The 72089-nt window shown below is 38.4% G+C and overlaps 1 protein-coding gene and 1 pseudogene across 1 annotated transcript; both read left to right on the top strand.

Moving 5' to 3' along the window:
• The first annotated feature begins 30002 nt into the window (after window positions 1-30002).
• On the top strand, window positions 30003-30458 carry LOC145106087 (ethylene-responsive transcription factor ERF010-like). Its single transcript, XM_079043131.1, has one exon. It carries the CDS (start codon window positions 30003-30005, stop codon window positions 30456-30458), a length of 456 nt encoding a protein of 151 aa, XP_078899257.1.
• A 1678-nt stretch (window positions 30459-32136) lies between these two features.
• On the top strand, window positions 32137-33404 carry LOC145106085 (8-hydroxygeraniol dehydrogenase-like; annotated as a pseudogene).
• The last annotated feature ends 38685 nt before the right edge of the window (window positions 33405-72089 follow it).

Here is a 72089-nt window from a genome sequence, read left to right as displayed (position 1 = left end):
ATCATATCCTCCAAAATCCTACATCCCGGGATGCTAACAAACTCCTTGATGTCATCCCTCAACATATCATGAGATATTGTCTTCTTTATATCCATATCCGCCATATACCGCGGAACCAACAACGCTTTCTCTCTCTCTGAACATGGCGGTGATCTCTGCCATAGTCTGCGTCATTTGGTGAAGGTCCTGAAACTTCCTCACCAACTATTGTACCCCGATAGCAAGTGAAAACTCTACTTTGAATCCCGTAATAAAGTCAGACCAGGTCATGGCCTCCACGACCTCTACTCTAAAGGCATAACCAACCTCTTCCCACCAGTTATGAGCTCGATCCCTCAGAAGGCAAGATGTAAATCTCACCCTCGATCCCTTCAATGCAGAAACTCGTCCGTTGAGTGCTCTTTATATCTGCAATACACTGTTTGGTGGCAATAGGGTTCTTCTTTCCGAAGAATTCTGGGGATCCACAAGCCTTGAACTCCCAAAAGGTGGGAGTCTGTGCCCCAAACTGACCAGTTACACTCTCTGCATGAAGGTCCCCAGGCGTTCATCCAGTATCTCCATGATCCCCTCCTTAATGGTACCGAACATCACATGAGTCACATCCAAGATACCGCATGTGATCTCAGACATAATAAACTTGCGTATCCTCTCATCAATTTGCTCAACATCAGCGCCTGAACCGGAACCAGAACCAGAACCTCGGGTAATCACCACCATACTAAAAGGAAATAATAAAAAAAGATCATAACATACCCAAAAAAACCATCACGCTATAAGCTCCCTAGAGTTTCTATGACTCGCCGTGATTCGACTACGAATCATATGCATCCAGTAGTACGTGCCCAATACTACCTTTCACACTTATCCATACTTTCCTCAAGAATCATCCTGAATCTTGTAAGTTACGTCAATACGACACTCTTATTAGCCTTATGCTAACATCATACATATCTTACTATAACACTTCCTAGGCTCTCCTAGGGATCCACATCTTACTTTCTTCTACATTACTAGGAATCTCTACCAACACTGATGGTTTACTTATGCATGCAAATTATACACAATACAAGATCAAATAGACTGTCGAATAAATGATTCTACCCTAAGCCCACAACCAAACAAGGAATAGTACATAAGGCTAAATCAATCATTCTAAGGCTATATACTCCTTATCGTGTACAATTCTAAAACATACACTTAGAAATTAGCATTGTCAATCTAAACTCTAGGTAGCACATAACAAACAATTCCCTAGCCTATAAGGCATCACATATATCAGGCAATTATATCATGAAATTCCTGAAGGGATCCTTCTCCTTAATTTAGCATGTAACTCACATAATGGCATACTAAAATATAGCATTCATGTATGGGTATTATGGGAATCACTTACTTAAGCTCGGATGATTACACGAATCGCACCCCTTTCCTTATTAAGATCTTTTTAGAAAAAATTGTTTTCTTACAAAAAGATTTATCAATTCCATAGTTTAAGTTCAGACACACCCAAGAGTGTGCCCGGATCTCTCAAACCAAGGTTCTGATACCAACTTGTAACATCCCAAAATACTAGTAAAATTTTAATTTTCCAACCACCCAAAAACGATACAACCAATTGTTTTCGAAACCAAACAACGTAAAAAGTATTCTCAAACATTTGAATGTATCAAATAAAATGTGGAATAATCTTTAGGGGATGTTAATCGATCATGTTGGGCCCTTCCATTTGGAACCAGAAGTACCTGAAACATTTAAACCACAAAACCGTAAGCACAAAGTTTAGTGAGTTCCCCAAAATACCAAATACCATACAAACATAACGAGTCTATCTCAACCCCAAATGAATGATATGGGCCGAATCATAGTCATACCATCACTTTCTGCCATAGGCCAAATCATGGACTTTACTTGTACAAGTTACTGGGGCTAAATATTGGTCTTCCATACAACTGCTAGGGGCCAAATCCTTGTATTTCATATAAGTACCAGGGACCAAACCCTGGTCTTTCATACATATGTCAAGGGCCAAACCCTGGTCTTTCATGCAAGAGTCACGAAGATAGCTAGCACCTTACATAGTATAGTGAGAAAACCTACCTTACAATCAAAGACGACATCTAACAAGCTTACATAGTTGGAAAGCAGGTGCTACATACCTCCTACAAATTCATAGAAGGTAAACTCTTAGTCTACCTTCTAAAACTATTAATTTGACTAAAACTCAAACCTAGTCAAGAATTTCTGAGGCAAAACCGTCACAAAAATATTGGATTTAAGAAAATTGAAATACACCAAAAAATTGTCATTACCACATCATTAAAAGTTTTTTGTTGACCGCGAGTCAACCTAATTGAGTTTGACCACAAAACTAAAAACCGAACGGTAACCAAGTTTGGAATCTGAACTCCCGACCAAACCACAATACAATTCCACAAGTCTATAAACTCCACACAACCTATAAAAAGGTTATCAATCATCTAAATATCATTTTTTTATATCGAAATCATATATTTAAATTAAAGTTAAACATTGACCTTTTCATTACATTCAAAAGAAAAAAAACTTATTTTAAATCCTTTTTATGTTGATATTGTATTTTCCAAAAAAATATATATTGTATTTTCATATTTTTATTTTAATAAATTTGATATTAAATTTTCAACTTGGAATGACATACATGATACCTAAAAGGTTTTCGATATAAATTAAAAAAAAATTATGATGTTCTATTTAAAACAAAAGATAATAGAGTCTGCATTTAAAAAAATAAAATAAAAATTCTTTGATGATTGTTTTTTTTATACGACAATTTTATTAAAAGTTCAACTAGCAAGGAACTAGAAGGAGCGAAAACAACATACATGAGTTGAAAAACATAAAAGTGGAGAGCAAGCCTAATAAGTGTTGGATTAGGCGTCTAAGCCCATAACTATTTTGGTATGTACTTGACCCGATCACGAGCATGGTCCTTTTGGGTTGCCTTCACTCATGCAACTTGATAGGATGACAAGACGAGAGAGAGTAGAATTTATTATATGAATAATAAATTCATACTCAAAATGGTTTTATTAATATATTACAAGATTAATATTTTATTTGGAAATCATATTATTTAATTAGTATTGATCATAAATTAATTTGGAATTAATTTGCTTATCAAAAGAGAATGATTAAATAAAGGGGACTGATATTGTAATTATTTGATAGTTGCAATTGGGCTGATGGATTACCTTGGAATAAGGTTGGACAAATTCTATGGGAAGCCCATAAGGAATTCGTCCAAGGGCTATTCTAGAAGGGGTTCATGGGTTGCTTAAGGCCTAAGCAGTCACATTAGGATTTCCACCTAAAACCCTAGTAGCCACAAGTATAAATAGACCCCATTACAAGGGATTTTCGTCTAAGGATTTCAGAAACCCTAGAGTGGTCGAAATCCTCCTCTCTTCTACATCATCCTTTGCATAGAGTGTCTGTGACTCCATTAGAGGTGCAACACTTGGGGCATTAGGCTTTCAGAAGTTAAGATCAAGAAGGATTAATCTTGTTATTACTACATAACCAGAGAGGTAAGATCAAAACCCTAATCATATGTGATTTTCGGATTTAGTATCCTAGTTTTAGGGTTTATGCTTTGGTATTCAATGTTGTATGTTCAAATTAGAAAAACCTAGATCAAAGCAATTACGGTTGCATGTACACCATAGGAATGATGTTATGCTAAAACCCAACAATAAGGGGGTGCAAACAAGCCAAACTACTCGTGAGCTACTTGAGATTGATTCGTTAAAATCTCGACTCGAGACCAATGTTAAACGAGCTCGAGTCAAGCTCGAGCTTAATATTAGGCTCGTTTATTAAACGAGCTCGAGCTCGAGCCTGTATCACTAAGACTGTATTACTATGACTGATTAGGCTCGCGAGCCTAAACGAACCTATATATAATATAATTTCTTAGTATTGTTATACGTTAAATAAAAACATATTTAAGGAATTAGGTGAAACGTCCCAAAATAAGACCCAAAAAATTCATTTTTAAATTAATAAAACTAGTACTCCAGAAACATCATCATACAAATCCAGATAAAACAAATGTGTCAATAATTACATGATATCAAAGTAAGTTAAGAAAATGCAGAACGAGGTGGTGTGTGCCCTACAATCATCCCGAGCCCTACCCTTTGAAAACAAAAGTACCTGAAACATAAATTGAAAACCGTAAGCACAAAGCTTAGTGAGTTCCCCAAACTACCACATACCAAACACACACACACACACACACACACACACATATATATATATATATATATATATATATATATATATCACATAACGGGCCCCACCCAAACTTGCATAACGGGCCCCGCCCACATACAGTTCATATAAGCATTACAGTTAATAGCATACAGAATAACCATCGAGCCCCGCCCAGTAAGCATACAAGAACATACACATACCAGTGTCACACAGACAACAAGTATTCTAACATAACTAATCATGGGTCAGCATTAGTGCTTTCGACATGCTAAATACAGTGAGGAAACTCACCTCACACTGCAGAACTACAACGATAACTCCCTGGCTGCTGGTCCGACAAATCCCCGAGCTATCAATATCATCCAATTAACAAATGGATTCCAATCCATAACCATCAGACCATAATTAGGGTAAATCACCAATTTACCCCATATCTAGTTTGGACCAAGACTTAAGCCTAAACCGAATAATCCAAAAGGCCCAATACTAAATAATCATACAAGGCCCAACATGGCCCAATTTTCCAAATTGGGCCCAAATGCTTCCATGGGACTTAATCCAAAGATCAAAAACATTCTTAGTCTAAAACACATAAATTTGGATGACCCAACAAGGCCCTGAACATCTAAGCCCAAACTATGGCCAAAACCGGAGACCAAAAGATCTGAGGCCTACTCTGGTGAGTACTTGGGGGGTACTCAGCTCGTACGTGCAGCGCACTTGCCTTAGGTCTTGCACGCTAAGCATACCTCCTTGTACGCCCAGCGTACCCTCACATACAGCCAACTTCCATATTAAGCTCTTATTCCATAAGGACATTACTTCACAACCTAGATCTGACTTCCTTGGACTGATTTATCACGTAAAGTTACTAACTTTACGTTCATGCATGGTTAAATGAAGCTCTTAAGCTTAAAGCTTAATATGTGACTTAATTCATGCATGAGACCCAATACCCATAAATTTGGCACCTTTATGCTTAAAAAACTCCCAATAATCTCAAATATAAAAGACAAATTCCTTCAAACGTCTTAACTCAACCACCAACCCAAAAGGGGATCAAAATCATCACAAATCAAGCCATAAAGATATCTAAGAATTTACTAGCCAAGGTATGAACTTGATACCTCCAACTTCTTGCAAAAAGGTCATGATTATGGATCTATAGGCTTTTCACCAAGCAAAGCACATTCAATATTCTTTAATTCCTTCACAATGGGCAAAATAACCACCAAAATCTTCTCAAGAGCTCAAGAATACAAAAGAGAAATCTTAAGGGTTGATTTTGGGTTTTAGGAGGTTTAGGGGCTGGTAAAGAGGCCAGCCCTAAAGACCTAAGGTGCTTAAATAGGGTACAACACATTCAAAATTAGGGTTCCTTACACTTCTCATACGCCTAACGTACTTATCGTACGCCCAGCGTACGAGGCCGAGGCTTCACGATCATTCCTTCTTGGTACGCTTAGCGTAAACCAGTGTACGCCCCACATACATTACTTTACACTAGTACGCCCTACGTACTACCCGCGTACTAGGGTTTCCCTTAAACCCTAAAATACTCTGAAGGCCAAAACTTCTTTATTATAAATCCGATTTCGACGATCCTTATATTCACGAAAAGGTAACGAGAAGCTCTACACTTTTATCAACTCCTACGCATCTTAAGATTTCCCGAAAAAAAATCCAATTTCCATAAAAAAAACCCGAGCAAATACTTTACCAAAATACCCCTTGGCTCTAAAACACAAACTGAACATCCGGATCATCTGAATTACGTCACCCACACCCAAATGGGAAACGATTCGGGACATGGCGTTACAACTCCCCCTCACTTAAATTAGATTTCGTCCTCGAAATCATTCTTTACTATCTCAGGCACCAGATGACTTGAGCGACACAACCATAATCCCGAGTACACAACACCCTTTTCCCAAGGCGACCAAGCCCAGCCCTAGTAGGGATCTTTAAACCCGCAAATGAACGAATCATATCCCAGTCTATAACAATCCCATGCAGAATAGCTACATCTACTCAAGTTGAAATCTGAAATCTCGAATTCGTCAGACTCCCTAACAGACTGCCCGAACTGAACCGTTGCTAATTCCATTCCAATTATCTCCCAACTGACTACTCAATTTCTGATTACCTATGGTTCCCACTATAAACATAATCATAGATCATACGCTACTGCAGACAACCATTCCCTTAACTAAAGGGATTAGATATTTCTTCAAGAGAGACTCATCGGGATGATTACAATTCCATGAACATAATGAGCAAGTGAGACGAACTGAGAAATGAACCTTACATGGCTGAACAAGACACTGCTTCCCTTAACCGTCGAAGCGACATACCGCTGCTGAAATTCTAAAACCCCATTATTGCCTGAACCCCACACAGATAGGACCAATCCAAATCACTATCACAAGAGCCTGATCTCCCATCAAATCTGAAACCATCCTTTAAGCCTGGACCCTTATACTGATTCCCTTGGCATACATAATCCTTAATTCTCATACTACTGAAATGAAGACCTTGCACACCAACACCCGCGATTCCCAACGCGATTTCTTGCCAAAAACCAACTCGGTACCTAACTCATATCCCGAGATCCAAGAATCTACACTTGCATTTGACCTGAAAACTCCTTATTCACAGCAACCCATCACTAAACCGGGATAGAAAGGTTTCCAAACCATCACTGAGACTACCAGTCTCCCACCTGGTCAAGCCACCAGGTTCCCAAGAGTCCAAAAGACAAGGATATCCTATCCTAAGCGTCTCTCTGCACCACTCACTGACCACACACAATCCTGTAACCAAGATCCAAGACCTTGACCAAACGGTCTCTACCAGGTCCCACCTGGATTACCATATACATACGGGCCTCGCCCACGGGTCCCACCCAACTATACTATGGAGTGGCCTCACCTACGGGTCCCACCCATCAAGTGCTAGACATGCCCGACTCCGCCTCGGACCTCAACGGTCCTCAACCTAAAACAAAGAAATGCTCCTCGACAATCATGTCCATCATGCCCAAGGCACAAAATCATCCCCCTTTACACTCATGACCACCTCAAACGACAGGTTACCTCAAACTATTGAATGTTACGATCCCCTCGCAACCTTACAACACTACAAACCAAGCATGGTCTTACCACATTCGAATCATCTCAACCCTAATATCCTGTGTCAAACCCGCATCCGACTGAATTCCAATCAGGTGTCCAGGTCATGCTACGAACCCCAAATCCTTCATCGTACAAGAACATGCAGCGATACTCTAACACAACCCTCAACATGGATCTATCCACAAGCCTGCTATACAAAATATGTCGACTAGCTGTTGGGAGTTTCCTGAACTCCCAACTCACAGAACTTTCATCCCGACGGCCACTAGGGTCGTCTCTCCTCCTGACTGGGATGCGAAACTTAAACTAATTTCACACTTGATCCAACTCCCAAAAAATTTTCGATTGATACTCACCCACTTGGACTCGTCGAAGCTCTCTTAACCCACAAGACTTGATGGGTTCTCATCCCATCTATCTTCATATACATGAACCCACTATGACTTGCGCTTACCAATACTAGCGTTCCTTTACTAGTCATACCTGATGATTGCCCAACTCATGAAATCCAAAAAAATACTCTCGAAATCTTTAACAAGTCTGATAATCCTAATCACCTACCATGATATCGAACCAATTCCGAACATCCTTTATGATGACGACTTAAGACCATCACCCTTGCTCTGACTGGCGAATCTTCACCCAAACTTCCCATTCTTAAAAGGACTTCTGAATTCTAACCATCTACAGCCCATACGAAAATTAAATTCTCTAGACACCTCAAATGACCAAACAACTCATGAAACTATCACCATTGTCTTCTTGCTACCGCTCCTTCCCTAGCAACAGTAGCGATTGAACCCAAAGGTTCTTCCATGGAAAACTGTCGATTATACTAGAACATTTGCTAACACAACTAAACTCTGACTTCATTGGAGAAATAACCAGCTAATTTGGTCATAGACCCTTCAATCAATAACCTGAATTGATTCCAAAAAAGACCCGGAATAGCAACCGAACACGCTGGAACCCTCTCTGGAAGATACGACCCACTAATGATTCATGGAATGTAGAATAGAATATAACAATTCTTGATTATATAACCCAAACAATCGCAGCGACCCGAACCAGAGATAATGCTTACCCAAACTAGAACAAAATTCCAAGGCAATATAAATTCTGATAATAACCAAGAAGAAAGCAAGAGATAACATACCTACAATATCGACTGAAGAAACCTTGAGCCTGTCTTCCTGCCAAAGTACATGCGATGGAACCCGTGCTGCCCCACCCACTAAGCGGGGGAAATCACCCTGATATGACTCGACTGATGACAATGATGGGACAATACTACTTCCAGTGTGCATTCATAGCGGAACTGGCCCTTCCCTTCTCACCTGCCACACCTAGACCTGTTACACACATATTCCTATGCCCCTTTATCCTTCACGCAACCACCACGGCCTCTCGAGTCTCTAACCCTAGCTATGGCAACGTCCAACTGCTCTGATCTCCTAGCTGGACTATGAGTCCTCCTCCTCTTCCCCAGCTGCATATCCGAACCAATCTCCTGCTCCTGGGTTACCCCAACCATACCATCAACCGCTTGAAAAGTTGAGATCCAACCCTGAATCTGGCGACCAACCTATCAGCGACACGCTCAAAGATGTCGGGTAATTCCTCGCGTAAGGCTAGCGAAACCTCTGCGGCAATCGAATCATGGAATCGAACCTCCTGAGAACTTGGCGCATAATCCACCTCCGATCCATATGAGCCCCTAACTGCCCTAATACACTCTCGGCCCGAAAGGCCCCAAGACAACCATCCAAAAGCTCTAAAATCCCTTCCTTGACTGAACCAAATATCATCGGGGTCCATTCCAAAATATTGCGGGTAATCTACGATGAGATGTATTCCCGCATCCGTTCATCGATCGGCTCAGTACTTGCACCTGAGCTAGAACCAGAACATGAACCCCCTTCCTGAGTGCTCAACACCACACTGAAAAAAGAGTAACATGCAAAAGATCAAAAACTTCCCAAAAATCCTCATCCCACAGGCTTCCTAGATTCTCCAAGACTCTCCCCGATTCGAGTATGGATCCTATACTTTCAGTAGTACGGGCCCAATACTACCTTCCACACCAATCCATACTTTCATCAAGAATCCTCCCGAATCCTCCAAGTCACCTTCTCAAACAAATACCCCAAGCACCCGCTAACCAACGCAACAAAACCCACTAAAGCATTCCCTAGGGTTTTCTAGGTTCTCGACCCCACCCTGCCATCAGATGCTGAAGAAATCCTCATGATGTCAGTTAGCTACTTCATGAACACAATCACATGTAACAAAGCTCAGATAATCCTTCGAGTGAAAGGCTCATCCCTACAACGGTTAGACTCAGACGAGAGCTGCGCAATAGGGTCAAACCCATCACTCTGAGATCATTCAACCTTTATTACATAAAACTTAACATATTCACTTAACAACTAACTCACATCACTTAAGAGTCCCACAAACCACAAACCAAGAAACATTCATGCATTAGTACTCCGCTCCAGAGAACAACCAAAAAAACAACCAAACTCACACAACTCATGCTAGGAACCTTTGTTCTCGTTGCCGACTGCCTTGCGCATATAAATTATACCTAAACCAGCATCCCTTCCTAGGCTACAAGGCATCATATAACACATCAATTTAACAAATACCGATTAACACTAGCATGAAAGTCTACCAGGTCATACACTAGGCATACAAAGACATCTCTCCTAGCATTTTATCATGCAAAGCCTGAGCAGATCCTTAGCCCTAACTAGCATGTGATTCACAAATTCACAGATCAAATCATATCAGATAAGATGTATGGGTATTTTAGGAAAACTTACTTGAGCTAGGCAGATTGCATACACCACAACCTTTCTTGTCTTAGAAAACTCTTTTTTTAAAAATACATTTCTTTTCGAAAAACTTTACCAAATCCTCAGTTTGAGTTCAGACACACCCGAGAGTATGTCCGAATCCCTCAAACCAAGGCTCTGATACCAACTTGAAACGTCCCAAAATAAGACCCAAAAATTTCATTTTTGAATTAATAAAACCAGTATTTTAGAAACATCATCATACGAATCCAGATAAAAACCATGTGTCAATCATTACATCATATCATATTAAGTTAAGAAGATGTGGAACGAGGTGGTGTGTTCCCTGTAATCATCCCGACCCCTTCCCTTTGAAAACAGAAGTACCTGAAACATAAACTAAAAACCGTAAGCACAAAGCTTAGTGAGTTCCCCAAACAACCACACACCAAACACACACACACACAGATATATATATATATATATATATATATATATATATATATATATATATATATATATATATATATATATATATATATATATATATATATATATATATATATATATATATATATATATATCACATACCGGGCCCCGCCCAATGAGTATACGGGCCCCGCCCTAACTCGCATAACGGGCCCCGCCCACATACAGTTCATATAAGCATGACAGTTAATAAGATACGAAATAACCAACGGGCCCCGCCCAGTAAGCATAAAAGCACATACACATACCAGTGTCACACAGACAATGGGTATTCTAACATAATTGATCATGGGTTAGCATTGGTCCCTTCGACCTGCTAAACACAGTGAGGAAACTCACATCGCACTACTGAACCACAGCGATAACTCCCTGGCTGCTGGTCCGACAAATCCCCGAGCTATCAATATCAAATAACATCCAATTAACAAATGGATTCCAATCCATAACCATCAGACCATAATTAGGGTAAATGACCAATTTACCCCTTACCTAGTTTGCACCAAGACTTAAGCCCAAACGTAATAATCCAAAAGGCCCAAATACCAAATAATCATACAAAGCCCAACATGGCCTAATTTTCCAAATTGGTTTCAAATCCTTCCATGGGCCTTAATATAAGGATCAACAACATTCTTAGTCTAAAACACTTAAATTCAGATGACCCAACAAGGCCCTGAACATCTAAGCCCAAACTATGGCCCAAACCGAAGACCAAAAGATCTGAGGCCCACTCTGGTGAGTACGTGGGGCGTATTCAGCTCGTACGCACAACGTACTTGCATTAGGTCTTGTATGCTAAGCATACCTGCTTGTACGCCCAACATACCCTCACATACAGCCAACTTCCATATTAAGCTCTTATTCCATAAGAACATTACTTTGCAACCTAGATCTGACTTCCTTGGGCTGATTTATCACGTAAAGTTACTAACTTTACGTTCATGCATGGCTAAATGAAGCTCTTAAGCTTAAAAAGGACTTAATATGTGACTTAATGCATGCATCCGACCCAATACCCATAAAGATGGCACCTTTATGCTTAAGAAACTCCTAATAAGCTCAGATCTAAAAGACTAATTCCTTCAAACATCTTAACTCAACAACCGACCCAAAAGGGGATCAAAATCATCACAAATCAAGACATAAAGAGATCTAAGCATTTACTAGCCAAGGTATGAACTTGATACCTCCAACTTCTTGCAAAAGGGTGATGATTATGGATCTATAGGCTCTTCACCAAGCAAAGCACATTCAATCTTCTTTACTTCCTCCACAATGGGCAAAATAACCACCAAAATCTTCTCAAGAGCTCAAGAATACCACAAAGAAAGATTAAGGTTCAATTTAGGGTTTTAGGAGGTTTAGGGGTTGGTAAAGAGGGCAGCCCTAAAGACTTAAGGTGCTTAAATAGGGTACAACACACTCAAAATTAGGGTTCCTTACACTTCTCGTACGCCCAGCGTACTCCTCGTACGCCCAGTGTACGAGGTCGAGGCTTCGCGATCATTCCTTCTTGGTACGCTTAACGTACACCAGTGTACGCCCCACATACTTTAATTTACACTAGTACGCCCTATGTACTACCCCCGTACTCGGGTTTCCCTTAAACCCTAAAATACTCCGAAGGCCATAACTTCTTTATTATAAATCCGATTTTGACGATCCTTATATTCACGAAAAGGTAACGAGAAGCTCTACACTTTTATCAACCCATACGCATCTTAAGATTTCCCGAACAAAATCTAAATTCCATAAAAAACCCGAGCTAATACTTTACCAAAATACCCCTTAGCTCCAAAACACAAACTGAACATCTGGATCATCTGAATTACGTCACCCACACCCAAATGGGAAACGATTCGGGACATGGCGTTACAACTCTCCCTCACTTAAATTAGATTTTGTCCTAGAAATGATTCCTTACAATCCCACGCACCAGATGACTTGAGCTACACAACCACAATCCCGAGTACACAACACCCTTTTCCCAAGGCGACCAAGCCCAGCCCTAGCAGGGATCTTCACACCCGAAAATGAATGAATCCTTTCCCAGTCTAAAAAAATCCCATGGAGAATAGCCACATCTACTCAAGATGAAATCTGAAATCTCGAATTGGTCTGACTCCCTAACAGACCGCCGGCACCGATCCGTTGTTAATTCCATTCCAATTACATCCCAACTGAATACTCAATTTCTGATTACCTGAGGTTCCGACTATAAGCAGAATCATAGATCATACGCTGCTGCCGACAACCTTTCCCTTGACTAAAGGGATTAGATATTCCTTCGAGAGAGACTCATCGGGATGATAACAATTCCATGAACATAATAAGCACGTGAGACGAACTGAGAAATGAACCTTCCATGGCTGAACAAGACACTGCTTCCCTTAACCGTCGAACCGACATACCGCTGCTGAAATTCTAAAACCCCATTCTTGCCTGACCGCCACACAGATAGGACCAATCCAAATCACTATCACAAGAGCCTGATCTCCCCTCAAATATGAAACCATCCTTTAAGCCTGGACCCTTATACTAATGCCCTTGTCATACATATTCCTTAATTCTCATACTACTGAAATGAAGACCTTGCACACCAACACCCGCGATTCCCAACGCGATTTCTCGCCAAAAACCAACTCAGTACCTAACTCATAGCCCGAGATACAAGGATCTACACTTGCATTTCACCTAAAAACTCCTGATTCACAGCAACCCATCACTAAACCAGGATATAAAGGTTCCCAAACCATCACCGAGACTACCAGTCTCACACCTGATCCAGCCACCAGGTGCCCAAGAGTCCAAAAGACAAGGATATCCTATCCTAAGCATCTCTCTACACCACTCACAGACTACACACAATCCTGTAACCAAGATCCAAGACCTTGACCCAACCCAACGATCTCTACCAGATCCCACCTAGATTACCATATACATACGAGCCTCGCCCACGGGTCCCACCCAACTATACTATGGAGCGGCCTCACCCACGGGTCCCACCCATCAAGAGCTAGACAGGCCCGACTCTGCCTCGGACCCCAACGGTCCTCAACCTAAAACAGAGAAATGCTCCTCGACAATCATGTCCATCATCCCCAAGGCACAAACTGATCCCCCTTTACACTCATAACCACCTCAAATGACTGATTACCTCAAACTGATGAATGTTACGATCCCCTCGCAGCCTTACAACACTACAAACCAACCATGGTCTTACCACATTCGAATCATCTCAACCCTAATATCCTGTGTCAAACCTGCATCCGACTGAATTCCAATAAGGTGTTCGGGTCATGCTTCGAACTCCAAATCCTTCATCATAAAAGAACATGCAGCGAGACTCCAACATTACCCTCAACCTGGATCTAACCACAAGCGTGCTATACAAAAGGTGTCGACTAGTTGTTGGGAGTTTCTTGAACTCCCAACTCACACAACTTTCATCTCGACGGCCACTAGGGTCGTCACTTCTCCTAACTGGGATGCGAAACTTAACCAAATTTCACACCTGATCCAACTCCCAGAAAATTTCCGATTCATACTCACCCACTTGGACTCGTCGAAGCTCACCTAACCCACAAGACTTGATGGGTTCTCATCCCATCTATCTTCATATACACGAACCCACTATGACCCGCGCTTACCAATACTATCGTTCCATTACTAGTCAAACCTGATGATTTCCCAACTCTTGAAATCAAGTAGAATACTCTCGAAATATTTAACAAGTCTGATAATTCTAATCCCCTACCATGATACCTCACCAATTCCGAATGTCCTTTATGCTGACGACTTAAGACCATCACCCTTGCTCTGACTGGCGAATCTTCACCCAAACTTCCCATTCTTAAAAGGACCTCTGAATTCTAACCATCTACAGCCCATACGAAAATAATATTCTCCTGACACCTCCAATGACCAAACAACTCATGCAACTGTCACCATCGTCATCTTGCTACCGTTCCTTCCCTAGAAACGGTAGCGATTGAACCCAAAGGTTCTTCCATGGAAAACTGTCGATTATACTAGAACACTTGCTAACACAACTAAAATATGACTTCATTGGAGAAATAACCATCTAATTTGGTCATAGACCCTTCCATCAATACCCCTGAATTGATTCCAAAAAAGACCTGGAACTGCAACCGAAGACGATGGAACCCTCTCAGCAAGATACGACCCACTAATGATTCATGGAATGTAGAATAGAATATAACAATTCTTGATGATATAACCCAAACAATAGCAGCGACCCGAACTAGAGATAATGCTTACCCAAACTAGAACAAAATTCCAAGGCAATATAAATTTTGATAGTAACCAAGAAGAAAGAAAGAGATAACAAACCCGCAATATCGACTGAAGAAACCTTGACCCTGTCTTCCTGCCAATGTACATGCGATGGAAGTGGCCCTTCCTTTCTCACCTGCCACACCTAGACTTGTTGCACACATCTTCCTGTGCCCCTTTATCCTTCATGCAACCACCACGGCCTCTCGAGTCTCTAACCCAAGCTATGGCAACGTCCAACTGCTCTGATCTCCTAGATGGACTATGAGTCCTTCTCCTCTTCCCCAACTACATATCCGAACCAATCTCCTGCTCCTGGGTTACCCCAACCATCCCATCAACTTCCTGAAAAGTTGAGATCCGACGCTGAATCTGGCGACCAACCTATCAGCGACACGCTCAAAGATGTTGGGTAATTCATTGCATAAGGCTAGAGAAACCTATGCGGCAATCCAATCATGGAATCGAACCTCCTGAAAACTGTTGGATTAATGTCTAAGTCCATAACTATATTTGGTATGTACTTGACCCGACCCGGCATGGTCCATTTGGGTTGCACTTCACCGACACAATTTATATGGATAGTCTTTTGAGAATAGTATATTTATGATTTATATTAATATATTATAAGTTCTAATATATTAATATATAATCATATTATTTAATTAGTATTGATCAAGAATTAATTTAGAATTAATTAAGTGATCAAAAGGAACTAATTAAATATGGACTCTTAGATATATATATGTGTAGTGGGCCAAGTTCATTTAGGTTGGGCTAAGTCTTCATGGATAGTCCATGGAGCTTTAACCCATGGATCCTAGGAAATGAAAGGTCATGGGTATTAGGGTTTAACCCTAATCCTCCACACTATATAAAGGGTCTTATGGTTCATGAAATTATGCTAGTGGCTAGTGTGGATACACTAAAGAGGGCAATAACCGATTTCATAGTGTGAGCCAAGTATCCATATTCTCTAAAGGTTTTCCAAGGTGTTTTGGTGATTTGTGATTCCACTTGAGGCTTCCACACTATTGGGGCTAAGCTCTTAAAGCTTGAAGACATCAAGCTACATCAAAAGGTATGTCATCTAACTAGAACTTTGTAGTATAGGTGCTTCATAATATGCTAGTTAGGATGAAACCTTGGAATATTTAATATTTGCATGTATAATAGAGAAAACATAGATCCAAGGTTTATAGGGTTGCATGTACACCATAGGAGTGTTAGAATGCTCAAAACCCAACAGTGGTATCAGAGCCATGGGTTGTTTTCTGTTATATTGATGCAAATGTTTTATTTTCAAAGTTGGAAAAAAAAAGGAAAAAAAACATGACGTTTGTCAAATTTTAAGATAATTACTTGTTTTTGTGAAAAACTAATTATTTGTAAAATTTGAATCATTTGCTATATGAGTTGAATTAGGTCAAATTTAGTAAAAGATAAAATGATATGATTATTTTATTAGTTTTAAAAGTTTGATCTAAAGAGTTTTTTGAAACCTCCATAAGTTATGGATATGAAAAGGTTTTTAAAAAAATTGATTCAAAGTTTTTTATGGAGTTACAAAACTTAGTCTTAATGTTTTAAAGAATTCCATAACTTTTTCTTAAGTTATGGAACATGAAATTTAGGTCAAATTTAGTAAAAGATTTCAAGAGTTACCAAACTTGCCCTCAAGTAAAAGATATCTGTGGGCCCCTCGATGATTTAGCGATGACACATGTGAGTGCTTGGCCAAGCCAGGACTGATTTGATTTGGTCAATCAGTCAGTCATCATAAATCGAAAATCGGGAAACAACAAATGGACAGAGAGAATGATTACAATCCATGTCTCAGTCCATATGATATCTAGAATGGAGGAATATATGATCCCTTATCTATTGGACAAGTCATTGACAAGGTCAGAGTTCGACAGCGGCTTTAAGAGCTACGATTGCCAGTTAGGTTTTGAAGTCATACTCAATAATAGTTTTAGACTTATCCAAGTGGGAGACTGTTGGATTAATGTCTAAGTCCATAACTATATTTGGTATGTACTTGACCCGACCCGGCATGGTCCATTTGGGTTGCACTTCACCGGCACAATTTATATGGATAGTCTTTTGAGAATAGTATATTTATGATTTATATTAATATATTATAAGTTCTAATATATTAATATGGAATCATATTATTTAATTAGTATTGATCAAGAATTAATTTAGAATTAATTAAGTGATCAAAAAGAACTAATTAAATATGGACTCTTATATATATGGAATGGGCCAAGTTCAATTAGGTTGGGCTAAGCTTTCATGGATGGTCCATGGAGCTTTTAACCCATGGATCATATGTAATTGAAAGGTAATGGGTATTAGGGTTTACATGGATGTAACCCTAATCCTCCATAATATATAAAGGGGTCCTTGGCTCACAAAATTGGCACAAGTGTGTGAAAATAAGAGTGGGCCGATTTTAGTGTGCATACATATTCTCTCAAGTTCTTCCAAGGTGTTTTGGTGATTTGTGATTCTATTTGAGGCTTCCACACTATTGGGGCTAAGCTCTTAAAGCTTGAAGACATCAAGCTACATCAAAAGGTATGTCATCTAACTAGAACTTTGTAGTATAGGTGCTTCATAATATGCTAGTTAGGATGAAACCTTGGAATAGTTAATATTTGCATGTATAATAGAGAAAACATAGATCCAAGGTTTATAGGGTTGCATGTACACCATAGGAGTGTTAGAATGCTCAAAACCCAACAGTGGTATCAGAGCCATGGGTTGTTTTCTGTTATATTGATGCAAATGTTTTATTTTCAAAGTTGGAAAAAAAAAAGAAAAAAAAACATGACGTTTGTCAAATTTTAAGATAATTACTTGTTTTTGTGAAAAACTAATTATTTGTAAAATTTGAATCATTTGCTATATGAGTTGAATTAGGTCAAATTTAGTAAAAGATTTCAAGAGTTACAAAACTTGCCCTCAAGTTTTGGAATTTGGAAAAAGTTATGGAATCCAAAAGTTATGGAAAAAGTTTCATCATAAAACAAGTATTTAACTCCATAAGTTATGGAATCCAAAAGTTTTCAAGAGTTACAAAACTTGCCCTCAAGTTTTGGAATTTGGAAAAAGTTTTTTTATGATAAAAAAAAGAATTGAATTCTAAAACTCTTGGGTTCATAACTTAAACAATTAATTAAATGGTTTTAATTTTGAATTTAATAATTGGAATTATGATGTTTTTATTGAATAATTCAATTAACTCTTATGGACTTTATTAATAGATAATTAAAGTGTTTAATTAAAAGAGAATTAATAATTCCATAATGACATGGTTTGAATTTAATTAAATTAAGAGTATAGTTTAATTAATAGATTAAACCACCAAGTATTTTAAATGTCTAAAATACACCCTTATACTATTATAATATTAAAAGTTTAATATATTATATGTATAAGAGCAAGTCGTCTTACCATTAGTAGGCCTCATTCACGAAGCCGGTCTATAACAGGGGTATAAGGTTACTGCTTATAAAATGGCAGTTTAATGGGTGTCCACTCTCACCCACCGCTTCCTTGACTGGTGGAGGGTCGTTAGCCGAACAGGTAGGACAAGGACTATAATTCTCCCTTCATTAAAAGTATTAATGATAAATATTAAGTAACTAAACCTTTTATAAATTCCCAATCTTAGTTACTTAGGAAAATGTGAATAAGGTGCTAATCCATGAAATTACACTTTGCACTTTGTTTAAGCTGTTAGTGGAGCGTGTGTGGTTAACCGGCACACTAACCTAGACTTAACAAGGTAGGAAAAGGGTAACTTAATGTTTATCATAGTATCATTGGAGCGTGTGTGGTTAACCGGCATATCGATTGAGGGGTAAATATTAAGGGTACCAAGTATATTTGCATGGTTACTTCACACCTTGTTTTGTGATCCTCGGCATCCCAGTCACAAAACCTGAAGGGCACACTCGAGATTGAAACATGCCATTGAAAAGTTCAATGAATCTCAAAAGAATCTAGGAGTTTCAAAACCAATTAAAACCTAATAATACATTTCGTTTATCTTGGTGGAAATTGGCGAATCGTCATTCGCCTACCTTCAAATTTTTTATAGCTTGGATTACGGCATCCCTCTTCCAAGTTATAAAATAGTTTGTTGGGTCCTAGCCTTAATATGTCATATTGGGTGTTATATTAAGGACTTAAATCAACTTTACGTGAATTTCTCCCATTGTTGATGTCTGGTTTAGACAACAATGATCTTCCCAAACCAAGCTTTCCTAATGAATATGACTTCCCGAGTTTGGCTCATGGAAGTCATACTTCTCTTCCTCCACCTCCTCCAATTATTCTCCCTAACCCACAAGTTCAAGGTCACTCAAGCCCTAATGGCAAGCAAGGTCTATGTGTGATCACATCTTAGAGATGAAGTCACATATTGACAAGCCGGGAGAGTTGGGTGTCAAAGTCTTCAGAAAGTTGGATGTTCAATCACTTTCTAAGCATAGTGAGTTCCTTTGGGACTACTATGAAACAGACTATGACATGAACCTTAATGATCATATCTATTTGCTTGGTGCTGCTGAATCAGCAATGATTTGGAACGATAGTAAAGCAAATTTGATTAGAAGATCAACTTCCCAAAAACTTTATGGACAGTGACAATGGTGACACTGGAAATCCAGAAAAAGCATTCTCTTCCCAATGGAAAGGGATTGACCATAGTCAACCAGGTTGACCAAATGGTAAAGAGAAAGGCTAAGTCTGAGATAGTCCCATTACCAAAGGGTCCATATGTTTATTTTGCCAAAGGAAGGGGCGTTGATTGCAAAGCTGTCAAATTTACCTAAGGATGTTAAAGTCAATAAGTTTGACTCTACATCAGGTAGAGCCCATTATCTAACTCTGTTAAGTTCTATTCTGAGATCCTCATTACATGATGTGACTGGGTCACATGTTGATGTTTTAAGAATCAAATAATAGAGAGAAATCTTAAAGGAAGTATATGCTGATTCTGATCGCGAAGGTGGATTTCGATCGCATCAGAATTTTGAGCAGTTGCTTAAGAAGTTATGATATATTGCTAAGGAATAGATAACAACAATTTTCCATGTGGATTGTAAGGATAAGTTTTTCCGCAAAGTTTTAAAATAAAAGAAAATTGTTTAATTTTATTTATTTGAAGTATCCTTACAATGGTATTTGTGGAAAATTGTTGCTTATATGATTCCACTGACAGCAATATTGGAAAATGGATTTGATTCTTTCATTTGTGGTAGTGTCTAAATTTACCAAATCAGGAAAGTTCATCATCACCCAAGTTTCAATTGGACCGAAACTTGGAATCATGCAAGTTGAATAGTATGATGAATGAGAACTTTCAAGCATTGGAAAATCAAGACTAATTACTTGTTCACATGGATGTGTGAGTCAAGTGAAGGACTAAAGGGATCGCGTACACATTCTTGTGCACTGGTCATGTCCACCACAAAGCTCGTTAAGACTATTTGATTTACTAAAGTTTAGTAAATATGGTTATACTTACAAGTTTAAGTATAATTCTGAAACATTGGAAAAGTCTCAATGTATGGCAGAACGAATGGGAAGAATCAAATTAGGCAGAAAGATAAAAGTTTCTCAAATCTGAAAAGATGGGAGAGTACTTTAGTATCATGTTTGTGATCATCTTAATGATTTAGAAATCATATCACAATTAGTCCTCTAAAGGTCATCTTAGTGCATTATTATGACTAAGAAGAGGAGTCATGAATTGTTGAAATGGTTAGATCAGGAAGATGAGTCATACTTCGTTCCAAAACAATTCTTAGAGTCATACTCCAAGATTGTAACTTGAGTGACATATCTTAAAGAAAGGTTTAAAACACTTGTCAAATGTAAGAGTAAAAGTGTCCTACTCTTGTACATTTGAAATTGGTAAGTTGTGATGTTTTGGATAAAACAAAGACCAACTAAGGCCAATTGTGTGAAGTGTTTGTCTTGATAAAGAATCCGCACTATCTCTTGAATATTTGGCAAGATAGTCTTATATGTCAAGAGGATAGTGGGAGTCTTAAAGATCCTAAAAAGAATTTCAAGAACTAATCAAGAATAAAACCTGAGGTTCTTCACTAGCACACGACTTGAGGTTTATAACCTATCGTGTTGACATATTCTGTGCCCATTCCAGTTAAAGTTGGCTTTGCATAGGAGTTCTGAAAGTTCTCAATTGGTTGCATAACAACTTGGAAGCAATGGCAGGCCCTGTACTGCCAGGTGGCAAGAAGTTAAGATTGCATAAGTTCAGTCCATATGAGTTTGGATTTGTCATTATCCTTGTCTTGTGACTATGGTTTTGACGATTCACATGGATAAGAACACATACACCATAAAATCTAAGGGTCATAAGGTTTCTCTCCGATTCATGAAAATGATGGTGAGGAAACACTTCCACCAAGTAGATTTGAAGCAGATGGCAAAAGGTCTAAACAATTGAGACTATGATTACGGCATCCCTTTTCATAGTTCTGAAATTGTTTAGACACACATGCATGCTATCTAAGGAAAGGTGTATGATTTTGATAAAGTTTTATCAAAGCATCTCGTATCAGAAATCTGAACTTTGGTAAGATAGTCAATAAAGTATTGATTTCTAGAAGTCCAGCTGATTTCTGAGTACATGTCAAAGCTAGTAGGAGCATAAGTGTTATGCTAATAATCATCATGTTAGTGGGAGCATGATAATTATTGTTAGTGTTGCAAGTTAGCAATGTTAATTATAGAAAACAAAAGTTTCAATTCGTGAGGCTGCAGGGATTGAAAAAGTTGTTTTGCTATAATTAAGGGAGAGGATATACTTCATTTCAGTTCTAAAGGCTTAGATTGAGACCTTAATCATCCTTAGTCAAGAATATATATATGAATTTCATGTTGGATTGGTTCAACTTAAGGAAATTCTATATATTGCGTTTTCAAAATTCGATTATGATTACGGCATCCCTCTTCATAGTCAAATTTTGAAAACATGGCAAATAAAAATATTGTAGCAAAAGACTGGTCTAGAATCATGTCTTTATGTGAGACATCATGAATCGTGTACCATTTGCTTTGGGTACAGGATCGATTGCATGTGCTATAATATTTGTCATTTCTAAATTTTTCCAAATGCCCAGAGGCAGTAAGAAGGGAAAAGGTCTAGAATTGGATATGAATAAAATGATTAAGCAATTGTCGAGGACAATCTGAGGTTTACCAAAGATTGGTTGCTCAGGGACAGTTGGAAGTATAGTGCTAATTTTGGAAGGACCATATTGACATATTCTGAAAAGAGGCATCTCTTATTCAGAAGTGATAGTCAAAATGAGAATATGGAGTTGTCTCCATAGGTGGAAGTTATCTGTGTAAGATTAGAAAACTTAATGCAAGAAGCACGTCCAAAGCAATGTACTTTGAATATGAGACTTAGTTTCCATGGAGTTGATCTCCATTGGAATACCTTATAATGACTGTTGACAAGTCTTTGTGACTTTGTACATATTCATTACAGGAGGTTCAGTGCATATAAGTTTAAAATCTAAACAGATTTCGATAAATGATAGGAATTTGAAATTCTCACATTTTTCGATAAGGATTTGGGAGTGTGAAATTAGAATCATTGAAATTATGTTCAATTGGTTTATTTCACAAAGTAAGGATCATAGACAAACATAGAGTGCATACTTGGTGTATGGCAAAGCTATTGTTTAAGAAAAACATAGTGTACATGCTTGGAGCATGGGACAACTAGTGTTTTTAATTCAAGTATAAAGTTGATAAAACCGAAACAATGAATAATGAGTAATCAGTATGGTGATAAATAAAAGTGTTTATTTATATTCATAGGGTTTGATACCATATTTGATTCATTTATTCTTGTGTTTCACTTTGCATGTTTTGACTTCCAGAATAACTAAGTCACTCTTCCTGAATGATTAAGTTATTCAAACCATCCACAGTCGGTCATATGTTGGAAGTAGATATGAATCAAGACTGTCATGGGTTGGTTTGTAGAGGTCCAAGTTGGTGGAAAAAGTGGTGCTACAACACTCATGAGTGCTCATAAGTTCTGAGTATTGGATTCAACCCGCGCTCATTTGAATCACTTCATGGATTTTATCACGAGTGATCATGAGACGATAATATCTTATATTCTTCAAACCTAGAGATATGAGTTGTTACTATGAGTTGGTTATACATTGATTGCACGAAAACGCATTGGTAACTCGATGTTATAAAACGTGCCTTTGTGTATGATTCAACAAGTAGTAGAACAAGCCATATGAGTCGAAGTTTATCCATTACTTTTACCTTCGGGATAAAAGCGATATATGTGGGCCCCTCGATGATTTAGCGATGACACTTGTGAGTGCTTGGCCAAGCCAGGACTGATTTGATTTGTTCAATCAGTCAGTCATCATAAATCGAAAATCGGGAAACCACAAATGGACAGAGAGAATGATTATAATCCATGTCTCAGTCCATATGATATCTAGAATGGAGGAATATATGATCCCTTGTCTAATGGACAAGTCATTGACAAAGGTCAGAGTTCATTGACAAGATCAGAGTTCGACAGCGGCTTTAAGAGCTACGATTGCCAGTTGGTTTTTGAAGTCATACTCAATAATAGTTTTAGACTTATCCAAGTGGGAGACTGTTGGATTAATGTCTAAGTCCATAACTATATTTGGTATGTACTTGACACAATTTATATGGATAGTCTTTTGAGAATGGTATATTTATGATTTATATTAATATATTATAAGTTCTAATATATTAATATATAATCATATTATTTAATTAGTATTGATCAAGAATTAATTTAGAATTAATTAAGTGATCAAAAGGAACTAATTAAATATGGACTCTTAGATATATATATGTGTAGTGGGCCAAGTTCATTTAGGTTGGGCTAAGTCTTCATGGATAGTCCATGGAGCTTTAACCCATGGATCCTAGGAAATGAAAGGTCATGGGTATTAGGGTTTAACCCTAATCCTCCACACTATATAAAGGGTCTTATGGTTCATGAAATTATGCTAGTGGCTAGTGTGGATACACTAAAGAGGGCAATAACCGATTTCATAGTGTGAGCCAAGTATCCATATTCTCTAAAGGTTTTCCAAGGTGTTTTGGTGATTTGTGATTCCACTTGAGGCTTCCACACTATTGGGGCTAAGCTCTTAAAGCTTGAAGACATCAAGCTACATCAAAAGGTATGTCATCTAACTAGAACTTTGTAGTATAGGTGCTTTATAATATGCTAGTTAGGATGAAACCTTGGAATATTTAATATTTGCATGTATAATAGAGAAAACATAGATCCAAGGTTTATAGGGTTGCGTGTACACCATAGGAGTGTTAGAATGCTCAAAACCCAACAAAAACATGGCGCATAATCCACCTCCGATCCTAAATGACGAGAACTAGCAACGGGATCTTCCTTCCTGAAGGATTCTAGTGATCCACAAGGTTTGGGCTCCAGATGAGCCCCTAACTGCCCTGATACACTCTCGGCCCGAAAGGCCCCGAGATGACCATCCAAAGCTCTAAAATCCCTTCCTGGACTGAACCAAATATCATCGGGGTCCATTCCAAAATACTGCTGGTAATCTCCGATGAGTACTCCCGCATCCGCTCATCGATCGACTTAGTACCTGCACCTGAGCCAGAACCAGAACCTGAACCCCCTTCCTGAGTGCTCAACACCATACTGAAAAAAGAGCAACATGCAAAAACATTCCAAAAAATCCTCATCCCATAGGCTTCCTAGATTCTCCAAGACTCTCCCTGATTCGGGAATGGATCATGTACTTTCAGTAGTAATACTACCTTCCACACCAATCCATACTTTCCTCAAGAATCCTACCGAATCCTCCAAGTCACCTTCTCAAACAAATACCCCAAGCACTCGCTAACCAATGCAACAAAACCCACTAAAACATTCCCTAGGCTTTTCTAGGTACTCGACCCCACCCTTCCATCAGTTGCTGAAGAACTCCTCATGATGTCAGTTAGCTACTTCGTGAACACAATCACATGCAACAAAGCTTAGATAATCCTTCGAGTGAAAGGCTCATCCCTACAACGGTTAGACTCAGACGAGAGCTGCGAAATAGGGTCAAACCCATCACTCTGAGATTATTCAACCTTTATTACATGTGACTTAACATATTCACTTAACAGCTAACTCACATCACTTAAGAGTCCCACAAAGCACAAAGCAAGAAACATTCATGAAGTAGCACTCCGCTCCAGAGAACAACCAAAAAAACATTCAAACTCACACAACTCATGTTAGGAACCTTTACTGTCGTTGCTAACTGCCTTACGCATACAAATTATACCTAAACCAGCATCCCATGATTCCTAGGCTACAAGGAATCACATTGCAAGCCAATCTAACAAATATCGTTTAACACCATCATACAAGTCTACCAGCTCATACAATAGGCATACAAAGGCATATCTCCTAGCATTCTATTATGCAAAACCTGAGCAGATCCTTAGCCCTAACTAGCATGTGATTCACAAATTCATAGATCAAATCATATCAGATAACATGTATGGGTATTTTAGGAAAACTTACTTAAGCTAGGACGATTGCGTGCACCACAACCTTTCTTGTCTTAGAAAACTCTTTTTTTTTAAAATACATTTGTTTTCGAAAAACTTTACCAAATCCTCAGTTTGAGTTCAGACACACCCGAGAGTATGTCTGAATCCCTCAAACCAAAGCTCTGATACCAACTTGAAATGTCCCAAAATAAGACCCAAAAATTTCATTTTTGAATTAATAAAACCAGTATTTTCGAAACAACATCATACGAATCCAGATAAAAACAATGTGTCAATCATTACATCATATCAGATTAAGTTAAGAAGATGTGGAACGAAGTGGTGTATTCCCTGTAATCATCCCGAGCCCTTCCCTTTAAAAACAGAAGTACCTGAAACATAAACTAAAAACCGTAAGCATAAAGCTTAGTGAGTTCCCCAAACTACCACATACCAAACACACACACACACACACACACATATATATATATATATATATATATATATATATATATATATATATATATATATATATATATATATATATATCACATACCGGGCCCCGCCCAATGAGTATACGGGCCCAATCCTAACTCGCATAACGGGCCCCGCCCACATACAGTTCATATAAGCATGCCAGTTAATAGCAGACGGAATAACAAACGGGCCCCGCCCAGTAAGCATACAAGCACATACACATACCAGTGTCACCCAGCCAATGAGTATTCTAACATAATTGATAATGGGTTAGCATTGGTGCCTTCGACCTGCTAAACATAGTGAGGAAACTCACATCGCATTACTAAACCACACCGATAAATCCCTGGCTGCTGGTCCGACAAATCCCCGAGCTATCAATATCAAATAACATCCAATTAACAAATGGATTCCAATCCATAACCATCAGACTATAATTAGCGTAAACGACCAATTTACCCCTTACCTAGTTTAGACCAAGACTTAAGCCCAAACCTAATAATCCAAAAGGCCCAAATACTAAATAATCATACAAGGCCCAACATGGCCCAATTTTGCAAATTGTGCCCAAATGCTTCCATGCCCTTAATCCAAGGATCAACAACATTCTTTGTCTAAAACACTTAAATTCGGATGGCCCAACAAGGCCCTGAACATCAAAGCCCAAACTATGGCCCAAACCGAAGACCAAAAGATCTGAGGCCCACTCTGGTGAGTACATGGGGCGTACTCAGATCGTACGTGCAACGTACTTGTTTTAGGTCTTGTATGCTAAGCATACCTTCTTGTACGCCCAGCGTACCCTCACATACAACCAACTTCCATATTAAGCTCTTATTCCGTAAGGACATTACTTTGCAACCTAGATCTGACTTCCTTGGACTGATTTATCACGTAAAGTTACTAACTTTACGTTCATGCATGGCTAAATGAAGCTCTTAAGATTAAAAAGGACTTAATATGTGACTTAATGCATGCATCAGACCCAATACCCATAAAGATGGCACCATTATGCTTAAGAAACTCCCAATAAGCTCAAATCTAAAAGAATAAGTCCCTCAAACGTCTTAACTCAACAACCAACCCAAAAGGGATAAAAAACATCACGAATCAAGCCATAAAGAAATCTAAGCATTTACAAGACAAGGTATGAACTTGATACATCCAAACTCTTTCAAAAAGGGTGATGATTCTGGATCTATAGGCTCTTCACCAAGCAAAGCACATTCAATCTTCTTTACTTCCTTCACAATGGGCAAAATAACCACCAAAATATTCTCAAGAACTCAATAATACCATAAATAAGGCTTAAGGATTTATTTAGGGTTTTAGGAGGTTTGGGATCTGGTAAAGAGGTTAGTCCTAAAGACTTAAGGTGTTTAAATAGGGTACAAAACACTCAAAATTAGGGTTCGTTGCACTCCTCGTACGCCCAGCGTACTCCTCGTACACCCAACGTACGAGGTCGAGGCTTCGCGTTCATTCCTTCTTGGTACGCTTAGCGTACACCAGTGTACACCCCGCGTACTTCACTTTACACTAGTACGCCCCGCGTACGCCCTATGTGCGCCTCGTGTATGCTCTATGTACGCCCCACGTACTAGGGTTTCCCTTAAACACTAAAATACTCCGAAGGCCATAACTTCTTCGTTATAAATATGATTTTCCTTATATTCCCGAAAAGGTAACGAGAAGCTCTCTGCTTTTATCAAATCATATTTGTCTTAAGATTTCCCGAACAAAATCTAATTTCCATAAAAACCTGAGCTGACACTTTACAAAAATACCCATTGGCTCCAAAACACAAACCGAACACCCAGATCGTCTAAATTACGTCACCCACACCCAAATGGGAAACGATTCGGGACAGGGCGTTACATTAGGGATATAGGGTATTAGTAAACGAGCTTCTTAACGACCTCGAACCAAGATTTAACTTATTTAGGCTCATTCGACAAAAAACGAGTCGAGCTTGTATGATTCTTCCCGAGCTCGAGCCGAGCTCCATACTATAAATCTCGTATCAAGTCGAGCTCAAGCTCGAGCCCCTTATAACTTAAATGAGCCCGAGTTGAGCCTGGCCAAGCTCGGGCTCGACTCTGCTCGTTTGCACCCCTAACCGTAATCAGTCCAACTACAGTTTCTAGAAATACCCCTAAATTTGTACGACCCAAAAACCAAAGAGATAACATTATCGATCACCTTTATAGGGAGGCTTTGATTCATTAAAAACCAAGTTGTAGCTAGCCTTCCAAATATACCAAAGAAAACCATAGATAATGACTGCCCTCGGAAAAAATTGGTACTAAACTTCATCTTCTACTATCTAATGTGGAATGTACGGACGACAAGAAACGATAAGGTGTTCAAAACATAAGGATTTCACACCAAGATTGCTGACAAGGTCATTCCCCTTTCATACATTTGGTGCAAAAAGAAGTGTAAATCTTGATTGTGGTCGTTGGGTAGATTGGTGTTGTTCACCATTTAAACATCCTATCATGTAATCAATCGAACATTGTCTTATTTTCCCCACGTTTTAGTTTCTTACTAATCGTGGGGTTTATTTTTTTTATATATATTATTTGCAGTTTCAAAAAAAAATGAAAATTACTTAAAATGACAAATCAATAACACAAAATTTGTTCTTTGGGTCATTAAACTTTTAATTGTATCAAATAAAGAAACCTACTTTTTATTTTGGTTTTAAAGTACAAACAATTATGATTTTTATTGGTTAAAAGGACAACGGACACCGTCATTTCCCTTGCCATATCTAAGCTAAAAGCCTATTGTAATCATATTTCTCAATCGACAACCGATAACCATTAATAACGCCTTATTGTTGCGTGAGTTTTTCATTTAATAAGTGAAAATCTATGTAGTTGAAGTTGTGGTTTGAGAAAATGACTACAATAGGCTTTTAGTTAGACGTGAAAATGACAATGATGATGTTCGTTGTCAATTTAACCCATAAAATTCATAATTGTTGGTACTTTAGAACCAAAATAAAAAATTGATTTGGTTATTGTATGCAATTAAAAGTTTATTGACCAAAATAATAAAATTTGGATTGTCATTTTAAATCATTTTCCCCTGAAAAAAAACCATAGATAGAGAAAGTATTAAATATCGTCTTTTGATTCGTTAAATTTTATCTCCCTATTCTAATAAAAGAATAGTTTTATTCTCATTTTGACATGTGCCATCTTATTAGACCTCTTAATTAATGCATATTTTATTCTTCTTTTGTCATGTGTCACTCTATTATGTCTTCTAATTAATACTTGTCATTTGTCACCCCATTTCAAATTTTAAATTTTAAATTTATCACTTTATTTACATTAAATTAATAGCATTAAAATAAAAATTAAAATAAAATTAATATAAATTATAAAGTGATATAATTTCATATATTTATTTGAAGCAATGATTATAATTTTATATAACTAAAAAAATCTATTAATTAATAATTTATTTAAGATAATTGATTAATAACTTTGAATTTTTAATATAAAAATTTAATTAATTTTTTAACTGTGGTTCTTACGGCTTATAAACTAGTTAGATAATAGATATATCTTTTAAAAACGTTGTGTTAGAGATTAAAGAATAATAGAGAGACAATGAGTGAATTCGTAGGGCGAAGTGATACCCAAACATAATATATCTTGTTCCAACATCATAGACGCATACACTAACAATGACAAATACCAAACAACCGCTCCACGAGCACTTGACCTCTATTCAAATAACCCACTACAACTTGTTGCCGCTTTTCCTCTTATACACAGTTTTAAGCTAACAATAAAAACTATAAATGACGTCATATATGATATCTACTTGTATGCTTGTCTCAGGTTTTCTCATATAAAAACTCTATTGTTTTATAGATTCACAGAACAATCTCTCTTCTATTGTTTCTTTCAGTCAACGCAACCCTGCGCCAGCTCCACACATGGAAGGAGACGGCGGATGTTCACCCACGTCCAGCGGTGAAAAGAGAAAAAACAGAGACGTCGACAAACCCTACAGAGGGATAAGGATGAGGAAGTGGGGCAAGTGGGTGGCTGAGATTCGTGAACCCAACAAACGTTCACGTATTTGGCTTGGCTCATACTCCTCTCCTGTCGCTGCTGCTCGTGCGTATGACACCGCCGTCTTTTACCTCCGCGGCCCTTCCGCCAGTCTTAACTTTCCGGATTCCATAGGAGACGAGGGATTCCTCCATGACCTATCCGCTGACTCGATACGAAGAAAAGCTACTGAGGTAGGAGCTAAAGTCGACGCCCTCCAGAGCCAAAACCGCGGCCCAGAGCTCCACCACTTGCCGCCAAAATCATACTCCGGTCGTGTTTGCTTAAACCCGGACCTAAACGAGTACCCAAGTCCAGAATCTTCAGACGAAAGTTAGGAGTGAGAAAAAATCAATAATATTTGTTGATATGGATGGAAAGTGTCGATTTTAATTTCTTGATTTTGGTTTTTAAAGAAAGGTAAAAGATATTAGATTCATATCTATATAGAGAGAGAGGGATGAACACATAATCCGAAGGGGTTAGGCATGTTTATGGTCCCAAGGTTTCTTATTTACGATTTTTATGGTTTTCTTAGTTAATTTATTGATTAATAGATGTAAAATCAATCTACGGTTGTGGTTATTCTTGTAGTTTCTTCATGGCTTATCTCTTATTTATTTCACGCATACTTTTTGATTATCAGTTTTTTATACAGCCGAAGCATACATTTAAGTGGTGTTTCTTGATGTAATGTATAAAAAGTTAGTACCAGCATAACGACCATATTTAAAGTTAATGTTAAAGAAAATAATCAAAAGGTAGTTTTAGATAAACAACAACAAAAATAATAATAATAATAATAATAATAATAATAATAATAACATCCTAATGTTAAGGTACTTCTAATCTTAGGCATAATAATTTTAGTACATTGCATTTTGGTCCATAAGTTGAGAAATGGTAAAAAGGGGCCCAAAGTGGCTTTAGGTGGAATTTGGGCCGGATGAGTACGACATGCGAATGTGTGTATACGCTAAGCTTACTAAGGCGTGCCTTAGTACGCTGGGTGTATGAGGGTGGCATGCAAAACCCTAATTTTGGGGACTTGACTCATATTTAAGCATCTTTATGGAGATAAACCCTATTCTTATCCAGCCTCTTTCAAAGTTTCCGACCCTCAAGTAACACTAGAGCAAAAGGAAGCCAATTTACGAGTCTTTAAGAGAGTTTGGAGTGGTTTTGAAGAAAGAGTAAGGTGGTGTGAAGACCTTGGAGTAGAGTACATTATAGATCTGGGAGTTCTAGCTTGTTTGCAAGCTCAAAAAGGTATAAAGCTTGCATCTTTTCCACTCCATCTTGTAGATCTAGGTTTTTGCTCATTAAAGTCTCTTTTTGGTCCCAAAATGATGATTCTTGAACAAACCATGTTCTTGACCCATTAAGTCGTCCTTTCAGACCTTTGGGACGGTCCTGAGTAATAAAAATGGGTTCCAAATGGTTAGTTTTTCTCCATGAATCATGTAGAAGGTCTTAATGGATTAAGACCTTGAGTTAAACACTTATTGGACATGCTAAGTCATAAAGTTGGAGACTTTATGACTTAAGAGAGTTTTAGCCATGGATCTGCCATATGGACGTAAGAGCTTTAGCCATTAAGCTCTTAATGGAAGTTTTGTGGTTCTTGCAGTACGTCACGCGTACTCGGAGTACGCCCTGCTTACGAGGTCAACCACCTCGATGGTGGTCAACATGCGAGGATGCGAGTACGCCCAATGTACCTTCGGTGTACGCCCCGCGTACTCACTCTGATTCGATTTGGCTGAGTTGACTCGGTTGGGTTGACTTGTTGGGTTTTATTTAAAATACTAGTTTCAAAAACTACAAATAATGGATAACAGAAGACTTGAATTTTATATAGACAAAATTGCAAAAATGGTCCCTGTGGTATGCAGATTTTTGGGGTTTTAGTCCAAACCCCGAGTTTTTTGGATCCATGGTCCTTTTGGAGTGGTTTGTCTGTGGTTTTGGTGCCTGGACTTAACTCCTGTTAAATAGGATCTGTTAAGCCCCCTCATGTGCCTCACACGTGAGGGTAAATTCGTCATTTCATATGTAAGGGACCATTCTGATCTTCACTTTGCCAAAAACGAATGGGGCTTGATGAGTTATCTCGTTGTTCCCGGGTATGCTTTCTTCTATTTATCTCGATTTGATTTTCCACTAAGATTTCATAAAAACCTATGTGTTTCTTCAACATCGATCTTCTACTTTCTTCTACAAACATCATTGCAAGAATGTTAATCTTCATGTCGATGAATGCAGACACGAGATTGTGGGTGTTATGATAGAAGTAGGAAGCAAAGTCGAGAAATTCAAAGTCGGCGATAATGCCGGAGTCGGATGCTTGGTAGGATCATGCGGATCTTGTGATAACTGTGCTAATGATCTCGAAAGCTACTGCCCAAAATAGATTCTCACTTATGCCTCCCCTTACCGCGATGACACAAAGACATACAGTGGGTACTCCGATCACATAGTTGCAGATGAGAGCTTCGTCCTCCGGTGGCCGGAAAACTTGCCGCTTGATACAGGTGCACCACTGCTATGTGCCAGAATCACCACTTACAGCCCTCTCAGACACTTCGGACTAGATAAACCAGGGATGAAAGTTGGTGTCGTTGGTCTTGGTGGACTTGGTCATGTCGCTGTGAAGATGGCGAAAGCTTTTGGTGCAGAAGTTACTGTTTTCAGCACCACTCCTACGAAAGAGTAAGAAGCACTTTAAGGACTTAAAGTCGATCGTTTTATAGTCAACAAAGATCAAGACCATATGCGGGTAATTTGTCAAGATTTGTTATCTTTTCTTGATTTTTGTATCAAGACTTTAATTAGATAAATGGGTCTTTTTCTTTTTTTGAATCAGTCTGCAATGAGTTCGTTCGATGGGATCATTGACACAGTTTCTGCAACTCACCCTATTGCTCCATTGTTAAGTGTGCTGAAACCACATGGGAAGCTTGTTCTTGTGGGTGCACCAGAGAAACCACTTGAGCTTATTCCCTTTTCTTTAATTACAGGTAAGTAATTAGTGTATGAAAGTTTGTAGCGTTTGATACGATATTGTTATATAAAGGGGATTGATGCAGGGAATTGTTGGTGGGAGTGCGATTGGAGGGTTGAAAGAAACTCAAATGCTTGATTTTGCAGCGAAGCATAGTGTGACTGCTGATATAGAGCTCATTTCGATGGATTATGTGAACACTGCAATGGATCCTATGTCGAAATCTGATGTTAGATATAGGTTTGTGATTGTTGTGGAATACTCGCTCAAAGCTCCATAGGTTTGATGTTGTGTTGATGGTGTTAGTAGAATTGGTTTGGATTATGATTGATGGTATTCTGAAACAAATCAAACAATTATTGGTCAATTTCTATTTTATAAACATTTGCTTGTGAAGTTAATTGGGTTCGGTTAGTGGTAAATGTAGAGTATGTTTATGCAAAAATGGTCCCTTACATATGAAATGACGAATTTACCCTCACGTGTGAGGCACATGAGGGGGCTTAACAGATCCTATTTAACGGGAGTTCAGTCTAGGGACCAAAACCACAGACAAACCACTCCAAAAGGACGATGGATCCAAAAAGTTCGGGGTTTGGACTAAAACCCCAAAAATCTGCATACCACAGGGACCATTTTTGCAATTTTGCCTTTTATAAATAACATAAACATTTTATCACCCACCAAGGATCATCTTGCAAGTAGAAGAAATATTAAAAACTCAACCATAGAAGGAAGAAGAAGCAACAAGCTTTGAAGCCCTTTGGGTCCTCTAGGGGAGGATTGGATGTTGAAGAAGATGGATGAACCTAAAAAGACACCAACAATGATCCAACTTGATTAGAATGCTAGTTCTTATGTTAACTCTTAAGCTTAAAACAAAATACATGAGTATATGTTCCAAGAGAATAAAACAAGTAACAATTTCTTCAAGAACTTCAAAGGCTAGAGAAGAAATGGAGAGGGAGCTTGTGCTCTCAGTTTTGCAAGAGAGAATTGCTCAAAATGAATGCATTCTCTCTTGATTTATAGAAGAATGATAAACCAAGAGTCCTTAACCATTAAGTGCTTTTCCCATGCATGCAGCATACCTCATTTCTTTTAATTAAACTAATAAGAAGGCCATGCCTATTCTTTTGATTAAACTAATAAGAAAGCCATGCCCTTTTCTTTATTATTAAACTAATAAGAAAGAGTTTATATTTTATAAACTCAAAGTTTATAAGATATAAACTTTGTCTTTTGCTAAAAGATAAAAGGCTTACCTAGTCCAAAATGTTATACATGACTTATTAATTCATACCTTATGAAATAATGTGTTACTTGTATCGTAAAATAATTATTTCCTTGAAATAAATATTTTTCCCAATTTATTATGAGTTTATGAATACTTATTAAAATCAATTTCTAATAAATAATCAATTGTGTCAATTTGTTGTTAGTGTGACCCTTAGGATCAAATGTTGTTTAGCAATATAATTTTAATATGACTATTGAGCATACTAGATCTTTCATGACTCAGTTGACTTAGTTGGCTGACTAGGTTGACTTGACTTAGACCAAGTTTGACCTTAAGGGTATTTTGGGTATTTTGGGTATTTTTGGATTTTGATTGAGATTGGTCATATGGTTGGAATAGGAGACGGTTGGAGCTGAGATTCAGAGTCGAGACGTCATCAACTTTTGTCCAGTTTGCGAGGTGAGTTGTCCTCACTGCACTTGCGGGTCGAAGGCACCAAGGCCGGCCCATCGGTTTGATATTCGATGATATGCTGAGTATGGAATAGATATGCATGATTATGTTGGTTATTGTTATGCTAGTTTGGTAGATCTTTAGGAATAACCGTGATTATGTTTGCATGATTACCTGTATATGTTTATTATATGTTATATGTCGACATATTGTGTTGTGTTAAGGTTGTTCTGCTCCATGCGGTAGCTACCAAACCCTGGAGCATTCCAGATATGAGCTGAGGGCCGGGTAGAGCATGCCAGACTCATACCGAGGGCTCATGAGCATTCCAGATACGAGTTGAGGACCGCGCGGTATGCCAGACTCGTACTGAGCGCATGATGGTATTTCAGTCCGATGACTGATCTGGACTGGGAGCAAGCCAAACATAAGTTGTGGGCCTGAGGGCAAGCCAGACTTATGTTGTGGGCTCGAGGGTAATCCAATCTTTTAGTTGTGGACCCATTACATGTTGTTATTGTATATGTTATTTGGTTATGTGTTAGTACTTTGGGGGAAATCAATAAGCGTTGGCTTATAGTTTTGGGTTATGTTTTAGGTACTTCAGATGAGTGCGGGAAGGCGAAAGCATGACCGTACACATCCTCTGTTTACGATCTATGACTTTGGGAAACTCTGATATCGGAAATGTTTTGAAAACTATTTTGTAAACACTTTATGGTTTTGGGTTGTATTTAAAAAGTTTAAATTTATCTTGATTTTTTTACGGATGTTACAAGTTGGTATTAGAGCCTTGATTTGAGTGAATTGGAGGAACACTCGTGTGAATCCTACTCAAACTAAGGAAAAAGATTTTTTATAAATAAATTTCAAATTGTTTTCAAAATAATCCAAGAGGACGTGTTGTGTACGATCAGCTGGAGCCAGTAAGTTGACCCCAAATTACCACACTGTTATTTGACCTTGTGATATGTTAGAAAAACATGCTAGTGATAGGATAGGGATCTTCAGGAATTGCATGATAGAATTGCCTAATTATATGATGGCTGATAGCCTAGGGTTTTTCCTTATATGAAATTGACATCATTACTGTAGTTTCTTAGTGTATGTATCGTAGTTGTACATAACGAAGATTCTATAGCATGAGAATGTTTGGTTTGGCCTTATTTCATGTTCTTGTTTGATGAAGGGTTTAGGGTAGAATCATGTATTTGACTGTCTATAGGATCCCCTGCTATATATGATTAGCATACACGAGTGTTGTAGGGTTGGGAGAAATTTCATGGATGTGTTGTGTGGGGTCAGTCGGCCGGTTTCGTAATATTTAGCCTTCCTCTAGGGAGTGAGAATTGAGTGTATGTGTATGCTAGTGTGTATTGTTAGGGTTATTGTAATGATTCTATGAGACGAATATGGGTAGGTGTGGAAGGTAGTATGGGCCCGTACTACTGGAAGCACATGAACCGTACGCGTAACAGGGAAGTCACAACCACTTAGGCTTTGTTGGGAGTTGGTTCCTCTGGTATGATATGCATATTATATGATATCTCCATGCTTTATTTTCAGTATGGTGATGACGCGACGTTTCGAGGCAGGATCCGGATCAGGATCAGGGACATGTGACCAGAATGGGCCAGCTGTATCCAAGGATAGGATTAGGGAGATCCTTCAGGAGGAGGTTGTTGCTCGCTTTCGGGCACAGTTGCCAGAGATGTTTGGGTCTGTTAAGACCGCCATGTTGGAGTACTTTGATGAGAGATATGCTGCCCTGTCACACCCCCAAACCAGAACGGCGGAAACGTTTGGGAGTGGATGAATTTCATGTACAATATCATAACAAATGAATAGCAGTGATCAAAGCATTGCAACCATCATATTGATAAATAATAAATTTACATTGTATCCAAATCATTGTTTACTTGATACCATATACATATGACAAAAATAAATGACGTGATGCTGCGACGTCACATCCTCAAAACCGTTTCGGTTACTTGTTAACTGATTCCCTGAGAATACAAGTGATTTTGAAAAAGTGTCAACAATTAAGTTGGTGAGTTCATAAGATGTTTTGTATGAGAGAAATCGGTAACTTTTCCTTGTAAAATGATAGAGTACGCTTTTAGAAAATCCAATATTTTCTTTGATAATGAACTGTAAGTCTTAGATCCAAGACTAAAAATATAAGTAGTGTTGTACTAGAAAAATAGTATTATGAAGTCTTCTTATTCGGTCTAAAACTTGGTTTATACTTTGCTTTTCTAAGCATTTATTGTTTTCGGTCTAGGACCGAAAACCGTCTTGGGTTTTGTTGTAGCTTGGACCGAAAACTCATGTGTTTTCGGTCAAGCAATTGGGTTTTCGGTTTGGGCCTTGTACTCTGGGTCCATACCTATATATAGAAGTAAGGGTGAGGAGTGTAAGTGCTGGCCGTATTGTGAGGAGGGAAGCTATTAGTGGAGGAGCATGTTCTAGAGAGAGAAAGTAAGAAGGAACATATGTATGTGTGAATCTTGTGTAAATGGAGCATCATTAAATATTATTATGAAACATTGAAGATTCATGTAGTTCTTCTTCTCCTCCATTCTATCTTGCATCATCCACTTGATTGGGATTCCACACCATCAAGTGGATCTGATTGATACGTCAAGCGATTTTGGGGAGTTACAGTTGGTATCAGAGCTTCGATCGTATCAATCATTTTGGCAAAATCTTGAACGTTTTTGGACTTTTTCTTGAAGGTTTTGGCGTTTTTGATTTGTTTCGGACAAAATATTGGGGGTTTGTTCTTCGTGTTCTTCATAAAAATGAGTTTTCAATCAAGTTTTGTGCGTAAAAAGGTGGAAAATCGTGTTTTCTTGACGAAATCGGCGAGATGCAGCAACCATTTTCGCACAAGGAGGACTTTTGTCCGAGGTGTTTTCGGCCGGAGGCTCGTTTACGGTCGGAAACAGTTCTCGGTGGAGCGTGGCCTCGCAAGTTTTCGGCCCCGGACGTTTTCGGCTTCCGAAGGTTTTCGGTCTTCGTTTGCGGTCCTCGCACGTGTTTGGTCAGCAGTTCGTTTTCGGTCGGTGCGAGTCTTCCCGGTTTGGACCAAGAAGCCTCACGATTTCGGTCTATATTTCGAATTTTTGACATTTTTGGCCCAAAAATCAGTTTTGAAGTTTCGTTTTCGACCCAAAGCTTTGACTTTTGATTTTTGACTTACTAGTTTGAATTTTGACCTTAAAATTGACCTTGAGTTTCAAGTTTGACCTTTGAATTTTAATTTTGACTTTCTCGTTTAACTTTCAACTTTTCACGTTTGACTTTTAAGTTTGACTTTTCAAGTTTGACTTTTTAAATTTGACTTTTAAGGTTCACTTTTGAGGTTTATAGTCAAAGGGTACTTTTGGTAAACAATGAGTTTCTCAATCACCAAAGTCAATGAGGTTTCATGTTCTCAATCTTGTGAAGCTACAATTAAGTTTCTTCGTGATCAAATCGATATATTAAAAAGAGAAAATGAGGACCTTAAATATGAAGGATATACACTTAGAAAAGGACAAAAACCCTCAAAAGAACAATTAGAGGTCAAAACCAAGGATTTTAGAAAACTTCAAGAGGAATATAGCAATAAATGTGCGAATTATAAATATGTTAAGGAACAACATGCTAACTTGACTGCCGAACTTGATGCATTAAAAGCTAAATATAAAGATGTTGAATTCAACTTTAAGAAATTTGACGTGTCAAGTGAGGTAGTTGCATCCATCATAGAAAAACAATTAACATTTAAAGATAATAAAAATAAAGGTCTAGGGTATGACAGTGTTCCTCCTCCTTTTAACCATACTTACACTAACATCCCTATGACTAAAGAAGAAATAGACAGATAAGCACATCTTCAATATGGAAAACCTGCTGTGGTTGTGCCAGAAAATAGCTCTAGGGTGAACGATACTGATGCTTCCACTTCCTATGCAGGTAAAGTAGTGGAAGAAGAGAACAAGGAGAGCATAATTAATTCTAGTTCTGTTGATACTACTGATTGTCAAACCAATGTCTCCTTGAACTCCGAATCTGTTCCTTCTAATCAACCTCCTGTTGGTAAATATAGGCCACCAAAACAAGTGAAACAGACGGCTTGCTATATGTGCGCATGTAGGAACAATCAGAAACAAGGCAAGGGAACGCCACCAGGTACAGGAAGAAACAACTCCTACGTGAATAAACATACATGTTTTCACTGTGGAACGCCTGAAAACATTGCCATAAATTGTCCAAATTGTGCATATGTTCCCTACTATGCACCAGGATGGCAGAACGCTCCAAGAGGGATATTTTCCAAAAGAAACCCTTCAAAGCCACAATCACGCAATGGTGACTGGAACGCGCAAAAGGCCAATAATCAAGCTCCCAAGAACAAGAAGGGAATGTCTGCCAAGAAGTCCAATTCAAGAGATGCTCCAGTGAAACCAAGACCGGTTAGGTTAAAGTCATCTCGGAAATCGGCTTCAAGTGCAAAATCAAGTGATAAGGCATCCATCCGCTCGAACAAGAAATGGGTTAAACCCGACTACATATGGGTACCGAAGGTTCACACTCCCAAATATTCAAATGATTCTAACATTTCTTTATCTTCTGGTTGTGATGTAACGCCCGTGTTTCTAGGCTAGACATTACTAATGATGTAATAGTTTAGGCCAACCTTTGTAGCTTGTTTTGAAATAATAAGATGTATTATTTGATTATTATGTGTTTTATGCTTAATTATTATAATTTAATGAATTAAGGATAAAAATAAACGTTGAAAATAAATGTTAGACAAACCTGATATCTACGAAGAAAGTTGTAGTGGTTGAAATAAGGATTCCAGAGATATAAAGAATATCGAAATCCGAGTTATAACGAAGAAGTTATGACTTGTCGAAGTTTCGCGACAGAACCGGCATGACGTCGTGTGACCTAAAAAGTGAATTTACGATAAAATGCTTTTTAGCCTTAGCAATCTAAGCAAAATTCATAGTGTTTGTTAAACCGAGAGCATGTAGAAAAAGAATGCCCAAATCTGACTTCGTATGGAGAAATTATGATTTTTCTAAGTTTCAGCTTAGCAGTAGACAACTAAAAACTCGAATTTTAGATCGATTGATTTTTAGCCGACATAACCTAAACGAGAATCGAAGGTCTCGTGAATAGTAGTACAATGGTAAGAAGACAGACAAAAATGGACGTCGGATGAAGAAGTTATGAATTTTTAACGGATTTTCCTGTCCCGGTCTATTAAAAATAATAATATTAAAAATAAAATCAAAATTAGCCAACGGAGTCTAAACGAAAGTTGTAGAGTATAATCTCACCTACGCGTGAATATAAAGAATGTTGAAAACGGAGCTCGTATGCAAAAGTTATGAACTTTTGAAATTCGGGGCACAAAAACCGAGAAAATTCGCATGTGCATGGTCCGGGTTCGGCCACGTAGCACCTCCGCATGCGAGACGCGTGTCTGGTCCGCATCATGACCGATGCGAACCACATTTCCCTTCCCTTGCGAGCCGCCCCGTGTCCGAAGCAAGTGAGTCATCCGAAGCGCTGGCCCAATCCGAAGCTGACGCGTGCCCCCCTCCCTCGCCAGCTGTCCGACGCGTGCCTTCTTCTCCTCCCTTCGGCCGAAGCCTCGCACCCTATATAAAGGGAGGTGCGAACCCTCCCGGTTTTGGTTGGATTTTTGCACACTTTTTCATTTACCTTCTTTCAAGCTATTTTACAACCCCCCGAAGCCCTGGTATCATACCTAACACCCGAAGAACGTCCCGAAGTGTCTGAAGCCCGAGAAATTTATCTTTTCGTTTTGAAGCTCAACCCTCGCAAGGCCCAGTTTTTCATTAAAGCTCCCGGTTTTTCATTAAGAAATGTTTTGATAAATTTTTATTATATTTTGTTTTGGAAACAAATTCCGCAACATCTTTTGGAAGATTACTCTGATTTTATTTCAAAAGCATAAACTAAATCGGACTTTTCTAGCCGATAAATTTGGGGATGTCACAGTTGGTATCAGAGCATTAGTTTAAGCGAACTAGGAATTTGTAGGATTTCTACACTTAAACTTAGCATGCTAAGTGATGATCGAGAGATGAGTGTCTACCATATTTTAGACACACGCACTAATATATTTAAGGAAATATGCCTAAAATACTTTTATGTGCTAAATGCTATATGTTTGCCATATATGCCATTATTTGTTCGGATCTATGGTCTGTTGCCAACCGGATCTGGAAACCTTATGTGTTTAGGATTCTAAGCGTACGACTACGATATTAGAACTAGAATGTAAACGTTTCGGAGTGATAAGGAGAATTTAAAAATCTATCGTGAATAAAGATCTAAATTCGCCTTGTTTGGTGTATAGATCAAAATGGTAAGAACCCGAAGTGGAGCTGGAAACGAGAATAAGAATCAGCAACCTCAACCGAAGCGATTGAGCAGGTGCCAATAGTAGAAGCTGTACCAGAGCCAGTCACAATGGCTGGAGTACAAGCCATGATTCAGACAATGATGGCTGAATAAAGGGAAGAAATAAGGCAACTATTACTGAACAACAGGAATGAACCTTCAATGCCTGTTGAACAACCTGAATTAAATGACAGTCAGTCAGAGGAAGGAAATTATAGTCGTACTGTCAGTTAAGTGGAACCCATAGTGGCAGAAAGGAATAACCCGCAGAGGGAAATCAACAGAGATGGATGTATGTATACGAATTTCTTGGGCGCCAAACCGTCAAGTCTTGTCAGAAGCCCAAAACCTGTTGAGATTATGGACTGGATCTCCGAATGGAGATGGTATTTGAAAGCTGTAACTGTAGCGACAAGCAGAAAACTATTTTTGCGGTCACACAACTGAAGACCAGAGTTTTAAGTTGGTGGAAGCTATTGGCAAACGCGATGCCACATGGAGAAGCCTTGAAAATGTCTTGGGAAATGTTCTTGGATCATTTAAAGATGCAGTACTGCTCAGAGATATATCTGATAGATCTAAACAATGAATTTCAGAACTTAAAGAAAGGGAAAATGAGCATTGACGACTATGCTACTGCGTTTACCGAAAAGATAATGTTATTTCCACACTTAGTGCCAACTGAACTCTCAAAAATTAAGGGGTTCGCAAACGGACTGCCAGTAGACTTTGGCCCAACGGTCAAGATGGCAGCTACCCTGAAGACTGCAGTCTGAGCAGCTAAAAATGTGGAAACCAAGTTAAAGGAAAGAAGTCAGGAGAGGGCAAAGGTTGGTGAGAAAAGAAAGTTCGATGGATCTTCGAGGTCCAACAAGAAAAGTAAATTCTCGAAATCTGGTTCGAGGAAATTCGGAGGAGGAGCCGAAGTGAAGTGGTGTGGCAAGTGTAAGAAGAAACATGTTGGAAAATGTGGCGAGGAGGTCATTTATTTTAAATGTGGAAAGCCAGGGCACTACGCCAGCGAGTGCACAATCAACAAAAAGGTGTGCTGTGGATGCCACGAAGAAGGGCACATTTTGAGGGATTGCCCGAAGAAGAAGGATGTAGCAAAGCCTAATCTCCCACGAAATCCAAAATCTAGAGCTTTCCAGATGACATTGGAAGCTGCAAAAGATGAAACAAATGTCGCATCATGTACCTTTCTTGTAAATGGATTTCCTGCCTATTTATTGTTTGATTCCGGAGCGAATTACTCCTTTATATCACATAAATTTGGTGAAAGACTAGCATTTCCTATAGAAAAACTTGATGATGCCCTAATTGTAGAAGTTGTTAGTGGCAAATTTATACCTGTTAGCGATTGTATTAGGAATATCGTCATCGATCTGAACGGAAACAAATTCCTTGAGAAGCTATTACCCATTGAGTTGAATGGTTTCGACATCGTTCTAGGATTGGATTGGCTTAGCGCTAATGATGCCGAAATAATGTGCAAGAAAAAGATAGTAAGGGTAAACTCGTTTGGAAAAGAGTCGTTTATGGTATACGGAGATAAGCACAGAGTAAATTCTAGAATCATTTCCCTAATGAAAGCCAAAAAATGTTTGTCCAAAGGATGCACCTCATACTTGGCATTCGTGATAGATGATAAGAAGGAGAAAAACGATGTGCAAAGTATACGAGTGGTGTGTGAATATCCGAAAGTTTTTCCCGAAAATCTTCCTGGATTGCCCCCGGATAGACAAGTGGACTTTAAAATAGACTTGTTACTAGGAACAACACCGATAGCAAAATCCCCATATCGATTAGCACCGACGAAGATAAAGGAGCTTATGACGCAACTTCAGGAGTTGTTGGACAATGGTTTCATTAGACCTAGTTCATCACCCTAGGGAGCTCCGGTGTTATTCGTGAAGAAGAAAGATGGGAGCATGAGAATGTGCATAGATTACAGAGAGCTGAACAAGGCAACAATAAAGAACAAATACCCGTTGCCAAGAATTGATGACCTGTTTGATCAGTTGCAAGGTTCGAGCTATTTCTCGAAGATCGATCTTAGTTCAGGTTAACATCAGCTAAAGGTAAGAGATCAGGATATTGAAAAGACTGCATTCATAACAAGATATGGACACTACGAGTTTTTGGTTATGTCGTTTGGACTAACCAATGCTCCAACAGCATTCATGGATTTGATGAACAGGGTTTGTAAACCATTCCTCGATAAATTCGTGATAGTGTTCATAGATGATATTTTGATTTATTCAAAAAGCAAGCAGGATCATGACAAACATCTGCGTGAAGTGCTAGAAGTTCTAAAAAAGGAGAAACTATATGCAAAGTTCTCCAAATGTGATTTTTGGATTCAAGAAGTCCAATTTTTGGGTCATGTGGTTAATCAAGAAGGGATTATGGTTGACCCAGCTAAGATTGAAGCTATAACAAACTGGGAACAACCAAAGAGTCCTACGGAGATCCGAAGCTTTCTACGATTAGTTGGATATTACCGAAGGTTTATCCAAGGATTTTCTTCGATAGCTGCTCCATTGACAGCTTTGACCCACAAAGGAGCTACTTATACTTGGAGTGAGAAGCATAAGGAAGCTTGTGAGAAGCTAAAGAAGAAATTGTGTGAAGCACTGATTCTTTCTTTACCTGAAGGAGTTGAAGACTTCGCAGTTTATAGCGATGCATCTGGAGTTGGGTTAGGTTGTGTTCTGACCCAAAGGGATAAGGTGATAACATATGTATCGAGACAATTGAAAGAACATGAAACAAACTACCCCACTCATGATTTAGAGTTGGCAGCGGTAGTATTCGCCCTAAAGATATGGAGGCATTATCTTTATGGCGCAAAGTATAAACTTTTCACTGATCATAAGAGTCTTCAATATCTCTTTAATCAGAACGAATTGAACATGAGGCAACGACGCTGGCTAGAGTTACTCAAGGACCTCGACTATGAGATACTTTACCACCCTGGTAAAGAAAATGTTGTCGCTGATGCTCTCAGTCGGAAGGTAAACCTTGAAAAGAAAAGGCCAAGAGCGTTGAGAATTGAAGTTGTCTCGACAATTGTGGGAAGTATAAAGAAAGCTCAGGAGGAAGCTTCAGAGAAAACTACCGAAAGGAAGAACGTTTAGGCAAAACGTTAGTGTTCGAAATAAACGGTCAAGGACTGAAGGTATTCCAAGATAGGATTTGGGTACCTAAGACGGGAGGAATAAGAGATCTTCCGATGGAAGAAGTTCACAAGACCATATACTCGATTCATCCTGGCAGCATGAAAATGTATAGGGATCTAAAACCCTACTACTGGTGGCCGACGATGAAGCTCGATGTTGCAAAGTATGTGGCCGAATGTGTGACATGTGCGAGAGTTAATGCAGAACATCAGAAACCGTATGGGAGTTTAGAACCTTTACCAGTACCCATGGGTAAATAGGAAGATATCACCATGGATTTTGTGACTAAACTACCCAGAACGAAAAGCGGTCACGACATGATTTGGGTAGTCATTGATCGATTCACAAAAAGTGCACATTTCATAGCAGCCAATGAGAAGTGGTCTATGGAAAAGCTTGCAAAGGTTTACGTGAAAGAGATAGTAAAAGTTCACGGTGTTCCTTTAACGATTGTATTAGATTGTGATAGTCATTTCACGTCGAGGTTTTGGAGAAGTCTACAAGATGAATTGGGTACGAAATTGTGTCTAAGTACAGCTTACCATCTGCAAGCTGATGGTCAGAGCGAACGAACGATTCAAACTTTGGAGGATATGCTACGAGCATGTACCCTGGAATTCCAAGGTAACTGGGATGAACACTTACCTCTAGTAGAATTTTCCTACAATAATAGTTTTCAATCGAGCATCAATATGGCACCTTATCAAGCTTTGTATGGACAAAAGTGTCGAACGCCGTCATGTTGGCTTGAAGCTGGGGAAAAGCAGCTTATGGGACCCGAGATAGTTTATCAAATTGTTGAAAAGCTAAAAGTGATTAGGGAAAGATGTTAGCAGCTCAGGATCGTCAAAAGAGCTATGCTGACAAGAAAAGACAACCGATAACATTCGAAGTTGGAGATTCGGTTTTACTTAAAGTCTCGCCGTGGAAGGGACTTATAAGATTTGGTAAAAGGGGAAAGTTGAGTCTAAGGTTTATTGGACCGTTTAAAGTTCTTCAGAGGATTGGGAACCAAGCTTACAATCTAGAATTACCAGAAGAACTAGATGGTATTAATAACACTTTCCATGTGTGTTATTTGAGGAAGTGCACGGGAGATGTTCCCTACATAATTCCAATTTCTGAATTAAGGTTGGATAAAAGCAAGAGGTTAATCGAAGAACCAGAAGCAAAATGGTCGCTTTAGTGGTTGTGCGATGGAAACATACGAATGGGCCAAATGTCACCTGGGAAACGGAGATGACATGATGAGTCGCTATCCGCATTTGTTTGCTGATGTGTGATTCCGGGGACGGAATCATCCTAAGGGGGAGAGAATTGTAACGCCTGTGTTTCTAGGCTAAGCATTAATAAACATGTAATAGTCTAGGCCAACCTTTGTAACTTTTTTTTTGAAATAATAAGATGTATTATTTGATTATTATATGTTTTATGCTTAATTATTATAATTTAATGAATTAAGGATAAAAATAAGTGTCGAAAATAAATGTTAGACAAACCTGATATCTATGAAGAAAGTTGTAGTGGTTTAAATAAGGATTCTGGAGATATAAAGAATACCGAAATCCGAGTTATAACGAAGAAGTTATGACCTGTCGAAGTTTCGCGACAGAACCGGCATGACGCCGTGTGACGTAAAAAGTAAATTTACGATAAAGTGCTTTTTAGCCTTAGTAATCTAAACGAAAGTCGTAGTGTTCTTTAAACCGACAGCGTGCATAAAAAGAATGCCCAAATCTGACTTCGTATGGAGAAGTTATGATTTTTCTAAGTTTCAGCTTAGCGGTAGACAGCTAAAAACTCGAATTTTAGATCGAGTGACTTTTAGCAAACACAACCTAAACGAGAATAGAAGGTCTCGTCAATCGTAGTACAACGGTAAAAAGACAGACAAAAACGGACGTCAGATGAATAAGTTATGAATTTTTAACGGATTTTCCTGTCCCGGTCTGTTAAAAATAATAATATTAAAAATAAATTCAAAATTAGCCAACGGAGTCTAAACGAAAGTTGTAGAGTATAATCTCACCTACGCGTACATATAAAGAATGTTGAAAACGGAGCTCGTATGCGAATGTCATGAATTTTTGAAGTTCGTGGCACAAAAACCGAGAAAATTCGCATGTGCATGGTCCGGGTTTGGGCACGTAGCACCTGCGCGCAAGACGCGTGTCTAGTCCATGGCATGACCGAAGCGAGCCACGTCACCCTTCCCTTGTGAGCCGCCCCGTGTCCGAAGCAGGTGAGTGATCCGAAGCGCTGGCCCAATCCGAAGCCGACGCGTGCCCCCCCTCCTTGCCAGTTGTCTGACGCGTGCCTTCTTCTCATCCCTTTGGCCGAAGCCTCGCACCCTATATAAAGGGAGGTGCGAACCCTCCCAGTTTTGGTTGGATTTTTGCACACTTTTTCACTTTAAACCTTCTTTCAAGCTATTTTACAACCCCCGAAGCCTCGATATCATACCTAACACCCGAAGAACGTCCCGAAGTGTCCGAAGACCCCGAGAAATTTATCTTTTCGGTGTGAAGCTCAACCCTAGAAAGGCCCGGTTTTTCATTAAAGCTCCGGTTTCATTGGAAATGTTCGTTTTAAGAAACGAAGTGCTGCCCGATTATCGTTAAATAAAGTGAGTGTATAATCACTTTCACCTTACACATAAATATGAAGTATTTTCTATAAAATACGTGGTATGTGTAATTATATTGTTTGTTTATTTGATATGGGTGTTGAATAGATGTTTTATACAAGTTTTAAACTGTATATGTATTTTTATCAACAAATATGTTGGCTAAAACATGGGTAGATGAAATAGTTGATGTGTATTAAAATGACGAGAGGCCTCGATATTGTTGTTGTTTCAGTCATCTAGCGGAGTATAGATGACGACCACGGACCTTTCTAGACAGTCTAGTAGAATGCTAGCAGGCTCACAACCTGTAGGTTTTTGTGAACTTAGTGTTCAATGGTATTCTCCATCCCTCACATGGTTGCCTTATTTGACATAAATTACTGAGGAATACCTAAAGCAATGTTGTCACCCAGATGAAAATCCTTAAGCAAGGTTCCTTATGATAAGTGCTTAGGGACGTAAAGTGAGGATAACGGGTATGGGTAATCAGGGTTATTGTTGGTTGATGAAATTAATAAATTTATTATTATTGGTGGGTTGAAAACCCTATATGTTCACCAGGCTCCCAAGCCTGACCCACTCAGCCTTTTATATTACAGGTAGTGGACCCAGAGCATAGTTGGATGATGACGAGGGATTTTTGGATTATAGGCCAGTACTTGTAAGTAACTGTTGTAAGGCTTATAATATACTGTTTATGCTTTTGGTCTGTATCGGAACATGACATCCCGAGGTTTTGTTATATAATGAAAACATTTTTCTTTAAGAAATGTTTTGAGAAATTTTTATTATATTTTGTTTTGGGAACAAATTCCACAACATCTTTTGGAAGATTACTCTGATTTCATTTTAAAAGCATAAACTAAATCGGTCTTTTTTGGCCGAGAAATTTGGGGATGTGACATGTGATAAGCATGATATGTCATGAGAAAGAGTACCTTGCGTTGATGACAAAGGTCAACCCAGTTTCAAAATGGACTGGGTTCCAAAGACCAACTAATCCCGCATTCTGTGCTGGAGCAGCTATGGAGGTGTATCATCAGACTTCGGTTTGTTAATAGTGGTTGTTTTAAGCACATGATAGGGGACATCTCTCAACTGTACAACACTCATTTAAGTGAGGGTATGTGTCCTTTGCGGGAAAAGAAGAAAGTGGATCACAAATTGGGTTTGTGCTTAACAATGTGGATAACTTTTGGATCTATTCCAAGATTGAAATATGGGTGCTGCTCTCAGATCATCTGGTTGCAACTTCCATTGGTGAATTACGGTTTGAGTTTTATTCTCGATACTCCTGAGTTTTTCGTACAATGATTCGTTTCAAAGACAACTTCTTAAATTTGCACTTTTTGTTTTATTTTCTTTCTTCCCCGTGCCCAAATTAATAGGGAGAAATCAAAATACAAAAAAATTAGAAAAACAAAAATCCAAAAATATGTACTTATGTTTTTCGTTTGTAGGTGTTTAATTGGGAAGTGATATGAAGCTTAGTACTAAAGGGCAATCTGAAATTCGTATAATGCACTAAAGCTGAATTGTCTAGACTCTGTGCTCAATGTGCTGGTAGGCACGAAGGATTCAAAAGGACGAGACATAGATTGACAATGAAAGGACTTGATTGTGTTAACTCATCTGGATTTAGATAGTTTCGTTTGGACTGACCATACGACGCTCGGGTAGATTGAGCAGTGAGATAAACATGGGAACCTGTGGGATACACTAAAAGTAATACGTATCTAGAATTGTCGCTTAACGTTTCCTCGATGTATGGACTTATGTCCTTAATTCCGGTACTGATAGGGTGACTGGGGGGTTCTGATAAAGTAGGTCTGTAGGAAATTATTTTCTTGCTTTCTTTCTGTCAGTCATATGTTGCTTCCTCTGTGTGATTGGAAGAGACCCGACCTGGAATGCAACATATGCAACTCTATCTCTATGAATCTTCTTATCTATGCAATTCTTTCTATCTGTTACACATATGCTGTTCCCTCTGCGTGATTGGAAGACATCTGACCTGGGATACAACATATGCATTTCTATATCTATCTTCTCTCTTAATGATTGAATACTCACCTAAAGTATGGTATTCTTTGGAAGTTCTTGATTACCGGGGTATGTCAGGAAGTGGGGAACATGTTCTAGTACATATAAAATTGAACCATTTAATAGGTTGTCTGTAGATCTCACTGTTAAATTTAAGTGGACAACAATATACTTGGTCGTCGTCAGCTAAATGGTCCATTTAAGAATATAGATCAAAATGACTTGTCACTTATAATCTGTCCAACTTGTCAATATCCTTCGTGTTTAAGCGGACCACAATACCAGTGATTGACTAGATCTAGACATGCAGGTGTGTGCTGATAAATGATATTGAATTGCCTGACAACTTTGATCCCAAATCAGTCTTAAATTTAGTTATCATTTTTGTTTCTGTTAAATTTGTTCATAGTTTTCCTCTATGCACAAATTTAGGGGGAGAAATAAAAATTAAAAATTTTAAAAATTAAACAAAAATCAGAAATTATAAAATCCAAAAATATTTTTATTTCTGTTTTATTTCTTTCTCAGAAAATATGAAAAATCCAAAAATATTGTGTGCTAGGTTTGTTTTTAGTTTTGTTTTTATCTCAAAGTTTTCTTTGTCTTGAAAAGCGAATTTAAAAATCAGAGAACTCAAAGGAAGAAGAGACTCAAGGAGACTGTATTCGAACTTTCTAAGCCAAGGCTGGGTCCTTAAACAACTGTGGTGAGAAAGGTCTTTATGATTCAGTGATCCATAGGGACTTTTCAGTTATTTGTTACTTTTCAAGGCGCAACAGTGATCATTGAAGAACATTCATTCGAAGGAACAAGAAATGAATATTATTTGTCCAACATACAATCTTTCAAACCGAGAAGCAAGGTGTAGCTGTTCTTGAAGATTATGTGTCAGATTGCATTGAAGCCTCCTCAATCAATTTGATGCTATCTATGAAACTGCAGTGATCCAGAAGAATCGGTCTATCTGTTATTCTCTCTAAAGATTCGCAAACTAAAAGTGCTGATTTTCAAGAATCTTTTCAAGAAGCCTCCGCACCCAACGTGCGTTCAAAGTCAAATTTTTGAAGAAAAGCCCAAATGTTCACGATGAAGTTATTCACATAGAAGATTGATAGGTTCATCTTGAAGTTGTGAAGAAATTGAATATTAAAGCTGAAGCCAAGCTCAAAATGAAGATTAACAAGAAAACCAAGCTACCAACCTAGGGGGAGTTTGTTAGGTCAAAAGAAAAGAAAGCTATAAACCAAGGGGGAGATTGTTGGGTCTAAAATTTGGTTTTTACTTTGCTTTTCTAAGTATTTATTGTTTTCGGTCTAGGACCAAAAACCGTCTTGGTTTTTGTTTTAGCTTGGACCGAAAACTCATGTGTTTTCAGTCAAGCAATTTGGTTTTCGGTTTGAGCCTTGTACTTTGGGTCTATACCTATATATAGAAGTAAGGGTGAGGAGTGTAAGTGTTGGCCATATTGTCAGGAGGGAAGCCATTAGAGGAGGAGCATGTTCTACAGAGAGAAAGTAAGAGAGCACATATGTATGTGTGAATTTTGTGTACATGGAGCATCATTGAATATTATTATGAGACATTTCATCAAGTTATTCTTCTTCTTCTTCTTCTTCTTCTCCATTCTATCGTGCATCATCCACTTGATTGGGATTCCGCACCATCTAGTGGATCTGATTGATACATCAAGCGATTTTGGGGACTTACAGTTATCTTTATATAAAACTAATCAAATGTATGTTAACCCCGTAAACCAAATGTATTGTTAATATCCCATGTGAGTTATTATAACTGTGATAAAAACTAGTTGGCCTACTTCGACATTCTTCAGGCATCGGACTGTTTAGACATTTGTCACCCCAGACCTGCCGGTCTAGCTGTAGCTAGCAGCTTTGGTGTGGGATTGTCAGTCCCATATAGATTTATACACAAATATCACGCTCTCATACGGGAGATTCAGGTTATAATACAAGACTTTTGTAGGTACTCTGGTAGGTACGTGAAGACGATGACTCAAAAAAACTATATTAAATATTTACATGTAGTGCAATGGAAACCCCTTTTGTGAGTGGAAAATATTATCTTTCCATAGAAATTTCATAGTGCAAAATAATTATACCTTTAAATAATTATTTGTTCGTCCCAAAAATGGTAAAATAGTGTTATGCCCCCATAAACTATACCTATTATAGTTTATTGTAAATGTATTGTATTGTCCATTTTATATATTTGTAGATATATATATATATATATATATATATATATATATATATAAGATAGCATTTTTAGATATTGTAAAGGTTTATGTCATATAGCTTACATCTACATAAGTATAAGAACTTTTGGTATGATAAAACCATATTTTTCCTAGTTTTTTGCCTTTTTAACAACAATAACCGGTAGTAGTGTGAAATAACTTAGTAAAAACTTCTTTCCACCTTTTTGAGATATTTAAGCAGAGTTAACTTTATATGTATGAAACAATATACTTTTGGCCAAAATCCAGAAAAATGGTGCCCTAACTTAGTTTGGAGCATTTTTGATAGAAAACCATACTATGTTCACAAAAATCCTTGTTTTTATAGTTTGTATTTATAACCTCAAGAAAATATGGTATGTTTATACTTGATTTTCATAGTGTTGAACTCCAAACTGTCATAACACATATAAAGGTTCAAATAACTAGTAGTAAGCTTATTTCATGTAAATAATATTTTACACATAACAAAGAGATAAAAAGGATGTATAATAACTTGAGTTATTATACAGGAGTTACTAGTATTCCCCCCCCCCCTAAAACATGAGCATCTCGAAAATAAGGGGTATGAACTCACATTGAGTGTGGTCGTGGTTGGATAAACAGATGACTGTGAAGATCTTCAAGCCTAGAACACTTGAAGGTGGTTGAAGAACTCTTTGAAGGGGGTCTTATCCTAAGAGTTTTTAACACATGATAATGCGTGTAAATGAGATGAAACTAGTATAAACGTGTGTAGAAATACTTGATTTTGAAGAAAGTACTTACCAAAATGTCAAGAATCGCTTGGAATAATTAGCTTAATAAAGAGAAACTTTGTTTTTGAGAGAATATGGAGTAAGTTGAAGAAAATGGAAATGGTGTGGGGTTTGGGGATGATCTCGGCTGTCATTAAAAAGGAAGGGATGAGGTGATGTTTGCTTTGTTATTTGTTGGATAATTGCATTGATACACATTGGGAAAAACTTTGTGTTAGAAAGGATGAAACATCATGTCACGAAGTCAACTCTCTTTTCTTCTTCTTCCCACCGAAAACCCTATAGAACCACCAAAATCACATGTGATTTCGGTTAGCACCACCGAGATCACATGGTGATTTCGGTCCATGTACCAACCGAGATCACATGGTTATTTCGGTCTAGGTACCAACCGAAATCACAATGGTTTGGGTCCTAAGCCGTTGACTTGTTGACTTTACTTGACTTTTGTTGGCTCGTTTGACTTCTATTCGAAAATCGGCAGTTGTCACTGTTGGATTAATGTCTAAGTCCATAACTATATTTGGTATGTACTTGACCCGACCCGGCATGGTCCATTTGGGTTGCACTTCACCGACACAATTTATATGGATAGTCTTTTGAGAATAGTATATTTATGATTTATATTAATATATTATAAGTTCTAATATATTAATATGGAATCATATTATTTAATTAGTATTGATCAAGAATTAATTTAGAATTAATTAAGTGATCAAAAAGAACTAATTAAATATAGACTCTTATATATACGGAATGGGCCAAGTTCAATTAGGTTGGGCTAAGCTTTCATGGATGGTCCATGGAGCTTTTAACCCATGGATCATATGTAAATGAAAGGTAATGGGTATTAGGGTTTACATGGATGTAACCCTAATCCTCCATAATATATAAAGGGGTCCTTGGCTCACAAAATTGGCACAAGTGTGTGAAAATAAGAGTGGGCCGATTTTAGTGTGCATACATATTCTCTCAAGTTCTTCCAAGGTGTTTTGGTGATTTGTGATTCTATTTGAGGCTTCCACACTATTGGGGCTAAGCTCTTAAAGCTTGAATACATCAAGCTACATCAAAAGGTATGTCATCTAACTAGAACTTTGTAGTATAGGTGCTTCATAATATGCTAGTTAGGATGAAACCTTGGAATAGTTAATATTTGCATGTATAATAGAGAAAACATAGATCCAAGGTTTATAGGGTTGCATGTACACCATAGGAGTGTTAGAATGCTCAAAACCCAACAGTGGTATCAGAGCCATTGGTTGTTTTCTGTTATATTGATGCAAATGTTTTATTTTCAAAGTTGGAAAAAAAAAAGAAAAAAAAACATGACGTTTGTCAAATTTTAAGATAATTACTTGTTTTTGTGAAAAACTAATTATTTGTAAAATTTGAATCATTTGCTATATGAGTTGAATTAGGTCAAATTTAGTAAAAGATAAAATGATATGATTATTTTATTAGTTTTTAAAGTTTGATCTAAAGAGTTTTTTGAAATCTCCATAAGTTATGGATATGAAAAGGTTTTAAAAAAATTGATTCAAAGTTTTTTATGGAGTTACAAAACTTAGTCTTAATGTTTTAAAGAATTCCATAACTTGTTCTTAAGTTATGGAACATGAAAAGTTTCATCATAAAACAAGTATTTAACTCCATAAGTTATGGAATCCAAAAGTTTTCAAGAGTTACAAAACTTGCCCTCAAGTTTTGGAATTTGGAAAAAGTTTTTTGATGATAAAAAAAAGAATTGAATTCTAAAACTCTTGGGTTCATAACTTAAACAATTAATTAAATGGTTTTAATTTTGAATTTAATAATTGGAATTATGATGTTTTTATTGAATAATTCAATTAACTCTTATGGACTTTATTAATAGATAATTAAAGTGTTTAATTAAAAGAGAATTAATAATTCCATAATGACATGGTTTAAATTTAATTAAATTAAGAGTATAGTTTAATTAATAGATTAAACCACCAAGTATTTTAAATGTCTAAAATACACCCTTATACTATTATAATATTAAAAGTTTAATATATTATATGTATAAGAGCAAGTCGTCTTACCATTAGTAAGCCTCATTCACGAAGCCGGTCTATAAGGGGGGTATAAGGTTACTGCCTATAAAATGACAGTTTAATGGGTGTCCACTCTAACCCACCGCTTCCTTGACAGGTGGAGGGTCGTTAGCCAAACAGGTGGGACAAGGACTATAATTCTCCCTTCATTATAAGTATAATGATAAATACTAAGTAACTAAACACTTATAAATTCCCAATCTTAGTTACTTAGGAAAATGTGAATAAGGTGCTAATCCATGAAATTACACTTTGCACTTTGTTTAAGCTGTTAGTGGAGCGTGTGTGGTTAACCGGCATCTAACCTGGACTTAACAAGGTAGGCAAAGGGTAACTTAATGTTTATCATAGTATCGTTGGAGCGTGTGTGGTTAACCGGCACATCGATTGAGGGGTAAATATTAAGGGTACCAAGTATATTTGCATGGTTACTTCACACCTTGTTTTGTGATCCTCGGCATCCCAGTCACAAAACCTGAAGGGCACACTCGAGATTGAAACATGCCATTGAAAAGTTCAATGAATCTCAAAAGAATCTAGGAGTTTCAAAACCAATTAAAACCTAATAATACATTTCGTTTATCTTGGTGGAAATTGGTGAATCGTCATTCACCTACCTTCCAATATTTTATAGCTTGGATTATGGCATCCCTCTTCCAAGTTATAAAATAGTTTGTTGGGTCCTAGCTTTAATATATCATATTGGGTGTTATATTAAGGACTTAAATCAACTTTACGTGAATTTCTCCCATTGTTGATGTCTGGTTTAGACAACAATGATCTTCCCAAACCAAGCTTTCCTAATGAATATGACTTCCCGAGTTTGGCTCATGGAAGTCATACTTCTCTTCCTCCACCTCCTCCAATTATTCTCCCTAACCCACAAGTTCAAGGTCACTCAAGCCCTAATGGCAAGCAAGGTCTATGTGTGATCACATCTTAGAGATGAAGTCACATATTGACAAGCCAGGAGAGTTGGGTGTTAAAGTCTTCAGAAAGTTGGATGTTCAATCACTTTCTAAGTCACATAGTGAGTTCCTTTGGGACTACTATGAAACAGACTATGACATGAACCTTAATGATCATATCTATTTGCTTGGTGCTGCTGAATCAGCAATGATTTGGAACGATAGTAAAGCAAATTTGATTAGAAGATCAACTTCCCAAAAACTTTATGGACAGTGACAATGGTGACACTGGAAATCCAGAAAAAGCATTCTCTTCCCAATCGAAAGGGATTGGCCATAGTCAACCCGGTTGACCAAATGGTAAAGAGAAAGGCTAAGTCGGAGATAGTCCCATTACCAAAGGGTCCATATGTTTATTTTTCCAAAGGAAGAGGCGTTGATTGCAAAGCTGCCAAATTTACCTAAGGATGTTAAAGTCAATAAGTTTGACTCTACATTAGGTAGAGCCCATTATCTAACTCTGTTAAGTTCTATTCTGAGATCCTCATTACATGATGTGACTGGGTCACATGTTGATGTTTTAAGAATCAAAGAATAGAGAGAAATCTTAAAGGAAGTATATGCTGATTCTGATCGCGAAGGTGGATTTCGATCGCATCAGAATTTTGAGCAGTTGCTTAAGAAGTTATGATATATTGCTAAGGAATAGATAACAACAATTTTCCATGTGGATTGTAAGGATAAGTTTTTCCGAAAAGTTATAAAATAAAAGAAAATTGTTTAATTTTATTTATTTGAAGTATCCTTACAATGGCATTTGTGGAAAATTGTTGCTTATATGATTCCACTGACAGCAATATTGGAAAATGGATTTGATTCTTTCATTTGTGGTAGTGTCTACATTTACCAAATCAGGAAAGTTCCTCATCACCCAAGTTTCAATTGGACCGAAACTTGGAATGATGCAAGTTGAATAGTATGATGAATGAGAACTTTCAAGCATTGGAAAATCAAGACTAATTACTTGTTCACATGGATGTGTGAGTCAAGTGAAGGACTAAAGGGATCGAGTACACATTCTTGTGCACTGGTCATGTCCACCACAAAGCTCGTTAAGACTATTTGATTTACTAAAGTTTAGTAAATATGGTTATACTTACAAGTTTAAGTATAATTCTGAAACATTGGAAAAGTCTCAATGTATGGCAGAACGAATGGGAAGAATCAAATTAGGTTGAAAGATAAAAGTTTCTCAAATCTGAAAAGATGGGAGAGTACTTTAGTATCATGTTTGTGATCATCTTAATGATTTAGAAATCATATCACAATTAGTCCTCTAAAGGTCATCTTAGTGCATTCTTATGACTAAGAAGAGGAGTCATGAATTGTTGAAATGGTTAGATCAGGAAGATGAGTCATACTTCGTTCCAAAACAATTCTTAGAGTCATACTCCAAGATTGTAACTTGAGTGACATATCTTAAAGAAAGGTTTAAAAACACTTGTCAAATGTAAGAGTAAAAGTGTCCTACTCTTGTACATTTGAAATTGGTAAGTTGTGATGTTTTGGATAAAACAAAGACCAACTAAGGCCAATTGTGTGAAGTGTTTGTTTTGATAAAGAATCCGCACTATCTCTTGAATATTTGGCAAGATAGTCTTATATGTCAAGAGGATAGTGGGAGTCTTAAAGATCCTAAAAAGAATTTCAAGAACTAATCAAGAATAAAACCTGAGGTTCTTCACTAGCACATGACTTGAGGTTTATAACCTATCGTGTTGACATATTCTGTGCCCATTCCAGTTAAAGTTGGATTTGCATAGGAGTTCTGAAAGTTCTCAATTGGTTGCATAACAACTTGGAAGCAATGGCAGGCCCTGTACTGCCAGGTGGCAAGAAGTTAAGATTGCATAAGTTCAGTCCATATGAGTTTGGATTTGTCATTATCCTTGTCTTGTGAATATGGTTTTGACGATTCACATGGATAAGAACACATACACCATAAAATCTAAGGGTCATAAGGTTTCTCTCCGATTCATGAAAATGATGGTGAGGAAACACTTCCACCAAGTAGATTTGAAGCAGATGGCAAAAGGTCTAAACAATTGAGACTATGATTACGGCATCCCTTTTCATAGTTCTGAAATTGTTTAGACACACATGCATGCTATCTAAGGAAAGGTGTATGATTTTGATAAAGTTTTATCAAAGCATCTCGTATCAGAAATCTGAACTTTGGTAAGATAGTCAATAAAGTATTGATTTTTAGAAGTCCAGCTGATTTCTGAGTACATGTCAAAGCTAGTGGGAGCATAAGTGTTATGCTAATAATCATCATGTTAGTGGGAGCATGATAATTATTGTTAGTGTTGCAAGTTAGCAATGTTAATTATAGAAAACAAAAGTTTCAATTCGTGAGGCTACAGGGATTGAAAAAGTTGTTTTGCTATAATAAAGGGAGAGGATATACTTCATTTCAGTTCTAAAGGCTTAGATTGAGACCTTAATCATCCTTAGTCAAGAATATATATATGAATTTCATGTTGGATTGGTTCAACTTAAGGAAATTCTATATATTGCGTTTTCAAAATTCGATTATGATTACGACATCCCTCTTCATAGTCAAATTTTGAAAACATGGCAAATAAAAATATTGTAGCAAAAGACTGGTCTAGAATCATGTCTTTATGTGAGACATCATGAATCGTGTACCATTTGCTTTGGGTACAGGATCGATTGCATGTGCTATAATATTTGTCATTTCTAAATTTTTCCAAATGCCCAGAGGCAGTAAGAAGGGAAAAGGTCTAGAATTGGATATGACTAAAATGATTAAGCAATTGTCGAGGACAATCTGCGGTTTACCAAAGATTGGTTGCTTAGGGACAGTTGGAAGTATAGTGCTAATTTTGGAATGACCATATTGACATATTCTGAAAAGAGGCATCTCTTATTCAGAAGTGATAGTCAAAATGAGAATATGGAGTTGTCTCCATAGGTGGAAGTTATCTGTGTAAGATTAGAAGACTTAATGCAAGAAGCATGTCCAAAGCAATGTACTTTGAATATGAGACTTAGTTTCCATGGAGTTGATCTCCATTGGAATACCTTATAATGACTGTTGACAAGTCTTTGTGACTTTGTACATATTCATTACAGGAGGGTCAGTGCATATAAGTTTAAAATCTAAACAGATTTCGATAAATGATAGGAATTTGAAATTCTCACATTTTTCAATAAGGATTTGGGAGTGTGAAATTAGAATCATTGAAATTATGTTCAATTGGTTTATTTCACAAAGTAAGGATCATAGACAAACATAGAGTGCATACTTGGTGTATGGCAAAGCTATTATTTAAGAAAAACATAGTGTACATGCTTGGAGCATGGGACAACTAGTGTTTTTAATTCAAGTATAAAGTTGATAAAACCGAAACAATGAATAATGAGTAATCAGTATGGTGATAAATAAAAGTGTTTATTTATATTCATAGGGTTTGATACCATATTTGATTCATTTATTCTTGTGTTTCACTTTGCATGTTTTGACTTCCAGAATAACTAAGTCGCTCTTCCTGAATGATTAAGTTATTCAAACCATCCACAGTCGGTCATATGTTGGAAGTAGATATGAATCAAGACTGTCATGGGTTGGTTTGTAGAGGTCCAAGTTGGTGGACAAAGTGGTGCTACAACACTCATGAGTGCTCATAAGTTCTGAGTATTGGATTCAACCCGCGCTCATTTGAATCACTTCATGGATTTTATCACGAGTGATCATGAGATGATAATATCTTATATTCTTCAAACCTAGAGATATGAGTTGTTACTATGAGTTGGTTATACATTGATTGCACGAAAACACATTTGGTAACTCGATGTTATAAAACGTGCCTTTGTGTACGATTCAACAAGTAGTAGAACAAGCCATATGAGTCGAAGTTTGTCCATTCCTTTTACCTTCGGGATAAAAGCGATATCTGTGGGCCCCTCGATGATTTAGCGATGACACATGTGAGTGCTTGGCCAAGCCAGGACTGATTTGATTTGGTCAATCAGTCAGTCATCATAAATCAAAAATCGGGAAACAACAAATGGACAGAGAGAATGATTATAATCCATGTCTCAGTCCATATGATATCTAGAATGGAGGAATATATGATCCCTTATCTAATGGACAAGTCATTGACAAGGTCAGAGTTTGACAGCGGCTTTATAAGCTACGATTGCCAATTAGGTTTTGAAGTCATACTCAATAATAGTTTTAGACTTATCCAAGTGGGAGACTGTTGGATTAATGTCTAAGTCCATAACTATATTTGGTATGTACTTGACCCGACCCGGCATGGTCCATTTGGGTTGCACTTCACCGACATAATTTATATGGATAGTCTTTTGAGAATAGTATATTTATGATTTATATTAATATATTATAAGTTCTAATATATTAATATGGAATCATATTATTTAATTAGTATTGATCAAGAATTAATTTAGAATTAATTAAGTGATCAAAAAGAACTAATTAAATATGGACTCACAAAATTGGCACAAGTGTGTGAAAATAAGAGTGGGCCGATTTTAGTGTGCATACATATTCTCTCAAGTACTTCCAAGGTGTTTTGGTGATTTGTGATTCCATTTGAGGCTTCCACACTATTGGGGCTAAGATCTTAAAGCTTGAAGACATCAAGCTACATCAAAAGGTATGTCATCTAACTAGAACTTTGTAGTATAGGTGCTTTATAATATGCTAGTTAGGATGAAACCTTGGAATATTTAATATTTGCATGTATAATAGAGAAAACATAGATCCAAGGTTTATAGGGTTGCATGTACACCATAGGAGTGTTAGAATGCTCAAAACCCAACAGTCACATCATCCCCCCGTTAGAGGGAATTTCGTCCTGAAATTAGTTCTGGAGTGGGTACTCATGAGCTAGGGAAAAAATGTTTGTACTTCTATTTCATTTGATCTTCTCGTTCCCAGGTGAATTCTGGCCCTCCCTTGGCATTCTAACGGACCTTCACTATGGGTATAAGGCTTTTTTCGTTGTTTTGACCTCCCTCTCCATGATTTCCATAGGTCCTCTACAAAGTGTAGACTGTAGTTTACCTCGATTTCATCGAGTGGGACTAAAAGAATCTCATTGTAAGCTACCGGGCCAATTCTGGCTAGGATCTCGAATGACCCGATATACATTGGGTTTAATTTAACACGTTTTCCAAAACGAATCATTCCCTTCCAGGGTGAGACCTTCAACATCACGTGGTAACCAACCTGGAACTCCAAGGGTTTTTGTCGCTTATCTGCATAACTCTTTTGCCGACCCCGGGATGCCTTTAATCGTTCACGGATTTTAACGATCTTCTCCGTGGTTTCCCGTATGATTTCTGGGCCAGTGAGTGTGCTATTAGGCACTTGTCCTCTTGCTAGCTGCGTGTCACTCACTTCAGCCAAACACAGAGGTGATATGCACTTCCGCCCATAGAGGGCTTCGAATGGCGCGACTTTGATGCTAGGGTGATAGCGGTTATTGTATGAGAATTCGATAAGTGGTAAATGGGTATCCCAGGCTTTACCAAAGTCTATCATACAAGCTCTCAACATGTCTTCCAGCATCTGAATGGTTCTCTCGCTTTGACCGTCTGTTTGAGGATGATGAACTGTACTCATGTCGAGTTTGGTCCCCAAGAACTTTTGTAGTGACTGCTAAAACCATGAGGTGAATCTACTATCTTTGTTGGAGATAATGGACATTGGCACCCCATGTAGTCGTACAGTTTCTTTAATGTACGTCCTTGTTAGCTTCTCCATCTTGTCGGTCTCTTTTATTGGTAGGAAGTGTGCGGATTTGGTTAACCTGTCAACGATCACCCAGATGGTGTCAAGTCCACCCGTTGTCTTGGGCAACTTGGTTATGAAGTCCCCGGTTATCCGCTCCCACTTCCACTCGGGTATATCCGGTTGCTGAATCAAACCCGAGGGCTTTTGGTATTCTACCTTGACCTTAGTACAAGTTAGGCACTTGCCCACATAAGTAGTGATCTCTGCCTTCATGTTTGGCCACCAATAACGTATCTTGAGGTCCAATTACATCTTCTCTGAACCGGGATGAACAGAGTATTTGGTTTTTTGAGCCTCGTTCATGACAACGTCTCTGTACCCTCCAAATTTCGGTGTCCAAATTCGGTCCATGAGATTAGAAGCTCCGTCCTCCTCGGCTTCAAGGTTTTTGTCCATTCCCCGCAAGGCCTCACTTGCGATGTTCTCGTGTTTCAAGGCTTCTAGTTGTGCCTCCTTTATCTGTTTGGACAGGTGTGAATGGATGGTCATGGTTAATGATTTTACTCAGCGGCCCGAGTATTCTTTTCGACTTAGGGCGTCTGCTACTACGTGGCCTTCAGTGGATGATAACGAATTTCGAATTCGTAGTCATTCAGCAGTTCTACCCATCTCCGTTGTCTCATGTTGAGCTCTTTTTGATTGAGAATGTGCTGAAGACTCTTATGATCTGTGAAGATGGTGCAATTGGTGTCGTAAAGGTAGTGTCTCCAGATCTTCAGGGCGAATACCACTGCTCCTAATTCGAGGTCGTGCGTGGTGTAATTGATCTCATGAGTCTTGAGTTGTCTTGATGTATACGCAATGACCTTCCCTCGTTGCATGAGCACACATCCTAGGCCCTGTTTGGATGTATCACAGTAGACCACAAAATCTTCGGTCCCTTCTGGGAGAGACAAGATTGGAGGACTGCACAGGGCCTGTTTAAGCGTTTGGAAGGCAGTTTCTTGTTTATTCTCCCAGCTGAAAGTCACTCCCTTCTGATTCAAGGTAGTGAGCGGCTTTGCGATCATGGAAAATTTTTGTATAAGCCTTTTGTAATAGCCAACAAGGCCCAAAAACTGGTGTATCTCTGTCGGTGTTCTTGGTGTTGCCTAGTTTTCAATCTCCTTAACTTTGGAAGGGTCCACGTGTATCCCTTCCTCCTTGACTACGTGTCCCAAGAAGTCTACCCTTCGAATCCAGAATTCACATTTCGAGAGTTTCGCATATAGTTTCTCTGCCCTTAACGTCTCCAAGACTTGCCGTAGGTGCTGATTATGTTCCTCCTTATTTCGTGAATACATTAGTATGTCATCGATGAATACTATCACAAATTTATCCAGGTAAGGTCGGCACACACGGTTGATTAGGTCCATGAACACCGCTGGCGCATTAGTTAGACCGAAGGGCATCACTACAAACTCATAGTGACCGTAGCGTGTTCTGAATGCCGTTTTAGGAACATCTCCCTCCTGGATTTGTAGTTAATGGTACCCCGACCATAGATCGATCTTTGAGAAGTAGCTCGATCCTTGCAGTTGATCAAATAGGTCGCCGATTCGAGGTAAGGGATAACGGTTTTTGATAGTGAGCTTGTTCAGTTCTCGATAGTCTATGCACATGTGGAATGATCCATCCTTTTTCTTCATGAAAAAGACCGGCGCTCCCCAAGGTGAGAAGCTCGGTCTGATGAATACTTTGCTCAATAGTTCATTCAGTTGACCGGACAATTCCTGCATTTTAGCCAGTGCTAAACGGTATGCAGATTTGGCTATGGGGGTGGCTCCAGGGATTAAGTCGATTCTGAACTCGACTTGGCATACGGGTGGTATACCCGGAAGGTCTTCTGGGAATACATCGGGAAAGTTACAGACTTTGGCAATATCCTTGATGTCTTTCACTTCTTGTTTTTCATCCACTACGTGGGCTAAGAAGGCGTGGTATTCCTTGCGTAGATACTTCTGAGCCTCGATGCTAGAGATGATTTGTAGATTTGTGTCGGGTTTGTCGCCATAAATGACGAGGGTTTCGCTACTTGGCAGGTTAAGGCGAACGACCTTTTCGTAACACTGGATATTGGCATGGTGAGGACTTAACCAATCCATGCCAATGATAACGTCAAAACTTCTTATTGTGACCGGAATTAGGTCGATTTGGAAGGAATGGTTGTTTAGAGTTAGAGTGCATCCTACGTATATATCTTTAGTGCGTTCTGTTTTACCATTTGCCATTTCTACGGTGAATGTTTCATTTAGTGTTTGAGGTTTTTGCTTAAGGGGATGTTTAAACTTATGACTCACAAAACTTCTCTCCGCACCACTATCAAATAGTATGCATGCATATATGTTATTGAGGAGAAACATACCAGTAACCACCGTAGGGTCGTTCATCACCTCCTCATGTCCTATTGCTAAGACTATCCCCGTGCCCATAGTATTTATGTTATTGGCTTTTGAGCATTCTCTCTTGAAGTGCTTCGTTTCCCCTCATCCATAACATGCTTGACTCACCTCGACATTTGTGGCTTGGGTGTCCTGTTAGGCGGATGTTCTACAGAAATGGGCGGTATGCCCCTTCTGTTGCAATTGTTGTAGTGCATCTCTCGGCAAACTCCGTTGTGATGGAAATCGCATTTGTTGCGTTTTGGAAGGGTTCCAGCATATGGTTTGGCGGTTGTTGGGGCGGTAGGGGAGGTAGCGGCATGAACTGCCACAATCTGTTGTTTCTTTGCAGCCTCTTGTGTCGGTTGGCCCTTCTTTTTATTCCAGAACTTTCTCTTGTTGTCACCCCGCTTTGGTTGTACGGGCGTGGGGGTTATAATGCATTGACGAACTCCCTGGTCGACAAGAGTTTGTGCCAAACGCTTGGCACTGTCGAGGGTGCTCGGGTTGGCGGATATGACTATTCCATCTGAGGGGATAGCCCCCAAATGTAACGTTCCACTTTCTTGGCCTCTGGGGTGACCATTCCAGGGCACAAAGTTGCCAGTTTGTTAAATCGAGCAATGTAAGTGGAAATATGGGAGCCCTTCATAGAGTGTCCCCACAGTTCTTGTTCCGGTTTCTGCATCTCGCTCGTTGGACAGTATTCCTCGAGCATCATAACTTTCAAGTCCTCCCAACTCATGTCGTTTGCCATAGCTAGGGTCAGAGTTTTAACGTGGCCGTTCCACCACGACAAGGCCGAGTCCGCGAATGTACACACTACATATTTGACCTTGAATTCGTCCGGGCATGCACAAATTTCAAAGATGGACTCGGTTTTCTCAAACCATCTTGTCAAATTAACGACCCCGCCATCGCCATGATAGGTTCTGGGGTTGCAGTTCATGAATTCTTTGTAGGAGCACACCCGTGGGTGCCCTTGGCTCTCGCCCAGATTGGAACTGTTAGTCCCGTTTCCGCTTCCGTTTCCGTTACTGCTGATTTAGGCCATGACGGCAGCCACATTGGCCGTTACAGCAGCCTGGAACATGACATAGTACATATGTGGAGGTGGAGGTGGTGGAGTTGATGAGGTCTTGACGATGACTCTTCGTGGTGGCATCTTTATGCCATGAAGTGGAATGATGGTAAGACTTCAATAAAGGTTATGAGTTCGGAATTACCGTAATGAAAGGTCTCAATTATGTATGTATTAAGTCTCGTTGTTATTGTAATTTTCAAGCAATTCATAAATGGAAATTACTATAACAAGTAAACAATTGCATAACAGATAGCAACACCAAATGAAATAAAATGCATGCCCATTTCATTGATAATATAGTATTAGTACATAGTTTGTGAAAATTAACCTTTAAGAAGGTCTACAAGAAAGAGTAGCACCAACGCAACTCGTAAATATAATCGATCACAAAACGTGAGTAGTATAAGCCCTACTCGCGGCGGAGGACTGCATCTCCGCTTTCTGGCGCTCATCCATGATCACGCTCTCCTCGAGAGCCGAGTGTCTCTCCTGGTACTCCCTCGTTTCCGCTCGAGTGGTGGTGAGGTCCTCCTGGAGGCGGTCAAGGATATGACTGTTGGGTTAGATGTCTATGCCCATAACTATAATTGGTATGTACTTGACCCGAGAGTAGCATGGTCCATTTGGGTTGCATATCATCAGGACAATTTCTAGGATGAACTTTTGAGAAGAGGTTATTTATGGTTTATTAATATATTATAAGTTCTAATATATTAATATGAAATCCTATGATTTAATTAGTTTTGATAAAGAATTAATTTGCAATTAATTTAGTGATCAAAAGAGACTGATTAAATTTATGGGGACTAATTATGGTAATTAGTTATATTTATATGTGTTGGGCTTATGATCCATGTTGGACTAACTTTATGTATGGACACATAAATAGTCGGGCCACATGAACCGTGGATCATAAAACCCATGGGTATGGATTTAGGTTATACCCATGCCCCTTGGAATCCTACATATAAATATGTGGTATATGGCTAAAAAACGCCTACACATGTTCTTGGAGTTCATGGAGGTGTTTTTGGTGCATGGAGATTCTCTCTCAAGAGCCACTTTTGTCCATGGTGTGTTGTGATTCCATTTGAGGCATCCACACTATTGGTGCTAAGCTCTTAAGCCAAATACAACAAGGTTTCAAGCTACATAAACGGTATGTCATCCCAACTAGTATTTCATATTGTTTATGTTAATTGCATGCTAGTTGTAGGCTTAATGCTTTGGAAATACTATTACATGTATAATTAGAGAAAACATAGATCCAAGGCATTTAGGGTTGTATGTGCACTATAGGATGTTGTAGTATACAAAAACCCATCAGTGGTATCAGAGCCATGGGTTGTTTTTAATATACTTGATGTTTTATAAGTTTTCAAAGCAAAAAAAATCGATTTTTCTGTCTTCTGCCTAGTGAACTCGCCGATTCCACTGGGTGACTCGCCGAGTTGCTTGAATATTGTCTTGGAATCGTCGAGTGCATCAAGGGACTAGAAGAGTTGGCCGTCCAGACAACAAAATTTCGAGTTTTTTAGCCTGTTTTGGATTAGAATCATTATCACAAAATGTTTTGTTCATAAAATTTGATTTTGTTTTTATGGTAATGATGATTCTCTTCCCATTTATAGATAATTGTCAAACTTTCAAGACTTGTATTAGTTTATATGATTAGGCTAATTATTGAATTTTGTTTGATATGAATTATCTTAATTTATGCGTTTGTTTTTTATCAATAGAAAGTTGTATGATGATAGTTATTGTTCAAAGGTTGATCTAAAATATTCTTGATATGAGTTTTGTAACTTGTCCTCAAGTTACATGAAAAGTCTCATTCAATAATTTTAAAACTCATAAAGTTGCATAGGTTATGAAAATGAAGAGTCTTATTCTCTTAAATGATTTTAAAGTCTTTCATAACTTTTCCTCAAGTTAAATGATTTTAAAGTCTTATTCTCTTAAATGATTTGACAAGTTTAAAAACTTTCCCTCAAGTTTCGGAATTTGTAAAGTCTCGCTCATGATTACTTTAATTCCAAATCCTAGAATTTTAAAATGTTAAAATTCAAACCTTATGGACTTTATTAAATTAATTAAAGTGTTTAATTAAAAGAAAGTTAAAAACTCCATAATGACATGGTTTAAGGTTAATTAAAGTAAGAGTATAGTTTAATTAATAGGTTAAACCACCAAGTATTTTTGAATGTGTAAAATACACCCTTATATTATTATAATATTAAAAGTTAATAATTATATATATGTATAAGACAAGTCATTCTTACCGTTAGTAGGTCTCATTCACGAAGCCGGTTTATAAGGGGGGTATAAGATTACTGCCTATAAAATGGCAGTTTAATGAGTGTCCACTCTCACCCACCGCTTCCGTGACTGGTGGAGGTTCGTTAGCCGAACGGGTTTGACAGGACATTCAAATTCTCATTAAAAGTATAATCATAAATATAAAGTAACTAAACTTTATTAAATTCCCAATCTTAGTTACTTTAGGAAAATGTGAATTTGGTGCTAACCCATGAAATTGCACTTTGGACCTTCTTAAGTCGTTAGTGGAGCGTGTGTGGTTAATGGACACACTAATCTGGGACTGACAATGTGTGGAAAAGGGTAGCTTTATGTTAGTCATAGATCAATGGAGCGTGTGTGGTTAACCAGCACATTGATTAGGTGGTTGTAACATTAAGTGTACCAAGTTAATTTGCATGGTTATTCACTCCTTGTTTGTGATCCTCGGCATCCCAGTCACAAACTTGAATGGCACAATCGTGATTTAAACATGCCATTGAATAGTTCTGAAGGGTCCAGTTAATGGTTTGGTCTAGGCTTTCATTGTATTAGTTCAGTATGCGTCTTTAATGCATTTTTGGGTTGTTTAGCAGTTTACGGTCCAAAGGTGAGTTTACGGCCGTAAACACGTTTACGGCCGTAAACACAGTTTGCGGCCCAGTCGAGTATATATAGTGGTGGTGTAGGTCTTTGTCTATTTGTTGATGCAAGAGAGTTTACGGTGTACTGTCTCGAGTTGTACCAGACGTTTTATGCTATAAACGTGTGCAAGCTTGATTTCTTTTCTTCTTCTACTTCTATTGTGATTGTTTGTTGCTTGATCATTGGTAAAGATCCATTTCAGGACCTTACCATTGGTATCAGAGCAAAAGCCGGTGTCAAAGCTTCATTCAATCGAGTTCTAGGCTGTTTAGACTGACATTCTTATTGTTCGAGATTGGTTTTAGTGTTTTCGTGGTTAAAGGGATTGAATCTACTCCAAAATCGCGTTTTTGAAGAACTTCTGGGAGTTTACTGCCGACCGTAAACTCTGTTTACGGCTGTAAACTCAAGAACCTTAATCAACCGTAAACTGTGAATCTTCATTAACCGTAAACAAAGCTTCAATAATCGTAAACACTTAAACCGTAAACATCCAAATCGTAATCATCCAAACCGTAAACGCAGTTTACGGTCGTAAACTCTTTAACCGTAAACCCAGTTTACGGTCGTAAACACCTCAACCGTAAACCAAGTTTACGGTCGTAAACTCATTAACCGTAAACCCAGTTTACGGTAGTAATCTCATCAACCGTAAACTCTATTCTGACTTTAATTTGCTTTAATTTCAAATGGAATCTCAAAGTCAAACTCATTTTCACGAAGTTGATACTGTCATGGGCACAACTACGCGTATTCCAAGATTAATGTCTGCAGATGGTTTTCCTGAGTGGAAATACAGGATTGAAAAGTACATTAAAATGAAGGACTTTAAAGTCTGGAGAAGCATTCTTAGAGGCCCTGTTAGAATCACTATGACGGTTGGAGGACAAGTAATTGACAAAGCTGTTGAGAATTACACAGATGAAGAGTTTGAAAAAGTGGAAGAACAGGAAAGGGCTTTAGCCACTCTAACCATGGCATTATCTCCCGATATTGCTCAAGGTTTCCGAGAGTACACTTCAGCTAAAGATTTGTGGGAAGCCCTAATTGAGGTATATGAAGAAAATGAAGATATGAAGGAGAGTCACCAGGACATGTTGCGACAAAAGTTAAATATGTTCAACTACATTCCCGGAGAGACTCTTGAGGCACAGCTGCAGCGGTTCACAACTCTCACCACTGACATGAATATATCTGGGATTTTCTTGACCAAGTCGGAGATTAACAAGAAGCTTCTGAATGCTCTTCCCAGGTCATGGGACATGAATGTTGCTGTGATTAAGAAGACCAAGGATCTAAATCGCCTCACTCTTGCTGAAATCATGGCGATCATCAAAGCTTGTGATATCGATGACAAACAGAGAGAAATTAACCATGTGAACTCGTACTCTACTGCAAATCTTGGAATCTCATCCAACAATGCTCTCTCCTCAATCATGTCTTCCGCAGGTCAAGCTTTTGCTGCTCAACAACCTCAGATTCAGACCTTCGCTGCTGAATCATCCATTCCTTATTCTCAAAGCCAGCCATTTGTCATTCCACAAGCTGTTCCCCCTCCAAATGTGCCAGTTGTAGCCTCTTCCTCAAACACGAAAGACACTGATGATAATCTGGCTCTAGCCACTGGGCTTGTTAACTACTACAATGCCTTTGTAGCTGAGAGCTTCCACCTCAGCTGTCATTTGCTGACCTGGATCAGATTCATCCAGAAGACGTGGAAGAGATGGACATTACATGGCAGATTGCTATGGCTGTTTTCAGGGCCAAGCAGTTTGCTAAGAAGACAGGGAAGAACAACTGGGGCATGAATTCAGACAAGAAGGTGGGATTCAACAAGGGCATGCTGTGGTGTTTCAACTGTCAGGAGCCAGGTCACTTTGCTCATGAGTGTCCAAAACCAGATCGTAGGACGAACAACAACATGACGATGGTTGCAGTGGGAAACAACCGTGCAGGTGCTGCGGTTAATGGTGAGACTGCTATGGTCGCTTAGTCCTTTGACTGGGAGGACCAGATGCAGGCTTTGAATATTTCAGGGCCAGAAAACGCTCACCTAGCTCAAATTGATGATGATCCCCTGAAGAATGATGCAGCTGATCCTGAAGCAGAAATGATGGAGCTGCAGTTTGCTCTGATGGTGTCTTCTACTTCCGAGCCCAGGAAGAATGAGGTAAATCTACCTTCTTGTTCTCAGGCATGTAATGAGTATGTTAAACTTCTTCATGATGAAATTCAATTATTACGTAGAGAAGTAGAGGACCTTAGATATGAGGGCTATCAGCTTAGGAAAGGACAGAAACCCCTTAAGGCCCAGTTAGAGACAAAAATAAAAGATTTTAAAAGAATTCAGACAAAATACAGTGAAAAATGTGAGCTTTATGATTATGTTAAGAGACAAAATGATGAGTTAATTACCGAGCTTGATATATTAAAAAGACAATTTGAAAATGCAAATTTTGATTTTAGAAAATTTGATGGATCAAGCGTGGTAGTTGCCAACATGATTGATCACTGTATGCAGTTCAAACGAAACCAACAAAAGGGTTTAGGATATGATAGTGTACCTCCTCCTTATAATCATACATATCAGTATCAACCCCTATCCAAGGATGAGATTGCCAACGAACCATTTATGGTTTATGGCAAACCATCTGGTTTCGTATCAGGAGGATTTATTAATGTTGAAAGTACTAACATTTCTACTTCCCCTGCAGATCAACCCTTAGATCAGGCAAAGCGTGAAGTTGGAGAATCTGTTTCTATTTCTGTTTCTGATTCTGATATTTTTGTTTCAAATGAAAAAGTTTTTGTTTCTGATGTTACGACTGAGAATGTTTCGTGTGATGTTTCCACATCTGCTACTGTGGAACTTAATTTCTTTGATATGTTTGATGAACTGTTTGGTAATTCTGATGCTTGTGATTCTCATGAAAACCCATCAAGATTGGTTTCGTCAAAAAGCAATTCTGGATCTTCAACCACTTCTAGTAGAACATCCAGAAGCTCAGTGCAAACTAATAAGAAACCTATTTCAAAACCACCCGAGAATGTTATAAAACCTAAATATCATTGGATGCCCAAATCAATTTCCAATCCATTATCATCATGCTCTGAAGTGATTAGGAATGAGGATCCTAATTTGAAAACATTAAAAGATAAATCAGAGAAAGCGAAAAGGAAACCCAGGACAGTGATGACATGGGTTCCCAAATCTAAATGATCCCGCTCATTTTGCAGGGACAGTTGCGGAGGAATGTTGTCCGTCCTTGGTACGTCGATAGCGGCTGCTCCCGGCATATGACAGGAGACATCTCCCAATTGAGCGACATTAAATCTTTTAATGGGGGGTAGGTTTCCTTTGCGGGCGGAGATGGTGGCAAGATCACTCAAAAAGGAACCGTTAGAAATGGAGTGCTAAGCTTTGAAAATGTCAACTTTGCTCCTGAGTTAAAGCATAGCTTGTTGAGTGTTTCCCAAATTTGCGACAAAGGCTATTCTACCCATTTGACCGATAAAGAATGTATGATTCTCAAGCCAGGCATTGTCATCCCGGAACAGTGGATTCTCGTCAAATTTAAGCGGGATGGGAATGCCTACATTATTGACATGAACAGTAACATACCAGAACAAGTCACTTGCCTATTTTCAAAAGTGTCCGAACAAAATGCAATGTTGTGGCACCGACGACTCGGTCATGCTAACGCGAAAAACCTGAATCGCCTTGCTAAGAATGAGATGGTCTGAGGCTTACCTGTCAGAGACTTTATTACATTTGAGAAGTGTGTGTCCTGTGCCCAAGGAAAACATCATAGAAAACCACACCTGCCGAAGCAAGTTAACTCAATCAGTGAGGTGCTTTAATTATTGCATATGGACTTATTTGGTACGGTCAACGTCCTGAGCATCAATAGAAGTTCGTACTGTTTAGTTGTGATCGATGATTTCTCTCGTTTTACGTGGGTCTTCTTCTTATCCAACAAAACCGGGGTTGCTGATCTGATAAAGAAGTTCATTATGATGATTGAGAATCAAACCAACAATCAGGTGAAGGCGCTTCGTACTGACAATGGAATTGAGTTCAAGAATGCGGTTCTTGACCATTTTTGCGCAGAAAAGGGGATCGTGCGTCAATACAGCTCTTCTCACACGCCTCAACAAAACGGTGTTGCTGAAAGGAGAAATAGAACTTTAAAAGACGCTGCAAGGACAATGCTTTGTGATTCTAAATTACCTGTTTTCTTTTGGGCCGAAGCGATTAACACTGCTTGCTACGTTCAGAATCGTGTTCTAATCAACAAAGCTCAGATGAAGACACCGTATGAGATTCTCTATGGACACAAGCCTTCAGTCAGCCATTTCCGTGTATTTGGCTGCCCTTGCACCCTTCTTCACTTGGAATCCAACCCTAAATTCAATGCCAAAGTCGATGATTGTTATTTCATAGGGTATGATGCGCGCACCGCATATAGGGTTTACAACAAGAAGACTAAGCAGATTGTCGAATCCTATGACGTGCGCTGGTTGGAGGAGAATGAAACAGACGCTCGAGTGGGTCCTGACTGGTTATTTGATTACACATCGCTTTTCAAATCCTTAAATGTGTCTTCAGATGGTTCAAATGGATCCTCTTCTGGTTCGAAGATTGTTTCTGAAGACGAAGACGAAGAAGTTGTTTACAGACCTCCAACGGTTGAGGGGGAGTCCTCTGCTCCATCTGAGGGGGAGTCCTCTACTCCACCTGAGGGGG

The sequence above is a fragment of the Lactuca virosa genome, chromosome 4 (assembly GCF_052849685.1).
Source record: "Lactuca virosa cultivar CGN04683 chromosome 4, Lactuca_virosa_CGN04683_v6, whole genome shotgun sequence".
Classification (NCBI taxonomy): domain Eukaryota; kingdom Viridiplantae; phylum Streptophyta; class Magnoliopsida; order Asterales; family Asteraceae; genus Lactuca; species Lactuca virosa.
Note: the sequence above shows the minus strand (reverse complement) of the source record. Positions and strands in the feature narration are given on the sequence as shown.

Bases quoted from the DNA above. Each gene is read 5' to 3' on its own strand.
- LOC145106087 (XM_079043131.1), top strand. From the start codon at position 30,003: ATGGAAGGAGACGGCGGATGTTCACCCACGTCCAGCGGTGAAAAGAGA.